Here is a 72,089-nt window from a genome sequence, read left to right on the forward strand (position 1 = left end):
ACACAAACTCCCCTGTATGCTGTGAGATGTCAGTGCACATTCAAGATACCCAGGTGGTCGAAATTACTTCGGAGTCCTCCACAACACATTTTTCTCTCGCTTTCCTCCCTTCCCGCACGGCACGGTTGAGGTGTCCATCGAGAAGCGAGACAGTTACTGCGCCTTTCCTTTCCTCAAAACCAGTTTTCAGTTATTGCGCCTTTTCTTGTTTCCTCGGTACCACCCCGACCTCCACACTTAAAAAATTAAATTGGTTTTGACGTGAAGAAAGGCGCAATAACTGCCACACTTCTCGGCGGACACCACAACCGCAACCTGAGGGAAGGGATGAAGGCAGAGTGAAAGAAGAAAGAGACGCCGTAGTGGAGGGCTCCGGATAAATTTTGACCACCGGGAGTTCTTTAGCGAGCACTGACATCGCACAGCACACGGGCGTATTGGATTTCGCCTCCATGGAAACGCAGCCGCCGTGGCCGGTATTGATCCCAGGTTCTTGCGCTCAGCAGCCGAGAGCTCTAACCACTGAGCCACCGCGGCGGGTCCCCACGTTTGCAGACCCCACTGCAGACGTATTTCCCATCAATCTGCTTCACGGTTTATGGGGGTTTAACGTCCCAAAGCGACTCGGGCTATGAGGGACGCCGTAGTAAAGGGCTCCGGAAATTTCGACCGCCTGGGGTTCTTTAACGTGCACTGACATCGCACAGTACACAGGCCTCTAGAATTTCGCCTCCATCGAAATTCGACCAGCGCGACCGGGATCGAACCTGCGTTTTTCGGGTCAGCAGCCGAGTGCCATAACCACTGAGCCACCGCGGCGGTGCATCAATCTGTTTCGTTTCGCTGCTTTGTGAAGTCAAGCGCAAGACGGAACACCAATTCGCACGTTCCCGTTCTGCCTTTTCTTTTAGAGCGAAAGCTCTATACTCCTCCCGACGGCACTCTCACAACAACCGGAAATCGTGTGACGCGCCGTTCGCTATATAAAAGCGTGTGCTTACCTTCGCACAAAGCCATGGATGAGCAACGTGCCGAAACTAGTGCTCCGACGATCCCTCGTTGCTGTCCAAGCCAAACCATTGATATGCAATAAAGGTTAATCAAAGCGAAACCATGTATAACCAACAGAGCTTTCGTTCGTCTTAGTAGGTTCAGCCGGGTTGAACCACAGCTACTTTTTTTCCCTGTCATTGCAATCGAAAGTTAAGCAGACAAAGCTGGACGTTCTGGATGCTTAGTATGCGTTTGAAATAAATTTCTTCCTCCTCCTCTCCACACGGAACTGACACTGTGTTTCAGTAATTACGGCGTTCGGCTGCTGAGCCAGAGAACGAAGGATCATATCCTGGCTGCGGCAGCGGTGTTTCGATGCACAGGACGCCCGTGTGGCTTGCGATATCAGCGCACGTTAAAGAACCCCAGATAGCCAGAACTATTCCTGAGCCCTCCACTAGGGACCCTACCTCCAATGCGGCGTCTGTTCCTCCTTTCACTTCCTTCCCTCACAGCGCGGTTGAGGTGTCCATAGAGAACTGGACACCTCAACTACCTTGGCATGGAGAAGGAAAGTTAAGCCTTTCCTTAAAACAAACTCCGAAATTCCTTCCCCATGCGAAAAGAACTCCGGAAAAAGCGGGTAGACGTGGCCAGGCCTCGTATACAACAGCGCAACTCGTCCGCGTTATGCTGACGAAACGGCCCCGTTAATTTGCTAACGCGATCACGTCAGCCATGCCTTTCACGTCAGCCGGTGCCTTTTAACCACTAACCACCGCATCGCCGAGCTCATTACAAATACGGGCGCCTCGGCCTGGGAGCTTCTGCAACAGATGGTGCACGCACGCAGTACCGCGGCGACTACGTAACGGAGCTCGCACGAAAGGACGCGCGGCCACGTCAGCCCGGCGAGCGTCCAGTAGGTCAAAGTCGCAGACACCGAGCCTCGGTGCCATCGTCGCGAGCAGGAGGACACGAAGCGGTGGGCGATCGCGCGGGTCGGGAGTGTTGCTGGGGGTCCTGTTGCAAGTCTCGCGTCCACGCATGCGCTTTGTAACGCGCTGCTCGTCATGGGGGGCGGATGGCCGGGTTTCTTGCTCGAAGCCTGGCTTCCGGGCTGAGACCTAATCGTCTCGGTTGCAGTGAGATCGTCGCTATCGCGAACGCCTCCTAGCCGCGTATGCCCGTGCACATGTGCACCCGTGCAGAGGCAGTTTTCTCAGTGTATGGAAAACAAAAACAGAAATAAGAGCGAATTGAACATATTGTAACAATGACGCGCGCAAGCCTGTAACCTTAGCAACGCACGAAACTGCACTGGTCGAATGCATAGCATGCTGATCGAATTGGTTTTGTTTAGCTTCACACTGGTTATCTGTAATGGGAAGCCGATCGTGGTTGAATCCTTTGACATGACACCTCAGAACACGAGCATGCTAAACATGAGAATGCCATAACCACCGAGCCGCCGCGGCGGGTGGTTTTCCGTGATTCAGAGATAGCTCGGCGAAAGCAAAGGCGGAAACAATAGAAAGACTAGCGACGCAAGCGATCGTGTTGCTTTCGCTCTCCTCCGTAGTCTTGAAGCTGCAAAATTCACTCTGAAGTATGCATGTAGGCAACAAAGCACAATTGCGAAACGGCGATTCGGCTGCAAGAACATCGCGAAAAAAAAAAAAAAAAAGACCGAGGTCTGCTTGAAGACTTTCAAGAAAAATAGGCATTGACGTCAGGGCAGTGCGACGTTTGAACAAAAATTCGAACAGCACGATGTGATCCAAACTTTTTTTTTATCCGAATAAATGCTGTTAAATGCTTTACTTCCAGCAGACACGAATAAGACAAGAAATTTTCCTACCTTTGTGACCGATCCCACTTTACCGAGCTTCCGGTGTATGCTGAAAAGCAGACGACCTCCGCAACAGGCCGCTCCTTTCGCGACGGTGTCGTGTGGTGTTGCTCCGCGCAGGCTTACGCCCAACGCGTCATATTTATAAAGAACGGCGCTTCCAAGTATATAAGCATGAGTACGGGCATTCTAGCGCTGCGCGAAAAAATTTCATACATTCATCACAGTTCCAGCTCGTTGCTCTTGCTACATCTGACTTTTAGCTAAGCATAGACCGTCTCCGCAGGCAATTTACGCGTGTGATGAAATTATTCACAAAACGCCAACTGCGCCTGCACTCCCTTCCTCTTTTTGACTTCGTCGGATGCACTAAAGCACGTCACGACTAAGCCTGGGCTGCGCAATTGCATAAAGTGAAGGGTCTTTAGCCAGCCTTCACTAGCCTGCAGAATTGTTCTGGGTGGAAGAGAAAATATTAGTCCGCGGTCACGTGATGTCTAAAGGACCCTTATTATCTGCCCAAGATATCGAAGACTCGCAAGTCTCGCAGCTTAATGGGGCAGCGATTAGATACAAGCGACACAGTGGTCCCTTGAGGCCATTGGTCCGCGCTGTGCGCTAATCGAATGCAGTTCCAAAGCATCAAAACCCTGCGCTTTGGTATACCATTATTCGTAAAATTACACGCATAGTCGCTCGGCTCACTGTTGATTGTATGCAAACTAGTTCCAATGCATCCCTGAGCGTACACTGTTCAGTGGCCAAAAAAACGTGGCACTATTAACTGTCTGTTTAAGATAAGCCCTGCCTGCAGAAAACAGAACTGCAAATGTGTCAAAGAGGGTGGTGCGACGGCACCGTGCGACGCAGGAAGAAGGGTTGAAGAGGCGAGGTTAGGAAGAGCGCTCTCTTTACTCCAGCGTGAAACGAAGTTGGCTTCCACCGACGAGAAGATTCCTGGGCGCCGCAGAATCTTCCGCATACGGTTCACAGACGCTACGCGCGGGCTTTCATTTTCGTTTAGCTATATTTACAAAGGGTACTGCTTCAGCCCGCCCTTCAGAGGAGGTCGTAGTCGTCCCTCTGAAAGAAGAAGAAAAAAAAGGCGAAGTCAAATCAAGCTTCCCGCCGTGAGAACACCGCCTCCCGCAATGCAAACAAGAAAGAGACAAAAATAGCGAAAGGAAGAACAAAGGTTGCATCTATCCCCAATTTGCGGGGTAAGTAAGCGCCAAGGCTATCTTAAATGACGCTGATTTTCAACAGTTTCCAAAAAAGAAAAACAATAAAAAACGTGTATGCATAAGGGTAAGTGAAACTGCGTGTGAACGCCGGTAACTGAGTTAGCACACACTTACGTGCAAGAAATACGGGTGAATGATAACGAGGCTCGTGTAGATGTCCCCCTAATTTTGCCAAGGTATACGCTCAGGAGTACCGAACAGGCACGCAAGCACAGTCGATACGAGGCCTTCAATATAACACACCTGTCAAAATATACCTTGACTCATGAGCGAGAACCAATCGTTTCAAGTGCTGCCATATAAGGGTGATAGCAAAGCGCAAACATAGCTTGTAAAGCGCAGACTCCGACATTCGCGAAAGTGATCCCAAGAGACAGTGGAATTAAGCAGCGATTCTAGAATAACAGGAATCAATTCCTCGCAGACCTGTCAAAGGTATTTTTGCTGCAACCCCCATTAAATAAAAAAAGAAAAGGCGCGCCACGTTGCCACTCGGAGAGCTACCACCTCGACACTTAGGTTCGTGGTCCGCCGGCGCCCGTCGCGTCACTCTGTCTCTCCACTGTGCGAGCTATCGGCGCGTGGAGTCGACTGGGCGCGAAATAATCCATAAGGCTATTTTGCTGCTACTTATTTCCTCCCTTCGTGGCTCTACGTGCCCGAGGCCACGACAATGGCAGCCGGGCAGCCGTGCGGGCAAACACAGAAAACACGCACGCACGCACACACACACAACAAACGAAAAAAGTGCCTTTCTGATACAGGACCAGATCGATGCCCGCAACAGGGGTGCGCATGCGCTCCGAGGCGGCCGCACCACTTCGCGGCAGCGGGCCCACAAGCTGTGCCCCCCCCCCCCCCCCGAAAAAGTCGCCAAAAGCGTCCACTTCATGATGCGGCTGCTCGCACCAGCGACCTACATATCCACGTGAGCTCGAGTTTGAGCCGCACTCAGTGAGCGATGGTCGCCCTACGCACCCTCGTGCTACAGAACGCACTGTATGCCCCGGGCCCTATTGCAGGCAAACAGCGTCCTAGGAAAAGGAAAAAAAAAAGCCACGGAACGGTGGCAGCAGAGGCTCCAAGGCAAGAAAGTGCTCGCCTTGTTGTCTGCAGACATGCTATCGTATCGGCGCAACGTGGTTGCGAATGAGACACCCCCAACACACCAGCTTGAAGAAACGACCTGACACTGAACCGGCGCGACCAAAAACACAAGAGCGTCCGCATCTACAGCCACAGACTACAGGGGCCCTTCGAAACTGTGCCCCGGTCCTTCCACAGTGGCTTCGTGGCTGGCTTTCCAAGCAAACTTCCAATAATTCGTTAGTCAACCTCCTGCTCCCATGCGGACCCCAGAACGCTGGATGAAGACCGCCGAGACAACTTCCTAACAGTGCACGCGTTGGGATGCCAGTCTCACCCAAGTAACACACGATGGGGGAACACCCGTGGGTCCCACATGGTCAAGTGGGGCTAGGGCAATCCTTCTATTACCTACGCCGGTCCGCTGTAGGAAATATGTGGGCCAGCCCGCGAATCGGACTTGTCCCTGTTGATCCTACATGGGGCGTTGCTAGGGCTCAGACTACGTTCCTACATCTAGCCAACATCGGCCTCCTGTCTTTTCGGGTACTCGAGGGCAAATGCACCGTCACTGTGGGCTCTAGGCTGAAAAATGTCTCTGCTAGCCCAAATGGGGCTGCAGTCAGGAAATTGTTGTAGGTCCTAGATCGGCCGTGCCGAGGCTGTAAAACTGGCGGGCCCAAATACTGCCATCGGTCCCTGAGGGTACCTGAGTGCAGGTCTCTATGCCGGAAAAACCTCGTCAAACTCCCCAAATTGGTCCCTTGCAAAGTACTACTTGACGGCAGGAACAACGTAAATGTGGGTTCCATAGGGGAAACACCTCGTCAAGCCTAATGGGGCTGTGCACAACAAACCGAAAGGTCCCACATCTGCCGAGGCGGGGTTTGAAAGCGAGCGCGCCTACATCGGTCCCCTGTTGGGGACTTCAGGGCAGATACAACACAAATTTAGGTTCTCTGCTGGGGAAAAAAGAAAGCGCGGCAAGCCCAAATGGGGCTAGCGGGGCAGAACCCATCAGCGTGTCTCCATCCTCTTATGCATTTTTCACTTCACTAATTTGTATCATACGCGCCCATAACTTACTTTTATAGACGACTTGCAATATCATTCTAAGCATATTTACTCGATCACTAAAATTATATGTTTTGGGCTCTCGCACTCGGGTAAATTGTGCAAAATGATCAGAACATGCGGAGGAATAACTGGCACCTTACCAGGATGCACTGGACTACCTGATAATCTCCAAACGTCACTCATTATAGTTCGGAACACACACATGGCTCAGCCCGCGCAACACCCAACATCGCTGGGATAATGGGGACTGCCAGCATAAGGCACATGGGCTGAGTGTGGGCAGCCCATATTGCCCCAGTGCTTAAAAAGAAAATTCTGTGGGCTGCTTATAGATCAGGCTAATGTTAAAAAAAAATATGCTGCATGATATTATGCCCTGAAGGTACAATAGGGGCATTTGGGGCTGGGGCTTCCCCTGAGGTACCCATATCGATCGGCCCCATACAGGGAACATGTGGGCAAGCCCAATATGGGCTTGCCCACACATGGGGAAGCGGGCTGACCGGGATGAAATGTTAACGTTTGTCCTAAGGGGCTACTCACATCTGATCAAAGAAGGACCGATGAGGGAGCTGGCTTGCAGAACCCACATTGGTCCCACCGCGGCTGCCCACACTGAACCAACAGGGGGTCCCATTTAATAGCCCACTTCGTGCTACATAGGATGCGGAGAGGTGTGATACACCTAACGGATAAATGCGATAGAAGCCGTGCTCACAGCCGCGCAGCAAATATAGTGTACGCATGCCCAGTAAGCTAGCCATTTTATGGACTTTTATATTCCAATCTACAGATCGCAAGCATGACCACAACAGTACCTTACACTTGACAATATCAGAGCAGTGTCACTGTATTGTTGAGAAAAAATCCGCGCCCGTCACAGAGCATGTGCTCGCGAAGCGGTATCTCGCTACAGTCGGATACAACTCACAGCGGTGCTTCCGCCAAGCCACGATTTAGGGCCGCATTCTGTAACGATCCATTTTATTTGCCCGTGACGTCAATATGACGAAAGCAGCAGCAGACAGGAAAGCAAACGGCCAATCACAAGACACTGCCGGCCTGGTCGCGGCGCCGGCGTCAGCCAACCTCGTGCCGCCGCATACAGTCCGGCTGAGTCACACGGACCACGCCAACGAGTCGCACAAATGACGCCCAGTTTTTCTGCCGACATTGAATTAGCGGCGATAAAGCTCGCCAGACGTGTCAAACGCGTCGTCGTGCTACGTCACGCGTGGGCGGCATGGGTGCAGCATGGTTTCGCCACCTTTAATCTCTCGCCCGGAGGGGGGGAAGGCGGGAGGGAAGGGATTCTCCGTCTCTCCCCATAAATCCGCCCCTAAGTGAAACGGCCGAATACACACGACCGCAGCACCGGCATCAGCTGAGTGTAAATTTGCGCCGTGTTTAACGTTCTTAGAGCTCGAATTTCACTCTCGAAGGTACGCACCATGTCGTTGTATTCGGCGACGTGCTTCTTGATGGCCGAGGAATCGGTCCACGTGACGAAGTCCTCCAGTTGTCTGGACACCAAGAACGCAGGATCAGTGATGACGTCCGGTCCGATTCTCACGTCTGAAGGGAGGCGCCGTCAAGGATCGCTGCCCACCAAAGCTGGACTAAAACTACACAGCACGTCCACCCACACACTGTTTTAGAGTGCGCCGGGGTCGGTAAGACTCACTCCGAAAACACGCAACCATCAACCGTCGCGTTTACTCACGCTGCCTGTTATTTGCGTCGTGTCCATCAATCAAGGCAAAACGCGCCGACACTCGGCCCGTTGTCCGAAACGACGTGTGCCAAAGTGGCAGACGCAATGTGTACAGGGCCTCGATCCCCCCCTTCCCATTTAACGTAGGCGACGAAAATACGCGCCTAACACATTTCACGGGACCGACAACTGGCCAGAACTTTATAAGACTATGGAAGAAATAGAAGGATCTTGCCTTATATGCCGATGAACTGTAATCAGGGTCAAAAAGTATCGCGTAAATTTAGATGAGGCGATTCGAAGTTCTGCGGTGAAACTTCCGCTATTACAGGTAGTGCCCATACATCGGCATGCATAGCCCAGCTGCTGGTAAATGCACGGTGTTTCTTTTCTAAAAGGCATTCTGAATTTGATTTGCGCTTTCAGTGAATGTTCTGACGCGGAGTTGCCTTCGCGTCCACGAGTGGAACGGCGAACAGCGGCGTGGCGGCGCACGTCAGTATACGTCCGTACGCTTGCACGAATAAAAGTGCGTACAAGCATAGATTTTATTAGCGTACAAGTAACGCAATACTTCTGAAGGCGCGTGCCATGATCAGAACGGCAGTGTTTAACGCAAGATCAGATTCTTTACGTTGGGTGAGCATTTCTTTCCGGTTGGTTTGTCCCTTCTGCCGGCGTCCGATCGTCATTGCGCTTACCGACCGAAGCGAGTGCGCTCGCTAATCGAAAAAAGTATTTTAAATATCTTATGGCGTTAAACGGTCATGAATTCTGAAGCGCACATCTGGGTAGACGATAGCGGCGCATAAAGATCAGGCGCGCGACGTTAACATTCTTGAGAAAAATAAAGAAAAAAAAAAGAAAAAGTACCTCTCCAGGTCGTTTCCTGCATACCATTTGAAGGCTTAACGTGACCTTTACATGGGGAATATAACCGGATGTTATTTTTTTTGTTTTATTTTTGCCCTACGTCAGCGAGCTCTGCGTGCAAGGGAAATGCCCATCACAACAAAGCGCAGATGGCAAGGGATGCCCGTCCGCGTATTTCTCGTTCTCTTAGGGACGTGGCCTACCATGTACCACTCGAATGGAACGGAAGGATTGGAACTTAAAAGCGAGAATTCCTCCCTCGTCAAACGCGCACCACTACGCTTCCGAGCACTTCTGACAGCCGCTCCTGTTGCGTGCCGTCCCCTCGCCGCATCCACGCACGCACGGGCCTCCCGCGGAGCCGCGCGGGATTACCAACGAAGCGCTCTGCCCCCGCTGCAACGCACGCACATGCGTCGCCTGCGGCAAGCGCGCCGCCCGTCGAGTGGAAAGGATACGCCCTTGCTCGACGAACTGCGTTGCCATCTTGACGCGCTGCGCCATCTGGTTTCGCACCATGATGACGGGAAGCCTCCTCCTGCAACGGTAGGCGCAAGAGCGGAAAACAAAGGACGTGAGCAAGCTGCGCCGCCTTTGCGACGGCTGGCGGCAGAGAGGCCGACGCTGCACCTCTGAAATTGCTACGACTGTGCTTGCACGAGTGTAAAGAAAAAAAACGAAAAAAAAAAACCGGTAAACGCACTTTGCACAGGGCACACTTAACCATCTCTTGAGGGAACTTTCCTTCACCGCAGAACGCACATTTCCCTGTATGTATACACCTTTAGCACCTTGTAGACAACCAGGCGGTTGGCGGTGTCCAATTTTGCGAAAGCGCTTGTCCCAAACAAGGTGCATCATCTTATGCCAAACACCACGACCGTCAAGCGCCACGCGCACAGGAACTTTTACAGCGCAAGTCAAAGCAGAAACACTGCTAAGCTTAGAGGGCGACGTCTCGGGAGAAATTAACCGTTTAATCCCCATAACCGTTTAATCCCAAAATTACGAAGGAATAAAAGAAAAAAACTGCGGTCGAATCTGTGCTATGCCTAGATTACTCTACTGCAGGAATGCATGCGTGCCGTGCAATGTTTTCATCTCATCCATACGCGGTTGTCTTAAAAAAAAAAAAAAAAAAACCTTTACGCGCTCTTTTTGATGCGTCACTTGTAAGCACTTGTAAGCATCGCGTGCCAGCAGCGATGATGTAGCGTGTACGACACGTCTACCTAGAATCCTCGCGTGCTCCCGGCGTCTCTGCTCAAGCATTTGTTTTTAACTTCATTTTCTTTTTTCCAAAGGCGTTACGCGTTCCAGGCGAGGTCGGTCTGGCAGATGCAAGGAACGAGTACGCTAGCATTGGCCCAAGCACATTTATACACATTTTATGCACACGACGAGCTAACTAGACAAACAAAAACTAACACACACGAAGAGAACAAACACGGACACAACGTGCGGGGCTCGCACACGTACGCAACAGAGAACGCGCGCACGCGCGCACGCACAAAATGCTGCGTTTTCAAGGAGTCTCCCGTTGGTCAGTTCGCGAGGATATTATTCACTCATAACAAGATAAAGTTTGACCTTGTAACGGTGTCTTTTATATCTCGATTTGCTTTGCTCAAGCTTGCGCTTCGCCGCGAATGAAATTGGCTCCTGCTTTTAGCAACGCTGTTGTTGTTCATGTCGCACTGATTGCAATCTAACCACTACGCGAGCAAGTGCCCTTTGCGTAATCTTCCAAGACCTGCATACCAGATAAAAGGAGCAGCAGCGCCGTCTTCTCGTGTCGGCGCAAACGGCCACAGCTCGCTGTGTTCCCACAAGGCCTGGCTTCGAATCCCGCTCTAACCCATACCTCTCCGCGTGTGTTTTAGTTTCTCGATTTTTCATATGTGGTGTGGCCGGACGGACGAAAATCCGCGGACAAAGGTGAAAATGTAGCCTTCAAATGCATACCTGCATTTAGTAATTACCTTCACATTAGGGTAGCTAAAGTGCAGTCTTTGCCAAAAGTAGTCAGGCCGCGTGCTTCTCATTCGTGTAGTAGAGCCCTCACGGCTTTCCTAAAGATCGAAACGTTCTCTGAAGGTGAGGACAGGGGTTCTTCTTACCATACGGAGATTTAGAGCTGGAGGGCTGGCATAATAGCTTTGATATACGACTGAGATGCAAACCGTGCAGCCTGGTTACTTTCGGCGAAGACTGTACCTAGATTTAAAAGCCGGCATCAAAAATGCTAGCGGCGCTAAAATTTAAGAAATCGGCAAGTCGCGAATCCGCTAAAAATGGCAATTGGCCCATTCTGTGCAACTATTCCGAGTTGTGCGAAAGATTAACTCGAAGGTCTCGAACCTCGAACCAACTCAAAAGTTCCGGGACAGCATGCTACTTTTTTTTAACACACAAATGTCTCCCTATTTTTCCCGCAAAAACTGTCTGAAAATGACTGGAAGTGGCACATCCGAGCTCCCTCTTTCTTTACGCAGTTGCCTAACAGTGACGCAAAACATTTTGATGGGAAAGCTGCGGCTACTTGGGAACATGGCGAGCTTAAGCTTTGTACGCAAGCTCAGAGTAGTAATGAGTGCACGGCGTGCAAACTATATGCCGCGCTTCGGCGACACCACCCGTTAAAGGGTTAAACGAGCGGCAGCACTATCGTGCGTCAAGGACGGCGCACAACTATGTTAAAAAAAGCAGCCGAACTTGCCTGCAGAACGAAGACGCCGTCACCCTGTCACATATCTCGAGGTTTTCCTTGATGGCAATGACGCCCAGGCTGTGTCTAGAAGAGTAGAGGAGACAAGAGACAAATTCAGGGACCACGCGTGATAGTGCTCGAAGCACCCTCACATAAAACCCGCCGCGGTGGCTCAGTGGCTGCGGCATCCGACAATTGAGCCCAAGGTAGCGGGTTCGATTCTTTCGAGCGCACGCAAAACGCTCGAGCACAGAGACATTTAAAAGCAGCTCGTGTGGTACAAACTCATCCGGAGAACTTCGCCATGGCGCACCGCATATCTCGAAGTGCCTATGTTAAGCCACATAAAAATGCATTCAATTAAATACCCTCACGTCAACCAAAGGAAGACGAGACATTCAATCAAATGCGCAAATCACCCAGTATTGAATAACAGGCTCAAGTCTGAGTGCGTGCTATTGACTGCTGACAGAGTCGATGCTTCACAACTGATTTCCGGTAAAATCGCGCCTTAATTCGCGTCAAGAACGTCCTGCTACTCCTCACACGGCGAGAAAGAAACACATGCTCGACAGGGAAAATATGCGGCGGCAGTCACAAGACAACAGCATGCGATATCATCCAGCGTGCATTACTTATTTCCATTCTTTCCAAGAATGGAGACCATTATGACGGGCATTTTTTCCCTTTTTTCCTGCTTTGCTTTCAGAGCAGAGCGCTGTCGTTACGAAGCGCACAACACGACACGTCAGGAAACGCTAAAATTACGTTGTGCACAATTTCAGTCATAGGCGGAAAATACAATTTACGAGAGCCGCCGCGGTGGCTCAGTGGCTATGGTGCTCGGCTGCTGGCCCGAAAGACGTGGGTTCGACCCCGGCCGCGGCGGTTGAATTTCTTTGGAGGAGAAATTCGAGGCCCGTGTACTGTGCGATGTCAGTGCACGTTAAAGAACCCCAGGTGGTCGAAATTTCCGGAGCCCTCCACTACGGCGTCTCTCATAGCCTTAGTCGCTTTGGGACGTTAAACGCCATAAACCAACCAACCAATTTACGAGAAGCAAAACAGTATTTTTTTTTTTCGGGGGCGGGGGGGCAACGAACTACATCGCACTGATATACGCACACAAGCTTCGCGACCTGAAAATGCCGGTTCTCTGGAGTCAAAAAGGGCCGCGAGCCTCCTGCGTAACGCCGCAATGAATATTACATTTGCCGCTACCCAGCGCAGCAGATCAACGCATGATGTGAAAACGAGCGCGCTCTCGTCGCCGTCTATCCGAAGAGATCCTCGCGGCTGTTGTAAACGCTTCTACGGGCCGCATTCTGTTCAAAACGGGCGCGCTCCTCAACAGCACCGCATTTTACGCCCTGCCTTGCTCGGCGTTTACCTCCTCCGTGTCAATTTCGGATCAACCCAATCCTCTTACAATAACGCCGGACACTTTCTCTGGCCTGAAAGCTCTCACCGACGGTTCGTCGGGGCCTCCGTAATGGCCCGCGGACCCGCGGCACTTCGGTCGGCTTTCCCGCTGCACTAGGAATGATGCGGGAAAGCCCACCACCCCAGATACTGCACCGCCGGAACAAAAACATTGTTTGTGAACAAACCAGCGCAAAAAAACACAACGGACAAGAAAAAGGCGGTTTTTCTGCCTTTTTCTTGTCCGTTGTGTTTTTTTTTTTTTGCGCTGGTTTGTTCACAAGCATGTCCTACCAACCAGCCTAACAAGTGTTGCTCAAAAACATTGTAAACCAAAAACAAATTCGAACCCGGCAGCGGTTGCCGCGTTACGATGGAGGCGAAACGCAAAAGGCGCCCAGGTGCTGTGCGATGTCAGTACACGTTAAAGGACCATAGACACTAATTTTAATTGCATATTCGTTCAGATGATGCGTTAACAATTAAAGTACATGGTTCACCACGTGGTATTCGACTACAACGGCTAAATAATTATAACCTGATTTTTTCTTGATGCTATTTTTCGGTTTCGGTTGCATCAACTAAACGATGGCTGTGACGTGTAGTTGGTGTTCAGGTCACGTGAGCCACGAAGAAACCTAAAATATAGTCGCTGATACGTAGTTTTCATTCATTACAACATTTATGCCACCCTGCTTCAACAGCTTCAATGACAATAAACGACTTACCATTTCTTGCATGCCTAACGGGACCTAGACAGCAACTACACGTCACACTATCCTTCGGCCGATGAAAACGAAACCGGAACAGCATCCACAAAAAAATTAATCACAAATTGTTTAGCGGTCGTAGGCAAATACCACATAGTTATCATATATACCAATGTCTATTAGAAAAAAGAAAACACGCAAGTAAAAAATTTGGTGCCTATACTCCCAGGTGGTCGAAATTATTCCGGAGTCCTCCACTACGGCATCTTTTCCTTCTTTCTTTCCCGCCTCTCCTCACGGCGCGGTTGAGGTGTCCACCGAGAAGTAAGACAGTTACTGCGCCTCTGCTTTCCGCTTGTGCGACAGTGCGGCGTTCGCGCGCTCTAGACAAGTGTGCCGACGAGTGTACATGCTGTCGAATAAAAAAAGAAAACTAAACGCTGTCATAAAACGATTACGTGAAACGAACTTATTGGATGCCCAATTTTCCTCCAAAGGAATCGCAGAACGGATCCAGAAATGGCGACTGCGCAGGCGCATGTTCCCCATCACTGGAAAACATGCGCTTACATCCTCATGAAACCGCCAAAAAACGTGCCAACTTATTCTATATCACGACTTAGAGGTGCCGTGGATACATTGTAAAGCAAAATTTTCCAGAGGCTTGTTTTGGTAGTGAATTTTATGGGCAGTCTGTCGTAGCAAGTGCTACGCGCGACCTTAACCTTTTCACCCAGCGTGCGATTTTGCGCGTTACCTTTTAAAACAAAGCAAGCGCATCACCTCGCGATCACGGAAAAACGAAAACAAAGCCATCTAAATAAAGTAGAGCAGCCGCAACCGTCAAACGACCGATCCAGTGTTGCAAACCACACGCCAGCGGGTAATTAATTCTCAGCATTACGTGCGCCCTAGAGAAACGAGGGTCGGTTTGTCCTTCGGTAAGCACCGGACACGTGCCTTTCTCCCGCGTCGTTCGCACAGAAACACATCCACTGCGACCTGGACTAAACGCGCGACCTCGTCGGCGGGGCGCCTAAACCGCAACTCTACCGCGGCGGTAACCAAACACGGCCATCTGCGGCGCGCCGCGCCATATGCCGAAAACGGACGCCAGCCGCAAGCACTGCCGTTCGCACCGAGGCTAACGTCGCTCAGTGCAGCAGAAATGAAACAATTCCAGCGACAGATTTCGCCGACTCTCGAAAGCCACTCACTCCGCCCCCGAATCCCGTCCACGCGCCACAGCGCCCCCGCCCCGAACGACAGAAAGCCGCCGCACTTGGGCGAGCGATTTCAGCACACGGTTAGTTAGCGCTGGCTTTATGCAACATTTTCCACGCACCCCTCCCCAGCTCCCGCAAAACCTTCTTTCCAGCTTAAGCCCCCCGCACTCGCGCCGCGAGCCAGCCCTTCGCGGCATCACAGGCGCGAGGGCAGCCGCCGCGGACAAAAATAAACCGGGAGCGTGAGAACGGCCAAGCCCGTTGATCAATGAACGCGGGCACGCCGCAGTGGCAACTGAACCAAATGGGGCGCGTGCCGCAGACATATGGCAGGGCGCCGTGCACCTGTGCGCGGTGCTTCGACCCCGATATCCCCAGCCGAAGTAATGAAGTGTTGTTCGACTGCCGGCGCCCGTCCAGATGCGCTCCTTCCGCAGCGTATACTCTCGGTGGGAACGAGCGCTGGGCGGACCGGAGGTCGCGAAACAAAACGCTCTTGTGAAATACTGAACCGGAACCGCAACGCGAGAACATATCAAATCACGCCCGTGAGCAATGCAAGCTGCCTTTCCATGTGCCAAGAGCACTTCGTGTTCCTTGTGCTGTTTTCTCGCACCGTTTCTTGTATCGAACACATATTCAAGGATAAAAGTGGCAGGGCGCCCGCAGCTTTGCGATTTTTACAACTGCTCGCCAGCCATGCTGCATAATAATGCAGACTTGCTCGTTGATCTGCTAGCTTTTTCTAACTTCCTCTAAAACCTGAAGTCATGTCTACACGTCCGGCATAAGCCAATAGTTACAAAGGTTGTAACGCATCAATAGGCTACATCAGAACAAGACTGTTATAGTAATTAAAAATGCAAATAACTGCACCCTTAAAATTAACTTTCCTATTCCTTCATTTACAGGAAAATAAATTCTGATCCAGTACAGGACAAGGAAATCTAAGGAACTCACAGTCATCCCCACACAACAGCATGCAAGTGCTGCATACCACACTGCATATGACAATAGCCTCCTTTGACAGCAACTGTGGCATGGTCCAAAAATATTTTTTACGTATTTAGTTCATTGTCTGCTCCATAACAAAAGGCTTAAAATGAAGTTCACTAATAGAAACCGCATAGATATGAAATAGAGCACACCTCTATAACACCGACACAATATAAATTTCCAAATTCTCACTGCTTAATTACCCAGTAATTCTTTGCTACGTTCTGAACAAAATGAAGTGAATCTGCTAATAAAGCGGGTTGGACTTTTGAACTTGTAAAACGCTTAATTATAGCCATTTCCCAAATGATTTTAATAAACCTGCAGGCTCAGAACTGCTGGCCTGCTTGGAGCACTTTTTGCACGTGAAAACGCACCACGTGTAAAATGCACGCGGCCATGCTGCCAAACTTGCACTATCATGGCGCTTCTTGCATCTGCTTCTTAAGCCCGTGATGGTGCAAGTTCGGAGGTGCAGCCGCATGCGAAAACAAGCCTACACTCGGATACAAGTCAAGAATGCAGCACCGAATATCTCCAAAAAAATGCCAACAGTTTGCCATGACGTCCAGGTTAATCCCTCAGTGTGACATCGCAAACAGTTGGCAGGATCATCTGTGAAATGGGATTCACTGCAAAGTCATGGCAAACAGTGGACGCCACAGGCTGGAGGGCTTTTATTTGAGGGGTATTTATTCGCTGCTGCATTCTTGATTTGTATCCCACTAAAAACATTCCACTTCTGCAGAGGGCAAGCAGGTGTGTACAATGCAACTCCCTGACGCAGTGCTAGCTATGATAGACCTGCGCATTAAAGAACTGGAGGTGGCCAAAATTAACCCAAAGTCCTCCACCATGGCATTTTTCAAAGCCCACATGCAGCATCAGGACAATAAACCTCACGTACCGCACCATGAGCTACAACAGATCAAACATGACATCAATGTGTCCCCAATTCAGTACAGCTCCTGTCTTTCTTGATGTGTTACTTTGGAATCCATCTCATTTGAAAAAAATATGCTGATATGCATGCATGCCCTTCTAGAAGGTGCAGTAACAAGTTCCTACTGTACGCACAAGTGCTGTGCAACTAGACAGGTGATTTTGTGTGGAGGCGTGCACTGGACTGGTTTCATAAGGCTAGTAACTAAACCCCCCAAAATATATATAGTCATCCAAGGGTGGCTTGCGGTACGCCAAAGCCTCAACTAAACAGCATGGCATAAAAACATTGTTTGTTCATGGCCTAGACCACGGGCAAAGAATTATGTATAGCCTGAGGGCTACAGTCTCTGACCTCAAATGACACATATCCTCCCAAGAAAGAGAGTGTAAATTGTGTCACTGATTTTTTTTTTCAAATGTTAAGGATACTTTCTGAGTCCTAAAACATGACCGAAATACTTTTTATTGCATTTTTTAACGTGCACTGACACTGCACAGTACACTGACCTCTAGGTGTGCTTAAAAGTGCTTTACCACAGGTTGAAATGTACATAAATCCGCTTATACATTTTTTCACTGCCACTGTAAAACTTACAATGACTCCCGCCTTTTTGGGAGCTCCTCAGTAGGAGAAAAACAATGCGCCTTCGATCATACTTGCTTAATAATGCTACAGGTTCTGAAAGTAGCTGAGAAACAGGTTTCTATGGGCCCAACCCTCCTATATTATGGTTTCATGCCTGTGATACCACTGTCTAATATACAAGGGACAAATTTTCCATTGCAGAGTCTCAAGAGGATATATAGGGAACTATAGCATGATAACTGTGTTAAAGTGTAACTGCAAAAAAGATTCCTTTAGGGTGTTAACCAGATCAATGCGTTATAAAAAAAAAAAAGCTGTACTTCAAAATGAGGCATCTGAATTATTTACAACGTTTACAATACAGTGTTTGTTGCCATGTTGTTACTCATGTGCAAGAAGTGTACAGTGGTGAGCAGCCTTGTCTAGAGCGCTCGGGCGGTGCACTTCCTTGCAAACAAATCCAGATTTTGTGGCAGCCTCTAGGGTCCAGCTGCAACACTTGCACGGATTTTGGTTTTTGTTACCAAGTGCACACTGCTCAAGCGCTCTAGACAAGGCTGCTCACCACTGTACCACTACATCTCTCTTATTAAAAGCTATTTTATGACAGAAATACTAGTCATCTGATAAGAAGCAAACACATCAACTTTTTCAATGTGTCCTTGGCAAAGCTGAATATCCCTGTGCTGATAGCATGCCTGGTTTTCAAAGCCTTGCTGCAGCCTCATATTAACAGCTTTATATCTATACTTCTGTTAACAATAACACCAATGTGGCGCTGCAGCAGGATTTTTTTCATGGCTCAGAACAGACAATTACTGGATTGGGCAAGTACACAGGTCTGCAGGCACCTAAAAGCACATGGTAATGATGCTAGTCTTTGACTGGCTCATATAATGGAGGAACTTTCATGCTAGGAGAGAAGGCCATTATGCTAGCTGGCTCTAAATGATACAAACTTTTTGATGGCCACCACAAATAACTCTGCTCTCAGTGACTTGACTCTCCTGTGATAGTTGCCTGCTATGAGAGGCAAGAAAAGACGAAGAAGAGTCTACTCTGTAATCATTGTTGAGCTTAGGACAGCTCTACCTACGAAGTTGTGAGACGCAATCAAAAGATAGTGTCACAATAACCAAGACACGAAAAAACCACCACACGAGTTGAAAGCTTTCCATACACTGGTTTCCACTGTTTGTCATATGCGCTGACAAAAGCTCTCAGTGAATGCCTAACTCTGACGCAACCCAATGATGGCAAATTAGAAATGAGTGGGTTTACATACCTACTGACCTGAGTGGGTTGCAGAACTACCAGACCCCCATATTACAAGCTACATCAATACTGCTGGTTCAATCGGTTGCAAGAGCATTAACTGCACAGATGCATACCAGCTGTATGGGATGATAAATTTTTCTGCCATTGCCTTATATGTCATCAGCCCTCTAACCACCAACCCCGAGCTGTACTCGTCATGGGAGATTGTGCCAATATTACCAAAGAGAAGTCACACTCGTACAGCTCAATACTATGCTCCTTCTGCCACTAAAGACGAGTTACGGTCAGCAATTGTGTTGGTTGCAATTTTCAACTTTAGAGGGCAGTAGTTGTCTATGACAAACGCATTTCACGCCTTTACCAAGTGTCCTCCTGACAAGTCATTTTTGCCTAAAACTGGCAAAAAAATCTAGCAATTTTGGTACGTTTTTCGGTAATTATTTAGGCAGTTAAAGGGTTAATGCCAAGCAGGGCACAAAGGTAAGTTTACCCACTGGCTGTTGCTTTTAACATAATGGGCAGGCTTCCACCCAACATAACCCAGTGCAACAACAGGATGACCCATCTCTTTCACATATGTAATTTATTCATCTGATTCCACTCTTGATGACATAAAAAAAAATCATGAAACAACCAGCACCCAATACTGCTCAGCACAGCAAGTTTTAAAGGGCACAGCAAGTTTTAAAGGACTCCTGACCATGTTTGGACATTTCAAATAAACAAGCCCAGTGCATAGATTGGGTTATGATAGCCTCTGCAAAATATAAGTGCCATACATGCCCTAAACGGCAGTGCAAAATCAAACCAAAGCCCTTTCAGACTCTCTTTCAACAAAGCCTACCTCCTTATCCACTTCATTGGCATCCAGACAATGCAGACACTAAACATTACACTGATCTTCCGTTTCGATTCACAGATAAATGGCTATTATCTACTGATTGCTTTCAATCATTTTTGTTCCGCTGTTCATTTTGGCACAATAAAAAGAATAGTGTTTCACGCAGAACACAATTCACCACAAGACGCTGCCTTAAGACGATGGGTGCATACCAGCAAGCGCACTGAAACGGCACCATAAATACGCCCAAAGCAAAAAAAAAAAAAAAAAAAAAAACTTATGGTCTGTTTCTGTAGTTTGGCTAAATGCAAATTAGGTGCACTAGCACTTCGGTTTTCACTTCGGTTCCAGTGTTAGGATCCAATGTTCACAGATGGAAGTTGTCTGGATAGTGATAATGGGTTAATGTCCACATATGCGGAATTGCTCACTCTCTACTTCACATTCACAGATCCCTGGCAGTCCTCATACCACTCCTGGGGCAGTGGTGCAGCAGTTATGCGACGCGCCACTGCCCTGCAATGGCAGATGCTGCCATTGGCACGCACGCACACACATGCATGCACACACACACACACATGTGGAAGGCTGCTATAATCCGGTAATCTGGTGAGCACCTTGTCACAAAACAGGCTTCAGACAAACAAACAAACACAGACAAACATACAATGGCTAAATGCGGGGAATGTCCACTAAAGTGCGAATGCACTAAAAGGAAAAAAAAACTCACAAGAATGTTACCCCTGTGTGATGCAAGATCCAGCAAAAGTTGCTGAGGTATGTTCACAATTTCATGAGCGTTCATTCATCGCATTCTCCATACCTTCCTCCTTCCACAATAACCACCCTCCGGTTGTGTATTCTTATGCTCTCTCCATACCCTCCTCCTACCATAGTAACCATCCTCCAGATGCGGATTTCTCTGAACTTGTCATATTCTCCTCCTTCCACGGTAACCACCTTCCGGGTGGTTCCCATGGCAACCACCCATCAGTTATGCACTACAACTACACAAAACTCAAGGAACAGGCGCTTAACAGCAGCCACTGAAAAAATATCAGGCAGGATAGGACTATGACAGAGGCATCTGCCGAACTCTGCATAACCCCCTGAGAGCGAAAAGAAAATTTCACCAGTGAAGGCTTTTTGTAGGCACAGGTGAGAGAAGCGTGGTGAAGTTGGTTGAGTGCGATGACAGTAGCTCTGTTGCTAACGAGACTTAATAAAAAATTACTGCGGCCATGCACTCTGTGCATAATGTTCAACAACCACAAGAGTATAGTGAATTTCAACCAGAGGCTGGTCAGGAGCCCTTTAATGTGAATGATATTTTTCTGCTGGAGAATTTCTTAAAAAAGGATAGACACCTAATTTTGGTGGCATGCTTCTTTCTTTGCAATTATGTGTAAGACATTGCGATATATTTGTTACCACGTGGTTTGCGCCAACGACCGCTTAATAATTTATTATTGGTTTCGGTTTCAACAGCACTGTGACATCAAAGCTGTGTTCAAATCATGTGCGGTATGCAAAAACTGCAATATAATTACTGCTTCTTCATTCGTTGTTATTCCACCTATTGAGGCAGGTTGGCTTTAGCGTTGTAGTGAATTAAAACGACGAAGTAGCGATTATATCGCGTTTTTTTTTATGTCTCTCGTGGCCTACACGCAACCTTGACATCACAGCCACCGTTCGGCTGTTGAAACTGAAATCGAAACAGCACGAGAGAGAAATTCAACTATAAATTATTTAGTGGCTGTAGGCGAATACCACATGATGATCCACGTATACTAATGCCTTATGCATCACTCCAAAGAAGAATGCTCGCACCCAAAAATTCGGTGTCTATACTCTTTTAACTGTTCTGCACTTTTATGTAATCATTGTTTCATGCATAGTGGAACAGGGAGGGACTGCCTGTGCACATCAGTCAAGAACATGAAGGAATCGATAACAAGACAAAACCTTGAACATATAGTTGCTGCTTTGTACACTAATGTTTTGGAATTAACAAGATTGTGCTGCTAGATAACCCTTCCAAATATATTACTTATCACCAACCTGCAGAAAAACTTTTTTTTTTTTTTTTCAGATTGTGTTGCTAGATAACCCTTCCAAATGCATCACTACTTATCACCTGCAGAAAAACAATTTTTTTTCTTCTACAACATTTAACAAATATGCTTGCTCACTGGACACATGTTTAATGAATTTGTATGTGCAAAAGCAACACGTAACACAAGTCTCTGGATTAACTTCTCCATGGTATTCTTCAACACGCACTGAAATCTTGGTGCGTGCCCATTTTTGCATTCTGTGTTCATTAAAATGTGCTTCAATGACAGCAAAATGCAAAAGAACCTGTGTACTGAGATTTAGGTGGATCTTGAGGAACCCCAGGTGATCCAACTTTACGTGAAGCCCACAACTACAGCGTGTCTCATAGCTAGCAGTGTTGCTTAATATGCAAAAACAAATCAACAGTTCAAACCAATTGCTTCTTTGTGTTGTGTGGCAACAGGGCATCAGCAGTACCATGCAAGTGAATCCAACCCAATTCCAAAGGCCACAGATAAATGAAGCAAAAAAAAAAAAACAGCTTTGGCACACTTGCTTACACCTTGTAAGCAAGTGGCCCTCATCATATGCATGAAAATATGGCCTGCATTCTGACTATTGGCTACTAGTGCTTTCCTGTGCAATGCTTTCATACAAGTCAAGAATGCAGCGGTGAATGCCCCTCAAAGAAGGCCCTCCAGCCAATGCTGTCAACTGGCTCCCACGAAGTCGCAGTTGCATGTAGCAGAGGCTAGACAGGAAAGAAAAGGAGACTGTCCTTTGACCATGCCATGGAGAGTGGGTTGTTCATTGTTCGGGCTAGGAATGCGGAGGGGGTGAAGTTGAAGAGAGGGTGCAGGGCCACCAGTGCTGAGGGGCCCATGCCCCACGACACAGAGACAAAGGACCGTCTCTTTTTCTTTCCTGCCTTGCCTCTGCTGCATTGCAACCGCGACGTCATGGAAACCAGCTGATGGCATTAACTGGAGGGCCGCCTTTGAAGGGCATTCACTGCTGCATTCTTGGTTTGGTTTATGGGGGCTTAACGTCCCAAAGCGATTCAGGCTATCAGGGACGCCGTAGTGGAGGGCTCCGGATATAATTTCTACCCCATGAGATTCTTTAACCTGCACTGACATCGCACAGTACACAGGTCTCTAGCATTTGGCCTTTATCGAAATTCGACCGTCGCGGCCGGGATCGAACCCACATCTTTCGGAACAGCAGCCGAGCACCATAACCACTGAGCCACCACGGCGGCTTGCTGCTGCATTCTTGGCTTGTATTGTGCTATAAGCCAATGCAAGTGCATACCGAACAGCTCTGGGATCCCTTCCCAAAGTGGATCTTGATAATGCTGCAACATGCCCCACATACACAGGCCACGTTCATTACTTCAACCGAATTTTTACCTTTGACAACCAGATACTTTTTGATGAAGCCGTAACATACTATCTCAAGTTTCTATGATTCTGTCAGGTCAGTTAATGGGAGGTAATAAAAAAAAAATAGACACAGATAATCTCATTTTTATGGTTAGTGGGTGGCACAGTTTAAACTAGAATAAGGTGAGCCAGATCGATACAAACAGGCACTTGATACCGCTTATTTTGTTCTATCATAGTGTATACTGCTGATGGTACACTGACATTCCGGAGACCCAGGTACAATACATTATGCACAGTTAATAGCTGCTAGTAAAGAGCACTGGAGACGGCAAGAATTAGACACATCTGTCAACAACACACATAAACACACATAAGGGCTAATTGTGAACTTGATTAAAGTTTTGATTAATGATTCATTATGGTCATTTTCCATGAAATCCACACCTCATCTTTTATAGAATAACGCTTGCTTATCGAGAAGACCAAGTGCACAAGGTGGGCCATCTGGCTCTAAGTGGGTTACGAAAGTGGCTCCAAGTGGGTTATGAAAGTGGCTCTAAGTGGGTTATGAAAGGAGAGGCCAAGGCTGCACAAGACTGCATGTTTTACATTTAGGCAATGAGACTATTTATACATAAACCTGGTTAGATGATGGTTTGTAAATTGAGTCGGCTGCTGATCTGAAAACTGTAACACCTTTATGGTAGTACAAAAAGAGAGCTGTATGTACACTAAACTCTTACTCTGTGGGGCTTTTGTGATGGTTCCAACAGAAATAAAACTTGCCTCATACATTTCTTTGACCCAGTTGGTGATGACGATGATGAATTTTATCACGCAAGGGCAGCTTTGTCCAAAGAGTGCCATGGCACAAGCTGTTTTTCATCTTCACAAGAAGGGGTAAAATACCGATTTTCCAAGCACTTTACCCCAGAGAAATCGAGCACCAGGCCAGCGAAAAGCTTTTACTCTCAGGAAACTGGTGGGTTGAGTCAGTTGGTGTGACATGAGACAATGCAGTACACACACAGACAATGACAACAATGGAGAAAAATGACAAGACAAAGGAAAATTTTGCATCTCTTTGCCACATTGTGTCATTTTAGGGCATAAGCCTTACTTGCCCCATTGAGCTCTGTCTCTCTCTGTGTGCATGTGTGTGCATGCATTGTGTGCGTGCGTGCATGCATGATAACACTCAATGGTACCCATAAAAGATAGTGTCCTCATGCAACCTGGCAGGTGGCAGTTAAATTAATGATTGGTCACATGAGGTTGGATGTTTGGGACAACCTGGATCGCACAAGTCCCACCAGTGGCACCCGAGGGCAGTGGCACACTGCTTAACCCCTGCGCCACTACACCAGGAGTGGTATGAAGACTCCCAGGGATCTATGAATGTTAAGTACAAAAAGACCAATTCTGCATAATGGGCATTAACCCATTAGCTATCGTGTCATACCCTTAAGGCAGAATGCAAGCCATGGTATAGCGACGACTGCCTTCACGAAGTTAGCGCACAGATCAGAAGGGGTGCGGCGACTATGTAGAGCCACGCAGAGGTACAATTGCCAGCTGCATGGGTTACATAATGCCGCAGCGCGCGGCGACTGCATTCACAAAGTGAGCGGGCGGGCTTACGGCTTCTCACACGTAAGCAGTCTTAAGTGCCTCTGCTGACTTTTTTTTTTTTCTTCAATGTCACTGCATGTGAGCACTGTAAGTCTCAAAGCTTGTTTCAATGTCTTAGTAGAAGCTGTTTTGACCATGCATTACCCCAATAAGGCTGTTTTGTAATTACATGCCACACAGCGCTGTTGCAGCAAAGAGTAAGATGCATTGCCCCAAATCCTTCCTTTGCCACAACAATCTCTTTCTGTGCCAGTCCTCCCGGCATTAGCAGACAGCGCAATCTTGGCTGGGTTGCACGGCCTGACAACAAACTCGCTGATTATGGACTGCTTTTGAAGTTTGGAGGCCCATAGGGTTCCCCTTTATACTCATGAGCCTCTAGTACCCCATGATGTAGCATTAAAAGTGGCCGAAGGCAGTACCTCAACGCCACCTGAAAACAAATGATATCGCAGAACTTTCGCATGTTGGAAGTCGACTGACACAACTGGGTGCTTTTTATAGCCTTCGTGTGGGATTAAAGACCACGAATAGGCCTGAAGAGAAAACAGCCTTACACAATGGGAACTAGAATGCCTGTACATTTCAGCTATGTTACAGAGAATATATGCTCTACTATGGTAACTTGATAGCTGTCACAGCAGCAGACCAGGGCCTGCAGGTTCAATCCCAGCTGCATTTTAGTTTAGTTTAGTTTATGGGGTTTAACGTCCCAAAGCGACTAAGGCTATGAGAGACGCCGTAGTGGAGGGCTCCGGAAATTTCGACCACCTGGGGTTCTTTAACGTGCACCGACATCGCACAGTACACGGGCCTCTAGAATTTCTCCTCCAAAGAAATTCCAGCCGCCGCGGCCGGGATCGAACCCGCGTCTTTCGGGTCAGCAGCCGAGCACCATAACCGCTGAGCCACCGCGGCGGCTGCTGCATTTTGATGAAGGAGAAATAAGAAAACACACATGTACTGAGACAACGAGCACTTTTCTTCATGAAAGCTGATCTCAGTGACAGTGACAAGTGCCTTTTGTAAGCGAAGACTGGTGGCATTGCCCCTCGCTTCAGTTGAGCAGAATTCATTGACAACTCCAGAGCACGCATTATAAACAAGCTCTGATGTTACTCATTGTTATGAAAGTGAATCACGCAGAGCACTGTAGTTCTTGAGGGCTTGACAGTGTTCCCTCACAGCAGCAACCTACAGCGGTGCTAGTCTATCTTCCAGGAATTAGTGAAAAATGTCAAGTCGTCTTTATTTACATCACGTACAATGTGGATAGGCCTGGGCAAAAAAGTGAAAACATATTTCACTTGAAGCAGCCCAGGCCTCCTTGTACAAGGTAAGATACTATGAAAACGACAGAGCATGTTGGATAACTGATGTACACTACTGATTAGTTGGGCAAGAAGGAATATGAAGTCAACAACATTTAACAAGTAAAACTTTCGTTTGGGCGAGTTGGTTCATCTTTGAACAGGTACGTGTTTGCGCGAAGAAGACGGGACAACAAAGAAACACACACGCGCTCTGCATGCGCTCTGTATATGTCGTGTGTGTTTCTTTGTTGTCCTGTCTTCTTCGCGCAAGCACGTACCCGTTCAAACATTTAACAGTGCGGATACATCTGCTAAGGAAAAAAAAAAACCAATAAGCAGATAAAGAAGATTGCTAAGACTATTTACACGTCATATAATTACAGGAAAATGTATTCATAAAACTTTAGCTAAGCAAAAAATTTTTTAAAAATCCTGTACCTCAGCACAGATATCAAAGAAAGCACGGAAGTCACCGTATCAGGGCGCCACGAATATCATGCGGGCTGCTCTTTTCCATAGATATGCCTTTACTCAGCAGTTTACTTAATAAAAGTGGAACAGCAAAGCGCGACATCAAACGTCCGCATTCAGTGCTGGAGAAGGGAATGCACCAAAATGATTGATTGCAAAACATATATGTTGAAATGGTTGCTTTGAGGCAGGGTAGTGCTAGAAACTTATTTTTGTGGTAATGGATACATTTTTATACCTCATTACTAAATCATATTCGTATAGGTGAACTGGTGTATGTGAAAGTGAGCAAACAATTCCTCTGCGTGCGCACGGTAATCCACATTTGCTATGTGTCGGGCAGCCCTCTTTTGGAGCATAAATATTTTATTTATGTTTGCCTGCGTTGTATTTCCCCATACCAAGAAGCACTAATTTAAGTTAGGTAGAAACAGTGTTTTGTAAATCCTAATTTTTATAAACGTCGGAAAAAAAGTACTGAAATTTTTCTAGCACTCCTACATACTTTGCAAGACGACAAAGAATTGTACCAACGTGAGCGTTCCAGACGACATTCTTGTTGAAACGTACTGGAAGTGTTTTGACGGTATCTACAATTTCTATTAATGAATTTCCAATGGTAAACTGAAATTCTGACATCGTTACAGCTGCTAGTGTTTGTACAGCAGAAGGCTGTGCAGAACGCATGACACAGCCTGACAAGCTCGCCACCTCACTCCTTCTCATACCACTTGCACTACCGGATCACCTTCCCACAATAAATAAGTCTGTGTGGAAACAGAAAAACAGAGCCAGTCCCAGCTCATTCCAAACTACATTGCACTTCAGACACAACGAAGCGAGCATGTCTAGAAGCAGTGGACAAGCATAAAACTCTGACTGAAATTACCGAGATAATTTTTGCTTATGCTTGCCACTTCCACTGTGCTTTGCATGTGACAGGTGTATCATGCAGATAAGCCGAATGCAATGCATGCCTGTGTGCAGCATCTTCGGTGCATGCTCGCCACTTGTGTGCCCTTTCCAGTAATAGGTATAAAACGAGTGTGAATAAATGCTGGAGGCGTCTCTGTTTGCTTGGAACTGGCCCCAGCTGTTACTCTGTCGACACGATACACGGTGTCAGAAGTGGTCGGAAGCCACAGCCATAGTCCTCGTGTACGCTAAAGAAGCATGGAACTTGTGAAGCCACCAGACCTGCAATACTTCACCGGCGAAATCAGTAAAAAGTGGAAACTTTTCAAAAAAAGTGCATTTTTCTTGGTTGCTTCCAAGCCTGACAAGAAGCCTCAACAGGATGCCGCAAATATTGCTTAAAGGGACACTGAGGAGAAATTGAAGTTAGCTTGTATCAACAGAATACCAGCTCCTGATTACAAAAACGCCACTCATACTGACAACCAAGCTCTTGTCACGTAGAAAAGAGCAAGAACCAAAATACAGGTATCGCCGCCACAGGCCAAACTCGCAAGTACAAGCGTGATGACGTCATAGGACAAAACAGTGTTGCTAGAACCAATGGTTCTAGCAACCCTAGGACACAAGAGGCCACGAATCACTGAGGCGCAGCCAATGCATCCGCAAATCTCCTTGATGTCGCCAGATGGCGCCACGTACCCGGCAGCTACGCGCGCGCCTGCAGCATCGGGATCAATCAGTGCCTGCTCACCGGCGGTAGGCGGGCTCCCGGTATTCCGCCAACGGTAACAAGGTACACGGTATGCTAAAGGTGTCTATTTGCGAGAACTTCGATGACGACTTCGAGAGCGGGATCCATCGTAACGCCGGCAAAACGCCGGTGCAAACGCAAACGAAGTGACGGTAGCGACGGCTGCAATAGACGATAGATGCCTTTAACGTGCGGCCGGCGGTAGCTTTCTTTTCGGCTGCTGCTAGGCCGCACTGCTGGCCACCAGAAATCACGGAGTCTGCGTTACGTCATGTGCATGTCATGTTTCACGTCACTTAGTCCTGTGTCGTCATAAGAGAATCCCAAGTTTGAATCAGAACGGCGGGTAAAACTTTTTCAACTTCGAATCCAAATTTCTTGGAAATAAATGCATCTTTCGCTGCTGGCCAAGTGGCAACAAAGCCATGAAATGCCGAACTATCGGATTTCGCTTTTAAAAAAATATTAATAGAGCTCTCCTCACTGTCCCTTTAACTGCTAACTGTGGCAGGCAACGATGCACTGGAAATTTACAACAACTTCCCCTGCGGCGATGATGAGAGCTGGGAAAGTTATGCAACTGTCATCGCCAGGTTCGACACCTACTGCAAAGAACACCTAAAAGAAGTGCATGAGCACTACCCGTTTTGGCAATGCGTCCAAGCTCAAGGTGAGACCATAGAACAGCTTGTCAGAGAGCTCAGGAAGATATCTTGTTCCTACGAATTTGGTACTACGACAGAGTCATTCATATGTGACCAAATAGTTTTTGGAATAACTGATGATAGAGGAAGACAAAAGCTGCTGCAGGATAGCAAGTTGACCTTGGCTAAAGCAGAAGAAGTCTGCAAGGCAGCGGAAATTACTGCTGCACAAAACTAAATCTGGTCTCGAGAAAGCAGAAAGATTGACGCTGTCAAATGATGGGAGCAGCAACAGCAGTAGCGCAACGAACAGCCTGCTATGTTCAAGTGCCGCAGTTGTGGACATACGCACGGTCCGTGAGGCTGTCCTGCATTTGGCAAAATTTGCAGGAAATGACAAGGGCAGAATCATTTTGCTGCACACTGCAAGGTGAATAGACAAGTTCTAGAAGTGAGGGGCACTAACGACAGTGAAGAGGAATTCGACATCCTTAACGTATCTGTCAACAGTGTTGGAAGGGCGCTTGGCTGTGAATGAGTGGTTCGAGCGCAAGTTGTGGACATGACATAGCCTTCAAAGTTGAAACAGGATCGCAAGCCAATCTTGTGCCATTCTCCGCCAGCAAGAAGCTGCAGCCGCGGATACCCTTGACTAAAAGCAACTGTATCCTATGACCTTACAACGGAGGAGTCATCAAACATCTTCGCATCATGACTACCCAGTGACTGTTGGAAGCAAGAAGGAAGATTGATTTCTTCGTCAAAAAGGACCAACAGGCCATGCTTGGACTGCGAGTTAGCGAACTGCTTGAACTGTTCTCGTGCACCGTAAACGACGTCAGAATAAGCAGCAGTGAGGAAGTGGTTCAACAGTTTCAACAACTTTTTTCTGGGACCCAGCAACTATACCGCATGGTTCTTCGAGAAGATGCTGTCCCAGTTGTCTAGACAACCCGCCGTGTGACCCCTTTCCTTGCAGGGGCCTCTGTGCAAAGAACTTTCGTGTATGGTCAACGCTGGTATTATAGCCAAGCAAGATCAGCCAACGGACTGGATGAGTCCTCTGGTTATTGTCAGCAAAAAGGATGGCAAACTAAGATTCTGTATGGACACAAGGAAAATTAACGACAGTTTAAAATGCGAGCATTATGAAATGCTGCGTTGAGAAGATACTGAATCTGAACTAGCTGGAGCACGTGTTTTTACAGGCCTTGTCAACTTGGGGTTTCACCAGATACCACTGTATGATGAAACATCAACGATATGTACATTCGCGACTCTGATTGGTTGTTACCGCTTCTTGAGGCTGCCCTTCGGTGTAGCCTCTGCCCCAGAAATGTTTCAAAAGGCTCTTAGCGAAATCTTTACCGCCAGGAGTGTGAGTGTACACTGATGACATCATCGTGTGAGGTGCCACAAGAAAACAGCACAATGAGAAGCTGCCAGCCATTCTGGAAGCAGCACAGAAAGCTGGCCAAACATTCAATGAAGACAAATGCAGCATTGGCGTGCTCAAGATTTTTTTTCTTGGCGATGCTGTTGCGGAAAATGGCATAAGCTCAAATCCTACCTTGGTCAGCTCTCTACTAAATACGCCACCGCCAGCTGACAAGCAAGCAGTGCAATGCATGCTCGGTGTCGTAAACTACTTGGCGAAGTTCCTACCACCATATACAGATCGAACAAAACTGCTTCGCGACTTGATAAAGAAAGATTGTATCTTTGAGTGGACGGAAAACCATGCTAAAGAGTAGAAACTGATTTGTGACAGTCTGAGCAAAGATCCTGTGCTGGTGATCTTCAATCCTAAAAGAATTACAAAGATAACATCTTCCCAAAATGGAACAGGCCCGTCTCTCTGGCAGCATAACAAGGGTTTTTAGAAGCCTAATGCTTATGCCTCACACGTCCTAATCGAAGTGCAACGAAGGTACTCCCAGACAGAAAAAGAGGCTATGGCTGTTGTCTTCAGGTGCGGTTTCATCATTTTGTGTAAGGACATAATGTTGTCCTTGAGACAGACCATCGACCCTTTATAGTAATCTTGGAAAAGCCGGTTGGAGAAAGGCCACCCTGACTGCAGCGATTTTTTTTTCTTTCCTTAGACACCACTACAAGCTCCAATTGTTCCAGGGAAATAATTGGTGGTCGCCAACATGCTGTCTCGAGCGTCCGTTGAAAGCCCAGAGGAAAAGAGCACCGACGATGACAAGGAAGTTCACACTTCATCACTGCATCACTTGTCAGCGAAGCAACTTTGAAGCATTTGGCAGAAGAAACTAGCAAGGACGACTACTTGAGACAAGTCAATCATTACTTGAAAAGCAATCGTTAAGTCTTTAAAACACTAAAGCCCTTCGAAAGTGAACTAGTTGACGTGAGTGGTATGCTGCTTAAGGGATGCAAAGCTGCGATACCGTCAAGCATGTGTCCTGAGCTACTTCAACGAATGCACTAGGGCCACTCAAGAGATAATAAATGCAAATGAGTGCATAAGTTGCTGTTTTGGCCTTTTCTTAAAGGGTCCCTGAAAAGAGAACATGTTTGAGGATGGCTATAATACACTTCCATTATGTAGAGCACAGACCACAGAGCGTTCATGTCGCGTATAAGACCTCAAAAGCGAGGTAATCATTTACAATATATTTTTAAAAATTCACGTTTCTATGCCTCTGGGCAACCAGCGGTGATGGGATTTTGTCCGAATCCGCATGCAACGCGTCATGCAGCGCTTGTTAAGTCAGCAGCAGAGGGCTATCATTGGTTCACCGTGCCAACTCTTTCTGACGTCGTGCAGCTACTATGGTCATGGCCGTAAGCTCCGCCCCCCCCCCCCCCCCGGAGAACTCCCACGTGCGTCGGCAGCCAGCAAAGGGACCGAGTGGGCGGGGCCGGCGGGGAAGCGCCGACGTTTCAGTGTGCAAGAGCGACGAGGGGAGAGAGAAAGGTGCGAAAACGCGGAAATTCAAATCTTAACTACAGATAACTCAGCTTCCACACAACGCATTTAAAGAATTCTTTCTGGAGGTTATTCTTGAAGCAGCGTCCTTTAACATCCTAGGCATGCCGTAACATTATTGTGAGCCCCTTTCAGAGCCCTTTAATGCTGACTCTGCAGCCCTCTTTCAGAGATGCACAGTTCGTCAGAAGTATGTATACTGACAACAAAGTCAGCCGCTCTTGGACCACCCAGTGCCTGAACATGTGTGGTACCGAGTAGGTGTCAATATTTTTCAGTAGGCTAGAAAACATTGGCCTAGTGTTTTTGATGCACTATAGAACTTTCCAGAGATAGAACTTCTATGTGACACAACGACGGCCACAGTTATGAGAGGAATTACCCACTGCAGACTGCACAGACAATGGTCCACAGTTTGGGAGTCATCAGTTCGCACAATTTGTAAAGTACGATGTTAAACACATAACGTCCAGCCTGCGGTTTCCTCGCTCGAATGGCCTCGCGGAAAAAGGCGTCCAAGTAGTAAAGAGAATTTTAAAGAAGACGTCTGAGATGAACGATGACTTCTGGCTTAGATTGCTAAGTTAAGTTACAGGAGCAGTCCGCTAGAAGACGGTCAGTCGCCTGGAGAGCTACTTCAGGGCAGACGACTTCGGACACCTCTCCCACACCAACAACATCTCATGCGACAGCTGAGCCTTTCAGCATTGCACCTAGTGATGACGACATACCGGATGGCAGCCATGAGGAAGGGTCCCCCTCCCAGGTCCAACCAAACGATGATAGTGTACCCATCACTATACCCTTACCAGGAAGATCACAGCATGAGAGAAGGCAGCCATAGCGGTTGAAATATGGCGACAACTTTGTGCAGGTTCTGTGATGGAACTCTGAACCTTTAGAACTGTGTAAACAAACTTTTGATCAGTGATCAGTGCTGTGAAGTATATCGAGTGGGTTTGTTCTCAGTCAGAACTTTGACATTCCAAGAAAGGACGATGTATTATATAGATAAGTCGAATGCGATGCGTGCCTGCGTGCACCATCTTTGGCGCATTGTTGCCACTTGTCTGCCCTTTCCCATAACGGTATAAAACGAGCACGAATAAATGCTGGGGGCGTCTTCATTTCCTCAGAACTGGTCCTGGCTGTTACTCCGTCGTTACCGCTAACAATACAACAGGGAACGGAGTATGGTGGAACTTTAATAGTTGATTGCGGCACACCTAGTAAAGAAATGGCAAAAAAGCTTTATTTTGGTGGATTATTAGGTTCGTGAGTCCAAACATTCACGGCTTTTCAAATTGAAAAAACACTTCAGCTTCCTCATGAGAATACAGCAGAACCCCGCTATAGGAAATTCGCATTCAGTAAAAACTCGGATACAGTAAAGTGAAACTGCGGTCCCATTTCACCTTCCTAGACGACTGAACATTTTTTTTTCAGCCATAGTAAAAATTTTTTTTCCAAAGAAACGGCTATAGTAAAGCGCGTCTGGCTGCGGCGGTGCATGTACCACAGAATTATGACAACACGGAACGCGCGAGGCCGACATTTGGAGGCAAACGGACACCAAGGACAACAAAACGGTGCTCTTTGAGATAGCTTTATCATCAGGCTCGGAAGTTGTGAGGAGAAGCCAACTTGTGGAAGCGCTTGGGGCCGTGAAGCAAAGCACGCGGTGCACACGAAAAAAAAAGTAAAGCTGGCTGTGAACTCAGAAAGAGGGTGGCGCGGGTCACTGAGAAGGTAAAGACAGCAAAAGTGCAGTAAAATAGTAGGGTCGGGAAGCAAAGGGCGAACATTCACAACACGGTAGCGCGAAGCACAGGGAAGCGGCGGCAAGAAATGGGAGGCGCAGAGACACTGCGTAAACGGTCTCGCTGCGCCTGGACTGTGTAGCAGGCACTTCTCAAGTATGCCCTTTTAAACGATGCTGAGACTGCGGAAATGGCGCCGTGTTCACTCAAAACTTGGGTTTTCACATGAAATTAAACTCTTGTTATATTCGTAGCTGCACTGTATTTGTGCAAATGTGGTGCTTCTACAAGACGTAAACAAAATCGAAAACATGATAACATGAGATGTGATAACTGAAAAAAGAGCAGGAAGGAATGTATTTGCGAGCTTATTTTATAAACCAACACTGTATTTAGTAAGTAACCAATTAATTACCAGAGAGCATCATCATAGCCATGTGATCATCAACAGCTGATATAATAAAGACCATGATATAGTAAAGATGTTTGCTGGTCTGTGTCACTGTACTATTGAGGGGTTGTACTCCATGCAACAGAACAAATGAAGAAGAAACATGTCTGTACCTTAGGATATTATCTCTCAAGGCATGGGTCAATATTTTCTTCACTTACAGCAGAAATAACACTTTCAGGTTGTAAAGTAAGAATTCAACATTTCTTAGTCTTTTACACATATACACTGCCACACATGAAAGACTATCATCAGTATAAATGCCAAAATACCAAACACGTGTTACATTTTACAAGGCAACATGTACTACAGTGCCCTGGATGTTATATCACATTCAGAATGCCGAACTTGCTGCTCCTTTTAAGTGCCAGTAGGACCAGTGACTATGTCAGTGCCAGTGACTATGTCATTTGGCCGATGATCCAAAGTTCGAAGGATCGAATCTCAGCTTAAGTGGCTACATTTCAACGGGGGCAAAATGCAGGAACGCCCGTAAACAGTGTGATGTCAGTGTACATTAAACGGCAACTCCAGGGTTTTTTTTAACATTTTGAGTTGATAATTACATGACTTCCTTAGAGCCCCTCTCTCCGATACAGAAAAGTGTTTTTCAGAATACCGAGAAGAAATATTTTAAAAGGCCAAAAATTGGGACACCAAATCCTCACGACAGACCGACCTATGATGTCACGGATACTGTCATAAAAACTATCATGCTGTAGCGAGACCGAGGGGCAGCAGTTCGAGCAGCACAGCGAAGAGGTAGACGAAGTGCAGTCGTGATCCTGAGTGACATCTGTGAGCATGTGACACTCTTCGACCAGCACCCACCGACCTGCGCTTCGAACAAACACCTTTACACTTGGTGGAGGTGTCTCAGTTCCCGTCCTGGTTCTCACCCTGGAACTTCGAAGCCGAACATTACTCGCCCCGGCCACCATGCCAGACAGTACGAGCCAACCATCGCCGCCCATCCCTACCCCTGTCCTCTGTTCCAGGCTGTAGCACCAGCGTGACCCTTCTCTACTCAGAGGCACCAACGAACAGGACATCGACGATTGGCTGGCCTCCTACAAGCACGTCAGCATTACAATCGGTGGGACGATTCCATTAAACTGAGCAATGTCCTCTTCTACCTCACAGATGTTGCCAACCTATGGTTCCGCAACCATAAGCCGACCTTCCCTCCTGGTCCTCCTTTAAGACGAGCTGTGCAGAACTCTGCACCGAGCAACGTCTCCGTGCTCGAGCTCAGCTAATGGCAGAGACCTTCACTAGTTGATATATCGGTAGATCTTCATTAGTTAATATATACATATGAGGATATCATTGACTTATGCAAGCGTGTCAACCCATCCATGACTGAGACTGACAACCATCTCCTTAAAAGGATCGCCAATGACACTTTCCAGATGCTCCTGGCAAAGAACCCCAGCTCCGTCGCTGCTGTCATCTAGCTGTGTGAAAGCTACGAGTTACGAAAGCAACGCGCTTCTACGCAGCAGTCCGGCACGCCTGCAGAGGGTCTTACTGGTTTGGCCCTTGGTGCATCGTCTTCTGAACAATCCTTGTTCATGCAACATGTCAAGGACTACATCCGCGAAGAAGTCACTCGTCAGTTTTCTCTGCTGCATCACATACAAAACCCAGTCTGCCCTACCCCCCAATCTAGTGCTGTCCCTCGTGCTGTCTATCCGCTGTGCTATTCAGGAGCAGGTCGCTGCAGTTCTGCCATCCAGCCCCCTGCTACCTCCTGTGGCAGCACCACTCACCTACGCTCAAGCAGTCACCAGTACACGGCGCTCGCCCACCCCTGCCGTAGCAGTCCTGCGTTTTATGCCCCACCGCTGTCCGTGTCACCACCGCCAGCCTCATTTCGCCAACCCCGACGACACCCTATGAACCCTAGGTGTACCGACGACAATCAGCCAATATGCTACACTTGCAGGCTTCTAGGCCATGTCGCCCGCCTTTGCCGACAGCGATCGCCTCGTTCTATGATGATGTGCACACATACAGATACAATTCAGAGCTGCCCTTGCCTAGTGTCTCTTCTGGCTCGTCTACACTTCGCCCACAGTACCCTACTAGCCACGCGCGCGTTGATTGGCTAATATGGCGAGAGTAAGGGACATCTTGGGTCATTATTTACCTGAAATGACAAAAAGCAAGATCAAAATTTTCTCCTCAAACAAACGCAAAGCGAATAGCAATGGCCAGTGACATCACACTCGTGAGGTTGCCCGTAGAAATCTCCCTGATTGGGGCCATGAAGTGATAACTTAAAAATTCATTTACGTTGCAACAAAACACCACCCACCTGCGAAATCTGGCACAAAGGACCAGAAATCGGCAGATAACATACCGTGAAAGTTTCAGTAAAGTCCGTGAAGGTAGAAAAAACGCCGATGTAGCCCTTTAAAGAGCCCTAGCTGGTCGAAATTATTCCAGCGCCTCCGCTACGCATCTCTTATAGCCCACATGCAGCTTTTGAATATTAAACCCAGCGTATCATACCACAGCATAGCATACCGCATCATACCTAAAGTTGCCAACCATTCGAGATTTTGAAGGGTTGTCATAGTTTTGCAAAAGTAGTTCAGAGTCTCAACTTGTCTAGTTCAGTAAAGCATTTCTTTTGGATTCAGGTATGGTGAGATACACACAAACTCAGACCACACCGCACGTGTGCACAACACAGGCATGGAGCATTTCAGCCACCTAAACTTTGCCAAACTCTCCGGGGTTTGTGGTTTCTGTGCCGGTCAGTGCAACGGCATAGTAGAAAGAGCATCTTCTATTACAAAAACCTTGAGGAAAACCAGGAGGAATCAGATGTGCACGAAACTTGTTATGGCAGAGCTGTAATTCAAACTAAACATACATCTTAAATACGATTCCTCCAAATAAAGCCTCAAGCAAGATAATGTTTTATGGTCTATGGGTGTTTAACATCCCAAAGCGACTGAGGCTATGAGGGACACCGTAGTGAAGGGCTCCGGAAATTTCGACCACCTGGGGTTCTATAACATGCACTGACATCGCACAGTACATGGGCCTCTAGAATTTCGCCCCCACAGAAATTCGACCGCCGTGGCCGGGATCGAACCCGCGTCTTTCGGGTCAGCAGTCGAGCGCCATAACCACTGAGCCAATGCGGCGGCTACAAAATAATGTTTTGTAGGCAGAAGATCGACAAGCAAAGTACAAGTAAAAAAGCCACTAGGTGGACATGCCATGAAGAGTTTTTTTCCAGAAAGTATCACTTTGAAAACAGCAATCAAGAAATGATATACTACTTTAAGGTGGGTGCAGAATTATAATCAGATTTCATGATGTTTTTATTTTAGTTGCTTTTACTTTTACTTAAATTATTCTTTTCACACTGAACACAAAAAAAAACATGAAAATTCACTGTCCACGTGTCTATTGTTTGCAACTGCTGGACAAGACGGCACAGCTTGTTAAATACTCAAGATGAAGACGAATAGCTCCTGGACAAATGTTTCTGTGAGGTGTAGACAACCCCAGATATTCTTACTTTGTAATGAAGTACAGTGCAACAGTACAGAAATGGTGGCTATGCCTTATAAGGTGCTTGAAGTACAAAGACATGGCCCTACAATCACAAAGTGGAAGCAATTAGGAAAACTAAGATCACATTCAATTTTGCACACCTAAAGTACGTAGCAGCTCGTTACAATTACTTGAACATTGCCTTAAGACGTCTACAGAGTGGTCGCTCGATTCCGAGACTCATCCGACTGAATTTATGGTCTGGTTTATGGGGGTTTAACGTCTCAAAGCGACTCAGGCTATGAGGGACGCCGTAGTGAAGCGCTCCGGAAATTTCGGCCCCCAGCGGTTCTTTGACATCACATCACACAGTACACTGACATCACACAGTACACGGGCCTCTAGAATTTCGCCTCAATCGAAATTCGACCGCCGGGGCCGGGATCGAACCCATGTCTTTCGGGTCAGCAGCCCAGCGCCGTAGCCACTGAGCCACCGCGACGGCCAAGTGAATTTATGACACAGCCATGTTCATCTAATATTTTGCAATTCTAAGTACTTTGTTATCATCAGTGTTAAGTCCTATGAAGTCTTAAAAGGACGCATGCCCCCCAAGAGAAACAGAACGGATGCCAAAACAAGAAACGAAACAAACATCTGAGAAAAAAAGGAAACAGCACTTTTACGTACGTTTACACAACCTCGCTATTTGTTGCAGCGTACTTCTGTAATGACACCCAAAACCCAGCTAACTTACAATTTGTTCAGCAGGTCGGAGGTTGCCTTGGCACGAAATGGGTCCTTTGGATCTAGCTCTTTGATCTTGCGCGCCAGATCTCGTATAGCCCGTGAGAGCTTGTTGTACCTGCACAAAAATTACGCGCGAGGAAAGTATAACAAAACTGCTCTCAGCTCCATATTTCAACCGATCTGAATACGCGTCAACAGCCCGATCACCGTCACGATGAACTCACTTGGTGTAATCCTCGCGCTTCTGAACATAATACTTTCTCATTATCTTTACTTCATGGAGGTTGTTGTCGACTTCCCATGATATAAAATCTACTTTCTTCAAGAGCTTTTGCTCGTGAAACTTTAATTTGCGTACCATGTCGAACTCAACCAGACAGACGCGCGCACATGTGACGAAAAGTTTTCACTGTTGCCAAGAGATGCCCGCGAGCCGCAAGTCAAGACAAGCAAGTATTGCGGCTATCGACTTATTTTTCATTGTTTCCAGTTGAGCAATACATTGTGACTGAATCTAGACAATAACAAAAAAAAACTGTCTAAACTGACGGTATGTAAACTAAACACTATCTAAGCTGCAGACACAATTAAATACTTACTAAAAAAACTTCTTTTACTTTTTCCACGCTTTCAGCTAAGGTTCAAGACCTCTCCCGAGTTCTTTCCTTTCTCCATGTTCAAGACATACTGAGACAAAGCTTACCTTTTTCCAATATAATTTCTTTCTTTCTCCCACTGATCTCTACTAGTGGAGATCAGTGCTTTCTCCAGAGTTCCTGGCAAGGTTCCTGGCTTTCCTCCATGGTTCCTGGCATTACTGGCATGGAGGTTCCTGGAGATTCGGAATGGATGGATGGATGGCTGGAGGGATGGATGGATGGATGGATGGATGGATGGATAGCTGCTCAACGTCAGTACTGCCCTCGGTTCTGCGTGGTTCTGCGCGTTCTGCGTTTCCCAGCGTCATGACGCGAGCATGGCGCTACAGTCAGTGACTTGTTGCATCATTGCATGCCTGCCTGTTTGCATGTTTGCTATCTAGCAGAACGAGCTTGCGCGTGTCGGCGGTGGCAGCTGCACCGCTGCTCTAGCCGCTCCATTATAGTGCCTATAGCTCCATCGCCAGGCGTCTCGTTGCAGTCGAGTGAGTGAGACGCATGGCTCCCAAGCGGCCCAGTGATTCCGCGCCAAGCGATTCGGGGAAGCGGCAGTGGGTTGACCACAAGGCTTTCGCCAAGCACACTTTAGAATTTCCGAAGTGACTTCGGCAATTTTTTTTACCTCTTTGTCGAGGATTCTGTCTTCGTGTGGCATCAAGAGGTAGGCCGCTTCTCTAGTGATACTGCGTCTACAATTATTTATAGCGAGCTTGGCGTCGCTGAGTACTGTACTGTCGTAAAGCCCCTCAATGAAACAAAAGTAGCGAAAAGCTTTGAACTTTCCGACACTCCTCCTCTCCTAGCGCTCCGCCGGGTAATCGAGCCTCTCATTGGCTGAGCGCCATGCTCACGTGTTAGCGCGCGCTTTTTGGCTCCGCAGCAGACGCCGGCGCCATTCAGTTCAGTTCAGTTCAGTTTTATTCCTTAAAGGCCCCCTTTTCAGGGGGTGTTACATAAGGGGTGGGAATACACTTGAAATGTGAAAAAACAGCAATGATTAACATTGAAGATGATCTGTTACACGCGCTTGAAAAACAGATGGCGAAGCGATGACGACGACGTCATAGGGAAGGCCGTTCCAGTCTGAAGCTGTTCGAGAAAAGAGCGATGCAGAAAAAGTAGTAGTGTGCGATGGTGGGCGTGCAACTTGCAGTGGATGACTGGTGCGGTGAGATATGCGTGCTGCGGCTGTGATGTACGGTGCTTGATTCAAGGAAGAATAAAAAAACTTGTGAAAAAGAGCGAGGCTAGCGATGCGGCGACGAAATGAAAGTAGTGGCAATCCGGATTTCACTTTCAAAGCTGAAACACTGGTGTCGTACGAGTATGAGGAATGAATGAACCGGACGGCACGATTTTCAGGGTGTCGAACCGGAACCGAACCCGAAACCGGAACCGAACCCGAATTTTCGCCCGGAACCGGAACCGAACCGAACCCATAAATTTTTCGCCATCTTGGAACTGAACCCGAACCGGAACGATTCAAAGGAACCGTTCCGAACCGGTTCGGGACCCGGTTCAGCCTCACTTTTTTGCATCTCGGCATACAAAATGAGACGATCTAACGTATAGATTTACCCACCCGTAGCGGTCTGCGCTGGGAAGTGCGAAAATGGTACCCAGTATATGCGACAGCAAACTTACAGGAAGTCTGGTGCCTGGGAAGAAGTCTAATTGACGCTTCTGTAATGTACTACCGCCAATTCTTAGTACTTCAGGTTTATGTGAAATCTTGAGCTATTATTCCTCCCCTTTTACATATTTGCCTAAAAATTTAATCAAATTGTTGCACTGCTCCAACTCAATAAAGTACTATAGACACCAAATTTTTGCTTGCGTGCTTTATTCTTTCAAACGATGCATTAGAGATTGGTGTACCGACTTTGTCAAAAGTAACCAGGCTGCATGGTTTGCTTCAAGCTTGTTTAGTGGAGCCCTTGTGACTTTCCTAAAGAACAAAATTTATTGGAAGATAAGAAGGCCTTCAGTCCTTACCTTTAACGACCATTTCAACTTCAGGAAAGCTGTAAGGGCTCCACTGTACAAGCTAGAAGAAAACCATGCAGCCCGGTTACTTGTGACAAAGACTGTACATGGAGCATCGCGAGGTATTTCACCAACACATAATAAATAATTTATATTTTAATTTCTTCATGACCCTGTTTCGGTTTCATCAACATAACGGTGGCTGTGATGTGTAGAGGAAATTAGGTCGCGTGAGGTGCAATAAAACGGCAATATAACTGCTGATACGTCATTCGTTGTAATTATAGGCCTTGGAGCCGGCTGATTTAAGTGCTATAGTGAGTCAAAACAACGTATCAGCGTTTGTATGAGTTTTCCTGTGCCTCACGTGGCCTAATATTGAACTCACGTCACAGCCATCATGCGGTTTATGAAATCGGGACAGCATAGGAGAAGAAATTATTTTCTAAATTATTTAGTGGCAGTAGGCGAATACCACACGGTTGTCCATGTATTCTAATATTTATGGCGTCATTTGAAAGGAGAAAACACGCAATAAAACTGGGTGTCTATAGTCATTTAAGCACCGATTGAGCATGCCTTCCTTTTATTTTCGTCATTTCCCACAAGTAGATGAAATATTAGCGCGAGGATCCAACAACGTTGTGATGGTGGTTTTTGAGGAAATGAACTGTCGCAGTCTGTCTCACTTCTTGATGGACACCTGAACTGCGCCGTAAGAGAGGGAGGAAGGTGGGAGTGAAAGAAGAAATAGAAAAGGGCGCAGTAGGGGAGGCCTCCGGAATAATTTCTGCCAGCTGGGGATCCTTAAAGAGCGACTGCATAGGTTATAGAAATCGACGAGCTTAAAAGGGTCGAATGTGTGAAACATCTAGGTAAAGTATGCGAAGTCATTTTGGCCTAGCATTTGAAACGATGACGTAATCACCAATTAAAATTGCGGCCGCCTTCAAGCTTCTCCGCAGCGCCCAACGCTAAGTGGGGGACGCATGATGACGTCATCGAAGGTATCGGTACATTTCCAACGCGTAAACGCCTGCTTTTAAGGGAAAAAAACCAACGACACTAAAGGCAAAGTCCGCCGAACGTTGTTTGGCAGCGTCCAGCCACGCCCTGCCAGCCACGGCAGAGCGTGGCTGGCGGCAGCGGTAATTTGAAATCATACCTTCCGTGACGTCACTCTGAACTTCCCCGCACTCCTCTATTGCTTTGAGGAGAAGTGCAAAATTTAATCGTCGATTACCTCACTATTTTAAATGGTACGGCAAAAAACTTAGCATGTTCTACCTACAGCCTACATAGATTTGAATCCTTGTGTATCACGAAATTCTCAAAAAGTGGCGCAGTTGCCCTTTAACGTGCACTAACATCGCGCAGCACACGGTGCCTTTTGCGCTTCGCCTCCGTCGAAACGTGGCCCCCGGGGCCGGGTTCGAACCCGAGTACACCGAATAAGCAACCGAGCGCCCTAACCACTGAGCCACCGCAGTGGGTAATGCAACATTTACTTTTGCAGGCGCTTGTTGTCTCAGAAATCAGGTTCTAAATAAAACCCCTCCCGATGTAGGGCAACAAAGAAAAAAAAAATGGCTCACTAGCTGTGGAGCTCGGCTGCTGATTCCAAAAAAAAATCTCTGCCTCTCCCGTAAACGAGAGTAGAGTAAGCATGAAATGTTTACGGGCCTAATGTCATCTCGGTGGACACCCGCACCGCACCGTACAGGAAGGGAGGAACGCCACCACCCGTTCAGCGCGATGCCTTGCCATTTGAACGCAAGGTTTTTTGAGGAAAGGAAATGGCGCAGTAATTCTCTGCCATCTCGGTGGACAACCGAACCGCACCGTAAAGGAAGGGAGGAACGCCACCACCCGTTCGGCGCGATGCCTTGCCCTTTGAACGCAGCGCTTCTCCCCCGGATCACATATGACAACGAAGTGTAACGTGGCATTTATGTGCTTTTTCTGCACGCGTTATTCGAAATCGGAAATTATAATTCCGTGCATTATCAAACCCACAGCTCCACTGATATCTTGATAAACATTGAGAAGGCACTGGCAGCAGTTATTTTTTGTCTCGTTTGGAGACCAACCGGCGCTTGCATGCCGGTCGCGTAGGAGGGCTTAGAGAGTCTCGTTAAATCTCGTTAAGTCTCGTACGGTGCCCGGATGTTCTCGTTTAAGAGCCCGGATGACTGGAATTCAGTGCCCGGATGAGTGGATTTCAGTGCCCGGATGAGTGGATTGCAGTGCCCGGATGAGTGGATTTCAGTGCCCGGATGACGGCTCTCGGTCTCGGCGTGACGTCACCACACTGCCGACAACGGGAGCTAAAAGCATTTCATGCTTAATAAAAAAACCAGTGTGCTCTGTCGCACGCCGCAAATCCCCAACTGATCTCCGTTAATCTGGAGCCCTCCACTACACCGTCTATCCTATAGCCTCAATGTATACTCGACACGTTAAACCCGGGATATCACTACTAGTATTACCAAAAGAAGAGCCGCCGCGGTGGCTCAGTGGCTATGGTGCTCGGCTGCTGTCCCGAAATACGCGGGTTCGATCCCGGCCGCGGCGGCTAGAATTTCTTTGGAGGAGAAATTCTAGAGGCCCGTGTACTGTGCGATGTCAGTGTACGTTAAAGAACCCCAGGTGGTCCAAATTTCCAGAGCCCTCCACTACGGCGTCTCTCATAGCCTTAGTCGCTTTGGGACGTTAAACCCCTGAAACGAAACCAAACCAAACCAAAAGAAGAATGTATAAATTGGTGCAGATTCTTTTTTTTTAGAATCCGCATATTCTTGTTTACAGGCGACGGAAATAAGCAACGAAAGGCGGGTTCTTGGCAACGGTGGAGGTGTACTAATAAGAAAAAAATCAAATACCGGATAATCAAAAGGGCAATGCGGAAATATATGCGCTCGCTGGCATGCGATAGTGATTACGCCCAGAAAGATGCTACTGCGATTAAGTGCAACGGCGATGAGGTGATTTCATTATGCCGATTCGCTGAAATCGTTCTGCTTCTGAGAAAAAATTGCTGCCAGTCGCCAGCCCGCGGCGCCATCCGCTGTTCTCGCACTGCTCGATCTTGAATTCTCTACCTGGCGACTTATATCTACTTCTCGCTGTCATACTTCCGGTTCTTAGTGTCTGACATGACAGGCTTATGATTGTTGGCGTTTTTTTCGTAAAACGCTTGGGCGACTCAATACGTTGAGCCTTCACAACAATCTGCCTCGGCTATAGCGCGTACAGGTGGGTGATGGGGGGTGGGGAGATGGGTGAAAGTTTTTGAAGGTGCATTTTTACCAGTGAATAGCGCCCCAGGAAAAGTCGCAAACATTCAGTGTAGTGCAAGTATATCTGCTTTCTCGCACAATGCTGCACTTGCAAGAATGTTGCAGCTCAATGTCGCAACAAACATGTTGCCAGTTTGTTTGGTTTAGTTCGGTTTATTGGATTTTAACGTCCCAAAGCGACTCAGGCTATGAGAGACGCCGTAGGGAAGGGCTGCGGAAATTTCAACCACCTGGGGTTCTTTAACGTGCACTGACATCGCACAGTGCACAAGCCTCTAGAATTTCGCCTTCATCGAAATTCGTCCGCCGCGGCCGGGATCGAACCCACGGCTTTCGGGTCAGTAGCCGAGCGGCGTAACCACTGAGCCACCGCGGCGGGGCTGTTGACAGTTTGTGCCCGTGCAAAAACGAACCGTTCTCAACCCATCCAAGCGTGTGTTTTTTATGATACTAATTTTATCAAAATAGAGGAGGTTGACGTCATCATAATAAGTCGATGTCGTAATTTCTTACTGTACTTTAGTGAGAAGCCACGATTAGCTGTGTGTTTGAAGATACTGAGCTATACGGGTTCGGGATATATAACGTGAGTCACAAAGGCGATGTCGAATATGTGATTTAAATAAAATATGTTTCGCAAGTTCTAGATGTTAGGGAGAGGCTGTGCTCCCACGAGGCTCTCGTCGGGTGGCAGATGGGCGGTGGAGGGATTCTCGCACATTTTCTTACCATTTAGTAAAGGAGGGGGGACTGGCAAGTCGGTTTCGGGGCGACGGAAAGGTGTCCGTCTGTATGTAGGTACCGATACATGGCAGTTTCGTTTCTCAGTAGTGCGCGGGAACGTAGAGGGCGCGTGCGGCGGCAATCTTGGGGCCCCGTAAGTACACTGTGTACGAGGAAGTCCCAACCGGCTCAAGCTTCAAGGGAGACCTATTACTCGCGCGACGGGGTCTCCCAAACTGCTCAAGCAGGAGGATCTTGTAGATGCAAAATCCACCGGCTTTTCGCCTTACACCTCATAAGGTGTATTATAGCGTATACATAGCCGATTTTCATTAATTTCGAGTTCATTTCATTTTGCGGCTCTTGCCGTAAATTCGTCTTTGCAGCGCACACTAAGTAAAATGGGTAAAGTGAGAAAATCTCGCATTAAACAATTTTTTCATGCTTAAGTAACGCAGTAAACAGAACGAAAGGAAGACGGGAGACGACACGAGCGCTGGCTAACAGCTGGTTATTTTATTCTAGGAAAAGTATATAAAGGAGCAGGACTCAGGGAAGAACCCCAAAAACAGAAGAACAAAAGTTAAAATTTAGAAACCATACCGCGCATGCAAATCACAGTCGAGTCATGACGTCTTTTTCAACGAAATTCGAAGACTATCTTCCATAGTAGTCAGCACTATATTCCATAGTAGACCGCACTCCGCTATCTGCTGGACCTCACGCAATTGCCAAGAAAGCCTTACTCCTCATCTGCCAAATTGATAGGTGGTGAAGCAACACACTCATCTGCTTCCTTCCTAATGATATAGGCCTCGACCAACTCCCTACATATGCAAACAGGGTTATTAAACACGACACTTGTCCTATCTACTGGGGGAAGCAATCGTTGCACTCGCTGCAATGCAAAGCCAAGTTATACGACACCGCTACTTTTTTCACCCATCTGTGATGTTCGAACAAATGCTCATTGCTTCCCCACTTAGAAAGACAAGCCTCCTGTTTATTCACCCAGATCGAATTTGTAGGGAGATGGTGGAGGCCTTCATGATCAGGAAGGAAGCAGATGGGCGTGTTGCTTCACAATCCACCAGCTTGGTAGAAAAGGAGTCAGGCTTTCTTGGCAACTGTGTGAGGTCCAGGAGGTAGCGGAGTGCGGTCTACTATGGAATATAGTCTTCGTACTTCGTTGAAAAAGATGTCATGACTCGACTATGATGTGCATGCGCAGTATGGTTTTTTAATTTTAATCTCTGCTTTCCTGCTTTTTGGATTGTTCACTGTGTCCTGCGCCTTCATACACTTTCCGAGAATGTAATAACCAGTTGTTAGTCAGCGTCTATGTCGTCTCCAGTCTTCCTTTTGTCCTGTTTACTGCGCTGCTTAAGCATGATTTCTTGCCAACTAGCACACTTATGTTCTCGTAAACAAATCTTTGCATTTTTTATTTTGTATACCGATGTGCCAGAAAAATGAAAACGCATAGCAGGGTTGACGGAAACTCATCTGCATTCTAATTTTTTTTGTCCTGAACCCGTTTGAACCGGTTCGGGATGGTCTGAACCGGTTCGAACCGGAACGGAATGGCGCTTTGGAGCCGAACCCGGAACTGAACCCGAAAGGCGTGAACCCGAACCCGAACCGAACCCGAAAAAATGCCGGTTCGACACCCTGACGATTTTGAACAGATTCCAATGCAGTGATTAGATATACTTGATGTGGGTTCCAGATGGCAGATGCATATTCTAATTTTGGTCTTACCAATGATTTGTACGCGAGCAGCTTTACCTCAGGTGGGGCAAGACGGAGGTGACGCTTCAGGAAACCTAGTGTTTTATTTGATGCTGAAATGATGTTACTAATATGAGCGCGCCATGAGAGATCAGGAGAGACGGTGATTCCCAGATATTTATACGATTCTGTTAGCTCAATCGGTGTATTAGAAACGGAGTAATAAAAGCGATAAGGGTTACGACGACGAGAAAAAGACATGAGTTTGCATTTAGTAGGATTAAGGGACATCAACCAATTATTGCACCAGTTTAATACACTATTAATATCTGCCTGAAGGGTGTGTTGATCATCACGATTGTTAATGGTACGGTAAATGACACAATCATCGGCGAACATTCTAATGTTGCAGGAAACATGCATGGGCAAGTCGTTAATATATATTAGGAATAGAAGGGGACCAAGGACAGATCCTTGAGGGACACCGGATGTTACTGGGACGGACTTAGACAGGTGGCCGTTAACATAGACAGACTGTGAACGATTAGTTAGAAATTCTTCAATCCATTTTAAAATATTAGCGTGTAGGTTGAGCTCCGAAAGTTTTAGTAATAGTCGGCGGTGAGGGACCTTGTCAAAGGCTTTTGCAAAATCTAGAAAAATGGCATCGGTCTGCATGTTACGGTCGAGATTAGCATGTAAGTCATGAAGGAAGAGTGCTAGTTGGGTTTCGCATGAGAGGCCCTTGCGAAATCCGTGTTGTGGAGGATGGAAAAATTCGTTTGCGTCAAGGAAGTTGGTGATTTGTGAGTATATGACGTGCTCCATTATTTTACACGGTACACTAGTTAAGGAAATGGGGCGGTAATTCAAAGGTGAGTCTCTGTTACCCGATTTGTAGACTGGAACGACCTTGCCCTGTTTCCAGTCAGCTGGAATGATTCCTGAAGACAGTGACTGTGAAAAAAAGGAGACATAAATAGGCTGCACAAATAGTGTTCACATTCTTCAAAAGTTTTGAATTGATTAGGTCTGTACCAGCTGCAGACGACAGTTTCATATTATGAATTATGGATGAGATGCCTTCTTCGCTAAAGGTGATAGCCGGCATGAAAGATTCCAAGTTAAAGGATGATAAGTGTGCAGGCGCGTCAAACTCGGTGGTGAAGACAGATGCGAATGCATTGTTAAAAACATCTGCACAGTCGTTATCAGCAACAGGTTCATGTAAGTCATTCGTTAACGTAATATGGGAACGGTGCGTAGGATTTAGGACCTGCCAAAATTGCTTTGGGTTGCTTATTAGTAGGTTTGGTAAGTCGGGGTGATAAAATGAGTGCTTGGCATCACGAACAGAATGTAAGTATAATTTTTCGATTTCGTAGTATTTTTCCCATGCGGCATGCGTGTCGATGCGTTTGGCGGAGCGAAAAAATCGTTTCTTTTTGTTTTCTAGGCGTTTTGGCGGGAGCGTTTTCCCAGCTTTGATGGTGTCTACGCGCTGCGGCGACGCCGAGCTTTTGTTGCGCTTGCGGGTGCAACAGCCGAGGAGGCAGTGGGAAAGGTTTTTCGTCATTCCGTCTGCAAAAAGCAATGCGGCTCGCCGAAAGGTTTGGCTGCATAGGATCGGCCGGGAAAGCATTGATAATGAGCTGGATCCCCGTCTTTACGATGCGAGTGCCGCTCTTCAGTTGTCAGTCGCGTTTTTTTTTTTTTTTTTCGGAGGATTCGGTGAGAAGCGCGAGCGACTGCAGTCTTTCTTCGCACTTAATGCCGTCTGGCATGGTTGTAGGTGGATTCGTTCGCTCGCGGGCTACGAAAGCCTTGCTTTTCGTTGTCTTAGCCCCGCCGTTCACGCTGCTGGTTCTGCTAGGCTCTGCAGGCGTAGCTTTGATGTAGCGCGCGTTACGTGGCGTATGGCGTATTCGTGGTTGATGTCGGACTCGTTCGCGAACTCGACTCAGAACTGGCGCTTCATTTTGTTTGAAGTCTGCTGTTTACGCTGCTCGCGGTGCTGGTCTAGCTAGCTTTGATGTTGCGCGCATCGCTGGACGTATTTATTGACTCCTTCGCGCACGAACCCGATTCCAGAGAGGCGGTTCTTGCTGTTGAAGCCTCCGTTGTTCATGCTGCTCGCGGTGTAGGACTAGCATTCATGCTGCGCGCACTGCTGACCGTATTTGTTCTGGCAGGGTTCATACCAAAATCGGTGTTTACTGTGCCCAGGAATAGCGACCGAACTATCGCTTGAATACTCGATATCTGCTTGGATAATACTTGAGAATGCAGGCGAGGACCTCCGTCAAACATAGCTGCATACATTTTTTTTGTGTGTTTTCAACTTTCGCGTGAAGCAACTTCCTAAACGGACAACATTTTGCTTCGAACTGGACTGAGTGAATTCGAGTTTTGTTTTTCAGCTCAAATTTTTTTTCGCGCTGCTTCGACCGAAAGCGATTAATGAACTGCGGCAGTCTAGACTGCTGCGCATTGTGCATGGCAATTGCACGATTGAAGACAGTGTCCTCTTATAAGCCATTACTGCGTATGCTGACCCAAGATGACAATCACTTAAACATTAGAGTGGGTCGTAAAGCGCTGTAGCTGCGCGCGGTGTAGCGGTCAAAAGCCTTGATTGCTGTTACTCAACCCAAACAATTAACCCTACATCAAAATTCTTCTCGTCATAACCGTGTAACAGTGCGCAACTAGGGCATCGTATTCACCTAGGTATTTACAAACAAACGGTACAGGACTAACGTCTGTCGGTTCCAGCAGCACGGTGATAACGCGCAAAATTTCCCCTTTCTGCTCTGGCTCGGCCAAGAAAGGAACGGTGTGCAAGTTTGCTTGTGCTTTGTCACTTTTCATGAAGTAATTTCAAAAGACGTGAACTGATGACTGTTGCGCCCCCGTCGTATCTCCAATATCTTTCTCTATGGTATCTCGGTGGCTAGCGCTTGCCTTCAACCACGACGCATGCCATGAATCTCTCCATCATGGACTGTAGCACTCGTTTCACAACCTGCGGGGGTATATTGCACATGCCTTGATGATTCTTTGTTTGAGATCTGCCACGTCTTCGGGTTCAGTTACTTCGTTCTTGACGTAACCCCAAAGAAAGAAGTCTCATGGAGTTAGGTCGGTTGACCTATAGGTGGCCAGAATATGATTCCACCGCGCCCTATCCACTGATCGGGGAAGTTGCTGTCGAGCCAATCCCTAGCTTATACGCGACGAGAAGTGCGCAGGCGCCCCGTCGTGCTGAAACCACGAGCCGTGGACTTAACGGTATCTCGGACATGAAATCGCTGACAGCACCACTTGTAATGCTCGCTGTGTATGACTTCGCTGTTAGATTTTCTTCCAGAAAGTACGGCCCCACTACTCGATTTGAGTAAATGCCACACCAGACATTCACTGACCACCGGACTTGGTGGTGGTGTTCCCGGAGCCAGTGTGGGTTCTGGTCAGACCAGTAGTGGGCGTTGTGTACATTGACTTCCCCATTACGGCAAAAGTGGACTCGTCCGTCCACAGAACTTTCCTAAAAAAGTCTGAGTCTTACATCGAATAAGACAAAACTGGGAACTATCTTCTTCGTGCATGCCGGTCCTGGAGTCCGTGAAATGTGCAGGTAACGTGATGTAACCGAACACCGCAAGTACTCACATTTGATCAACGCCCAGTTGCAGAATTCCTACCGCTTTTTATAATCGTCTTCACTGAAATGCTGATGCAGCACTATGTCGTAAGGATAAAAACTATGCTTCTTGAGCACTCTCCGGACTGAATAGTGGGAGGATCCACCGGCCTCGACGATTTAACGGATGCTGGCTTCGGGGTATGCACGAACGTAGGCGAGAACATTTATCTCGAATTCTTCACTCAGGGTAACTCCCTTTGCCTTCCTTGAATGAAGCACAGATTCTGTGGTCCGGAACAGTTTGCGCATTTTAGCGAACATCGTATGTGACGGAACCGGGTGGACAGGATTCTCGGAGGCGTAAGCCTTGAGGCGAGGCGAGCGTTGCCATTCGTTTTTACACACGCGACAACCATCAGCACCTTCTCGGCCAACGAGTATCGCGGTTGCAGCCGCCCTGCCATTGCAACGCTCATTCAGAGTTCATATTGTCACGTTGTGACGGCAGTCCAGCGGTCAGGAAGACACCAGAAATACTTGCAAACGAAGCTCTTTATTTGGGCTGACTTGCGCCCTCAAAAGAACTGAATCATTCGGCGGCGGCGTAAGCAACAGGCGCTCTCGGCGGTCGTCGAACTACGAATGTCCGCCGCTCGCGGCATCGCTCAATTTAAAGCCGGCAAGGAAACTTCCAGATAACAGGTCAAGATCATCTACGGTAATCTGGAAAAACCTAGATGCAGCCTTTCATGGCTGCGAACAATCGAGATTAGTCTGGTCGCTTCTCGCGCCACGAACAAAAGTGATAACGACCCTTTCCTGCTGCCTTGAGCGTGAACGAACAAACACTGCAATGATACGTGGCATTACCCCCCTTCCAAAGAAGCATCGTCTCGATGCTTTAAAATGAAAATAAACACGGAGAATGAAACTTCGAGTCCTTCAGCGTTCATAATATGGCTTCAGGCGTACGACATGTACGACTTCCGGGCGTGGGCGGCGTCGCTGAGATGCTGTCGTGCCGTCGGGGATGACTTCATAGTCGAGGTCACCGATGCGACGGAGAACCCTGTACGGGCCAAAGTAGCGTCGCAGCAACTTTTCGCTCAATCCGCGGCGGCGAACTGGCGTCCATATCCAAACCCGATCACCTGGCTTGTAATGCGTGTCTCGTCGGCGCAGATTGTAGCGTCGGGCGTCGGTGTGCTGCTGGTCTTGAATGCGAAGCCGTGCAAGTCTTCGGGCTTCCTCGGCGCGATGAAGGTAGGCGGCGACGTCGAGGTTGTCTTCGTCGGAAACGTGCGGGAGCATTGCGTCGAGTGTTGTTGTGGGCTTCCTGCCGTATACCAGCTGGAATGGAGTAAACCTGGTTGTCTCCTGGGTGGCAGTATTATAGGCGAAGATCACGTAGGGCAGAATAGAGTCCCACGTCTTGTGTTCGGCGTCGATGAACATGGAGAGCATGTCTGCGATGGTCTTGTTCAGACGCTCTGTGAGTCCGTTGGTTTGCGGATGATAGGCAGTTGTCCTCCGATGACTTGTCTGGCTGTACTTTAAATGGCTTGCGTCAGTTCCGCTGTAAATGCTGTTCCTCTGTCTGTGATGAGTACTTCGGGTGCGCCGTGTCGGAGGAGAATTTGTTCGACAAAAAATTTTGCAACTTCTGTTGCGGTACCACTAGGCAACGCTTTTGCTTCGGCGTAGCGGGTCATGTAGTCGGTGGCCACGATGATCCACTTGTTACCTGATGATGAAGTAGGAAAGGGGCCGAGTAGGTCCATCCCGATTTGCTGAAAGGGCTTAGTTGGCGGTGGTATAGGGTTCAGGAGTCCGGCTGGTCTAGTCGGAGGCGTTTTGCGTCGTTGACACTCACGGCACGTTTTCACGTAAAGCGAAACGTCGGTAGCTAGCCGCGGCCAATAGTACTTCTCCTGGATGCGGTGCAACGTGCGAGCAATCCCGAGATGTCCTGCAGTCGGCTCATCATGACATGCCTGCATAATTTCTTGCCTGAGATTTTTGGGCACGACAAGAAGATGCACTGTCCTGTTGGGCGCGAAGTTCTTCTTCAGAAGGACGTTATTGTGAAGGACGAAGGACGACAGTTGGCGCTTGAACCCTCGGGGAGGCGATGCGGTCTTGCCTTGCAGATAATCAACCAGGCTTTGCAACTCAGGATCCGAGCGCTGCTGCTGCGCGAAACTGCTCGCGCTTACTGGTCCTAAGAAAGCGTCGTCGTCTTCCTCTTCCGGTGCTGCGTCGACGGGGGCTCGCGACAAGCAGTCTGCATCGGAATGCTTGCGGCCAGATTTGTAGACTACAGTTATGTCGAATTCTTGAAGGCGCAGGCTCCAACGAGCAAGGCGGCCGGAGGGATCTTTCAAATTGGCTAGCCAGCACAGAGCATGGTGATCGCTCACAACCTTGAATGGTCGTCCGTACAGGTAGGGGCGAAATTTCGACGTGGCCCAAATAATGGCGAGACATTCTTTCTCGGTGGTCGAGTAGTTGGCCTCGGCTTTCGACAGTGAACGGCTAGCGTACGCGATAACCTTCTCCTGTCTGCCATTTTTCTGAACGAGGACCGCTCCTAAGCCCACACTGCTTGCATCGGTATGAACTTCGGTTTCGGCGTTTTCATCAAAGTGCCCGAGCACAGGAGGGGACTGTAAGCAGCGCTTCAGTTCGTTGAAAGCTTCCTCTTGCGGCCTTTCCCATTTAAAAGGCACGTCAGCCTTGGTAAGTTGGGTCAAAGGTTCAGCGATGCGCGAAAAGTTCTTGACGAATCGCCGGTAATAAGCGCATAATCCAAGGAATCTGCGTATAGCCTTCTTGTCATTAGGCTGTGGAAACTCTGCGATCGCAGCCGTCTTCTTGGGGTCTGGGCGAACTCCATCCTTGCTTACGACGTGACCAAGGAACAGCAGCTCCTCGTAAGCGAAGTGGCACTTCTCTCGTTTCAGTGTCAGGCCTGAAGACTTGATCGTTTCCAGCACTATCCGAAGCCTTCTGAGGTGGTCTTCAAAGCTTGAGGAGAAGACAACAACGTCATCTAAGTAGACTAGGCAAATCTGCCATTTCAAGCCTGCGAGCACCGTATCCATTACTCGCTGGAACGTCGCTGGGGCAGAGCAGAGGCCGAATGGCATCACCTTGAACTCGAAGAGTCCGTCTGGCGTGATGAACGCAGTCTTCTCGCGATCTCTTTCGTCGACTTCAATTTGCCAGTAGCCGCTCTTCAGGTCCATCGATGAGAAGTACTTAGCGTTGCACAGCCGGTCCAGTGTATCGTCGATGCGGGGGAGGGGGTAGACATCCTTCTTCGTAATGTTGTTCAGGCGGCGGTAATCGACGCAAAAGCGAAGGGTGCCGTCTTTCTTTTTCACTAGGACGACCGGTGCTGCCCAGGAGCTCCTCGATGGCTGGATGACGTCGTCACGAAGCATTTCCTCAACTTGCTTGCGGATAGCTTGGCGTTCTAACGGCGATACGCGGTAGGGGCTCTGTCGCAGTGGTCGTGCGTGTTCGTCTGTGACAATGCGGTGCTTGGCAAGCCGGGTTCGTCGCACATTCGATGCTGATGGGAAGCAATCGGTGTACCTTTGAAGAAGACTGCGTATTTGGTCTTGTCTGCTCCGGGGTAATGCTGGGTTGATGTCGAACGTGGGTTGATGGCCTTGTTCAGATAGTTCTGCAGGTTGGTCGGGTAGGGCAAATACGTCTCTGATGTCTGCCAGCTCGTCGAGGAAAGCGATCGTCGTACCTTTGTTTAGATGGCGGTATTCTTCGGTGAAGTTGGTTAGCAACACCTGGGCTCGGCCATTTCGGATTTCGGCGACTCCCCTCGCGACGCCCAATCCTCGATCCAGGAGTAACTGGGTGTTCCCCTCGATAACACCTTCGGCATTTTCGATGTCTCCAGTACCTATGCCGACGAGAACACTTGATCGGGGCGGCACGCTCAATGCTTCATCGAGGACGTTTAAGGCAACGTGATGAGTCGCGCTCGTCGCAACAGGTATGGCTTTTTCCGTGGAAAGCTTGATCGACTTAGATCGAAGGTCGATGATCGCCCGATGTTCGTTCAGGAAGTCCATTCCCAAAATCACGTCTCTCGAGCATTGCTGTAGGATCAGGAAGGTTGTCGCATAGGTTCTCCCATTTACAGTAACTCTCGCGGTGCAGCGTCCTGACGGCGTAATCAGGTTGCCACCTGCGGTGCGGATCAGCGGGCCATCCCAGGTTGTTGTCACCTTCCTGAGTCGGACAGCGAGTGGGCCACTCATGACAGAGTAGTCAGCTCCCGTGTCCACCAAGGCAGTAACCGCGTGACCGTCGACCGTAACTTCAAGGTCACTTGTTCGCGTTCTGGTATTGTACGTTGTCTTCGGTGTCCGATCTCGGCTTCGTCGAGTAGTGAGGCTGCGGTGGGCGTACTGCGACGTTACTTCACTGGGCAGCGGTAAAAGCTTCAAGTCTGGCCGCGTCGTCGTCGGTGTCGTCGTCGTCGTCGTCGTCGGCGTTGTCGTCGTCGGCGTTGTCGTCGTCGGTGTTGTCGTCGTCGGTGTTGTCGTCGTCGGTGTTGTCGTCGTCGGTGTTGTCGTCGTAGTTGAGGCATGGTCTTGAGTACTCGTCGATGGAGGATCTTTGTCATTGCGCTTAGAAGCAACCTCACCTCCAGAGGCTGCTTTATTTAGTTTAACCTTCGTGGGCTGGGGGAGCGTCCACGCACGGCGTAACCTCGGCTAGGAGAAACAAAGCGCGGGGACGATGGCGACGGGGAACGTGATAGGCGGCTCGGCGATGAGTATTCTTCCCGACGTAAAAACTCCTCGATTTCGGCTGGTCGCTGGCCGGGTCGGGGTCGTGGAGCGTCGTAAGAGAACCCTCGGATGCCCAGTCTTCTGTATGGGCAGTGCCGGAGGACGTGACCGGCTTCGCCACAGTGGAAGCATAGTGGGCGGCGCTGGTCGGGAGTTCTCCACTCGTCGCATTTCCTCGGCTGCGCGCGTCGCTCGTAGGACGGGCGGGTTGGGGCGAGTGGGCGGCGGTCCAACGCAGCTGGCTGAGGGCGATAGGGGCTTGGGTCCCGTCGTCGAGGTGCAGGACGGCGCACAGCTGCGGCGTAAGTCATGGCTGGGGGCTGCAGAGGCTGCGTGGGTGTCGGCGTCACACCCAAGGCCTGTTGAACCTCGTCCCGGATGACGTCAGTGAGCGATGAAAGTTGCGGCTGCGTTCCCGTTGGCAGCAACCGTCGGAGCTCCTCTCGCACAACTTCACGTATAACCTCCCGCAGGTTATCATTGTTAGCGGTGTCCATGCAGCTTGCTGACAAAAAGCGCTGCTGGCGGTCATACTGGCGGGCTCGGGCGTCGAGAGTTTTCTCCATTGTGGATGCCTCTTCTACGAATTCAGCGACGGTTTTCGGTGGGTTGCGAACGAGGCCGGCAAATAGTTGCTCTTTAACTCCTCGAATAAGCAACTTCACCTTCTCTTCTTCCTTCATGTTCATGTCGGCACGCCGGAAGAGACGCTTCATCTCCTCAGTATACACTGCAACGGTCTCGTTTGGGTGTTGTATGCGAGACTGTAGCAGCTGCTGGGCTCTCTCCTTTCGCACGACGTTTGTGAAGGTCTTCAGAAGCTGTTCCTTGAAGGTTTCCCAGTTGGCAAGGCTGGCTTCCTCATTCTCGAACCAGACTCTTGCTGGTCCCTCCAGGGCGAAGAAGACGTACCTAAATTTCATGGCGTCGTCCCAGTTGTTGAAGACAGCCACACGGTCGAACTGCTCCAGCCATTCCTCGGGGTCGGCGCCAGGCGAAGCGTCGAAGGTTGGTGGCACCCGGGGCTGCTGCAGAATGATTGGAGTGGTCGTCTGGGGCAAGGTCATGATGGACGTTGGTACTTGCTTTCGCTTCCGGGTAGGGTCCGGCAGGGTCCCGAACTCAGGTGCGTCCCCTTGCAGGCGTCGGCTTGCGCGGTGGACTGGACTCAGGTCCTGCGGTGGATGACTCGAAGGGCTGGCGTCTCGACTTGTAGGGGGTGTCCGGAACATGGGAGGCTACCCAGCACCTCCACCAGATGTCACGTTGTGACGGCAGTCCAGCGGTCAGGAAGACACCAGAAATACTTGCAAACGAAGCTCTTTATTTGGGCTGACTTGCGCCCTCAAAAGAACTGAATCACTCGGCGGCGGCGTAAGCAACAGGCGCTCTCGGCGGTCGTCGAACTACGAATGTCCGCCGCTCGCGGCATCGCTCAATTTAAAGCCGGCAAGGAAACTTCCAGATAACAGGTCAAGATCATCTACGGTAATCTGGAAAAACCTAGATGCAGCCTTTCATGGCTGCGAACAATCGAGATTAGTCTGGTCGCTTCTCGCGCCACGAACAAAAGTGATAACGACCCTTTCCTGCTGCCTTGAGCGTGAACGAACAAACACTGCAATGATACGTGGCAATATGCATAGTATTGCAGCAGCCTTGCTCGTTCTTTAAACAGAATCGAGAGCCGGCAGCGGACCAGTGGAGACTCCGGTGAAAAATAATAAATCGGAAGCCGATAAGCATGGATAAGCCACCGGTCTTTTCTTGTCCCAGCCGGAGCGGAAAGGGAAATCTTGCGCGTTATCACCGTGCTGCCGTTTCGAAGCCGCTGACGGCAGGAAACGTGCCTCCAAATTCAATGCGAATGATGAAAAAAAGAGCGTGTGCTGCTCACGGATGCAGTGACTATGCGCTCTTCTCGAGCGCCTGCCTCCCGCAGTCGGAGCTATTAGCCTCGGTGCAGTCGTTGTCGTCATCATTTCGTCAATCTCTTACATAGTATCATGGGCGGGATTTCCGGCGCACTGAGCGTTCAGTTCCTGAATCGGATTTGAAAAGGCTGAAAATTCAACCGCGAATATCTCAATATCTGTTGCACTTACATGCTGCAAATTGTATTAGCATTGAATCTTTACAGTCTTCAATATTGCGATTTCAGCATCCAGCGTAAATTGAAGAGTTAAAGAGATATAATTAACAAAATTTGGCTAATTAAATAAATTTGACCGCTATGTTCTTATCTTGTGTCCGCCGAGCCGAATATACATTCCGTGAAGGCGGCATTCACGATACTATCAGCGCCTTTTTTTAAATTTGTAAATGGTTAAAAAAGCACCCTGTACATAAGCTTCTGGCCCTGTCCATTCTTCTTGCCGTATTAAGGTCCGGGTGGATGTTTCTCGATAAGGGCTTTATATGAATCCGGTTTCTTATTGTTCTTGCGATCGTCGTTGGCCTGTCCTGGACTACTGGCTCGCCCTCTATCTCTTGATCTTTCGGTCGGTAGGTGTACTGGACAGCCAGGCGATTTGAGCCTGTCTCTGGGCTTGTCTGAGCTCATTAGCGATGTTGTGAACTCCCAGTTTCAGGATTTTAGGAACACGTCTTCGGTTCCGGTTGATAGGGTTCAACGTCCCGCAGCGACTCAGGCTATGAGGGACGTAGTAGTGGAGGGCTGCGGATAATTTCAACCACTTGGGGCTGTTTAACGTGCACTGACGTTGAACAGTGCACGGGCCTCTATAGCATTTCGCCTCCATCGAAATGCAACCGCCGTGGCCGGGATTGAACCCGCGTCTTTCGGGTCAGCTGTCGAGGAGGAACACGTTTTTCAGCACACGCCATTCTGATTGGCTCAGGTCGCTACAACGTACAGAGAGCTGCAAACGGCTTGTGAAATGGAGTTTAACAACATTGACTTTATTGCAGAAGAACGCTTCGCTGAAATCTTGATACATTTTAGCTGGGACAAGCTGTATACACTGCTATAAGTCACGTGAGCTCTTAATCTTGCGCGAGGCTGTGCAGGAGTTTGGTGAGTCGAGCTGGAGGAAATAATGATGTCCTTTCTTTCCTTCGGTCGAGTGATCACTGTGCAGTACAGTGAGTCTTCAGAAGCTTGAAATTCTCTTGTCTCCGCTGCTGCATGTCCGTGCGCAGGCTGTAGAATGTGTTCCGTAGTGTCGTGTCGGTAATTTTGGCGCCTTCTTCCAGCGTGGCGTGCGGGAACCCGTCCGCTCTTCACCTGTTCATCGTAGTATTTTGAGAGAGGCGTGCATGCCCGGGCCGCTGTGATGTTTCATGACGTAGCCGAAAATCCCCGTCATTAGACACAAAATTCCCTATTTCAGGCCCCATTTTCTCTGCAGGAGCTTGAAAAATCTATGAGACAATTTTGGTTCGTGAAATTCCCTGAAACGCGTCCGTTTTTGTCCAATTTTGCGGCACGAATTTTGCGAAAAAGGAAAAATTCCCCGAATGAAATATCACTGCAGGATGGGCGCTTAACGCGAGGCCTAGATACGGCGTAGCTTTCCCGGCATGCAGTGATCACACGTTCGTTTCGGTTGACTGGCGTAATGCTGCTGGTGGCCGCTGGCCGCCTTTGGATATGCTTGCAGTTCCTAGCAGTTTTCTTGGGTTTGGGCTCTAGGTTGGACCAGGAGTCAGTCACTTTGGGGAGGAACAGGGGAGAAGCTAGTGCCTCTAACAATGAACAGTGTTTTAGGTCCCTTAGCCTGCCCTAGGCAACAGAGACATGCAATGAACTTTTTGTTTGCATATCTAAATGACATTGGACATCTCGAAAAGCTCTAATTTCACCTTGCATATTACCTTCACTCATTCTTCACGCAGTCAACTTTGTTAGCCCATTTTTCGGACTACGCACTTCATCATTACATACGTTACATCATTACTCGCCGATGCACCATACCATAGTACGCATTTAATGGCCGCTTTCATATTCTCCCCTTTTCTATTTCTTTTATTTTACCTTTTCTGCACCGCTCTCCTTCCGTCTTTGTCTCCCAAATTACCTTTCTCATGCAGAGTAGCATGCCAGCGATTTTTAAACGGCGGATAAATTATCTCTGGTGGTGATGGAAATAATTATTGCGGGCGGAGCCCCCTACATGAAACTTGGGACCCCTCTCCGTGTACGGAGGGCCCCCTTACAAAGCAAAGGATAGACCTTGGAGGGCTATCCTAGAGAGAGCGCTAGTAATGACCTTGCGCTGGCCCTAAGTTCCCCATGGCCGGGTTTCCGAGTGTGTCGTTGGTATCGGCGCAAGCGACCGGTATTGCAGAGCACGCGGTCGCTCCGCGAAGAGCGTGGCAGGAGACGGGCGGCCCGGCCAATTTACAAGGGTATCGCGCCTTCCACAGTGGGAAAGGGGACAAATCGAGAGTTACCACACTGGTGCAGAGAAACGTAGCAACGATCGAACACGAATTAGAAGACAACGTCATAGAAAACGTCTTTGTATAAATTCTAACAGGAAAAAAGGACGAATCAAACACTTTCCTACTCAATTTTCACAGCCCACCGAGACAGCGGAAGGTCCTCTTCAGGGCGATAATGAACAAGGCGCTTAAAATAGCGGGGAACCAACCGCTAATTATAGTGGGGGACTTTAACGCCCATCACCCGGCGGGGGGTACACTAGCGAAGACGCAAAGGGGAGACTGTTGTGGGAGGACACACATAACCTGGGGATAACATTGCTGGCTGACCCGTTACACGCTACGCGGGCGGGGAACAGCGTTACCGCCGATACCTCACCGGACCTGACCCTGATTAAAAATGTAGAAACGACGCAATGGATAAATACGGAACTCAACCTGGGGAGCGACCACTCAATACTGGAAACCATGGTTGAAATCAGGAACAAAGTCAAAGGAAAAAAAGTGCTTCCAGACGAAAATCACAGACTGGGACCGATTTAGAGAGATTAGGGGGAACAGAGACATAACAAAGATAGGAAATATAGAGGTCTGGTGCGAAGCGGTAAAGAAAGACACCAGGAAAACAACTAAGACGCTAGAAGGAGAAAAAGCTCCGGAAATAGTGGATGCCCGACTCTTACATATGTGGGAGGCCAAACAGCTAGGGCATGGAACGTTGACTTAAAAGGCAAGGTAGAAACAATAAAAGTCTCAGAAGAAGGCTGGCGCGTCATAGCAAAGAAATAGAAGATTACGCCTTTAAACTATGTGAACAAAATTGGACTAACAAATGTAGCGACATGGAAAGGAATATGAACCTCCCCCAGACGTGGAATACCCTAAGACATTTAATAGACCCTGAAACGTCCAAAACACAAGCACGAGTCAAAATTGCTAAGGTTAGACACGCATGCGAAGAACCGGACGACGACATATTCATGAAAAAACTCGTCGAGACATACATAGGCGACACGGAAATTAGACAGCTACCCGACTACCAGGGAATTCCAAATGAGAAGTTAGACGCGCCCATCACGAGAGCAGAAGTAAGGGCGGCGATAGCGAAACTCAAAACCAAGCCGGCTCCAGGGCCAGATGGTGTCACGAATAAGATGCTCAGGAAATTAGATGACAACTCGATAGAGGCCCTTACCAGCTACATGCAGGACTGCTGGGAAAAACGAGAGATCCCACCGCTGTGGAAAGAGGCTACCGTGATCCTGATCCCAAAACCCGGAAAGCAACCGCAGCTGGAAAACCTCCGGCCTATATCACTAACGTCATGTGTAGGAAAGTTAACGGAACACATCATTCAGACCAGAATTTCAAATTATATGGAGGAGAACTAGAAATGGCCAGACGAGATGTATGGCTTCAGGCCCCATCTGAGCACACAGGCTGTCATGCTGCGGCTGCAGCAAGACATAATTAATTCCAGAACCAAAGATGCGCAAGTCATTATGGGACTGGACTTAAAAAAGGCCTTCGACAACGTCAAGCACGAAGCCATCCTGAAGGGGCTCCAGCAGGCAGGAATAGGGCTAAAAACCTATCGTTATATCAGAAATTTCTTAACGGACCGCACGGCGGTTATAACTTTCCAGGAAATACAATCCGCAATGATCAGGCTAGGTAACAGGGGGACACCTCAGGGATCGGTACTGTTACCCACCCTTTTCAACATGGCCATGAGAGGGCTCCCGAAGGAATTACGAAAAATTGGATACTACAACTTAAATTACAGCCTGTACGCGGACGACATCAACCTCTGGATCAACAGAGGGAGCGACGCAGAGATCAATCAAACGCTGCAGGCGGCAGCAGACGTCCTCTCTAAGTACGCGGAGGACAGAGGACTTAAATGTTCACCTGAAAAATCAGAAATCTTCGTGTATAATGGCAAGGCAATCAGGAACAAACCTCCCCCTGGCCCACAGTTGTACGTGGATGGAAGGGAGATACCAAAAATAGACACAATACGAATATTGGGCCTCCACTTACAAACACATGGGAGAAACACGATCACAATTCACAAGTTAGAAAACCACGCGACCCAGACATTAAAGCTCATCAGGAGGGTCTTACGTAGGGGAGGCGGCCTCAAGGAAAAAAACATCCTGAGATTGGTACAGGCCTTCATCATTAGTAGAGTGAGCTACGCCACGCCATATTTGAACCTAAAGGCAGATGATAGGAGCAAGATAGACGCGCTCCTCAGGAAATGCGTAAAAAAGGTTGTAGGGCTCCCAACATGTACATGGACGGAGAAGCTACTGGCCCTAGGACTTCACAATACGATTGCAGAAATCACGGAAGCGGTTAAAACCTCGCAACTTGAAAGACTCAGCACGATGCGAGTGGGAAGAGCTACGCTCAGTAATATTGGAATGACCACAGACAGGGGGCAAAAGGATAGGGTCGACATTGACAGGGAAATCAGGGCGCACCTTCGAATCCCTCCCCTATCCAAAAACATGCACCCTGAGATTAATAAGGAAAGGCGACAGAAAAGGGCGGAAGCGATAGAAACAATATATCGGGTCAAACCCCGAAATGAGGTCGCCTACGTGGATGCGGCAGGGGACAGACACAGTCGATATATGACCGTAGCCGTGGTAGATGGGGGGGGGGGGGGGGCACCCTCATCACGGCGGCCACCATACTAAAGAAAGAAACCGAGATAGCGGAGGAAGCCGCGATAGCGATCGCTTGCGCTGGCACCAAAGCTAGATCATTATTAGTGACAGTAAAACTGCAATCCAAAATTTCAGTAGAGGGAGGGTAAACCACCTCACCACCAAAATTTTAACACAAGGAGCGATTGATAGGACGATCAACATCATCTGGACCCCGGCGCACGAATCTGTCAGCGGTAACGAGGCGGCCCACAGTGCAGCTCGAGATCTCTACCTCCGAGCTGTACAGGAAGGGTTGGCTCAGGCCGAACATGATAGAGAATGGCGATTAATCTCGTATCAAGAGATTACAGAACACTACAGGCAATGCCGGAGGTGTTTTCCCCCACCAAACACGGCGTTAAATAGGAGTCAGGCGACGGCGTGGAGACGCCTGCAGACTGGAATATACCCAAACCCAGTACTAAATAAACATATCCGATCGGACTGCGAGGACGATAAATGTAAAAAGTGTGGGGCGAGAGGAACCCTCGACAATATAATTTGGGAGTGCCCTTTACTCCCCAGGCAGGGCGCAAAACATTAGCAGTAGGGAAGCGTGGGCAACCTTGTTGCGGAGCTCGGACCTTGAGCTCCAACTCACCGCCGTCCAACTGGCAGAAGAGGCCGCCGGCGAAACCAACCCGGCCAGCATCGACTGCGACCATCCCGTGCGGCTGGGCCGCTCATATGTCCCCTCCCACGTAAAGGGGGGTGAGACAGAGGGGCCCAGGTGGTGTGGTCCTTATCTGTTGGACAATAAAAGTTTTCAACAACAACAACAACAACACCGAGTGAGATCGTAAGGCAAGCGACTAGTGGCAGAATAGTTTTCTTCGCTGCCACCAGGTGCCGCAACTATTTCGTCTCCACTAGGGTGCCTCGATGCCAGCGCTGCGCCGTACAGGGTGGAGACACGACCTTCGTGGGCGCCATTTTGGGGCAAGCGCTGAATTGCGGGGTTACGGAGCGTCGGCCGGTATCCTTCTTTAGAACGCGCTTTCGCTAGCAGGCTGAGCTGTATAAGGTTTCTGCATATATGCTCACAGTTCTGAGCACTTTTTGCTTAGTGATATAAATGAGAAAAGAGCTAGCGTTTACTTACAAGCGCAACATTTAGAGCAAATGACCACTGTGCAGCTAGGACAGCACTTACTTTTTGGCCGTCTCAGATGCTCAAAGCGGTTATTTTAACTGCAGTGACTGCTTTATAGAGCAATGCCTTTTGTACTGCCAGAACATGACGGAGTTTATAAGGTGCATGACATGCAAAAGGCTTTAACTGCGTCTGTTGGTGCAGATGAACAACTAGTTGACGTTTTAGTCAGCCGCGCATATCAAAAATATTTTGCATCGCAGTCGTCTATTGTAGACAGTAAAATAGACACAGCAGAAAAAGATTATCCGTGATGAGTAGACCAAACTTTGACTCCTGCCACATGATGATGTACACAGCATTTTATTTCAAAACAATCATCAACCGCTTGAAGCTGCCTCTGGCTGCATGCCTAGGAGGAGACATCTCTTAAACAGTTTATTCAGCCGTTAACTTGAGGAGCCGCCGTCCATCCATTCTGTTGCCCTCAAACTGATCTTCCTCGAAGTGGCGCTAAAATGAGAGAGACGATGAAACTCATTTCGCGCCTCTGGTCGTGTGCACGCAAACAAATGAGATAATAAAAAGCGTTAAGGAAGCGGTGCGATATTACAAGCACAGGATCAGGAAGCATTTCTGTGGACGCCAACCAAGCGACAGCACTAATTTGGTTGTCGGACGGGCAAATTTAACTTCACTTAAATTTGGCTTAACCTCGGACCAGTATTTGCGCATTTGACAACGGTGCACTTCGCCACGCGATGTGTCATTACATGGAGAAGAAATCTGTATTCGGGATGAACTTCTGTACTGCGCAGGCACCTTGCTTCCTCGCGACCGCTTTCTTAAAGCGACGGCCAGTTCACAATAGAAGTTTCTTCGCGACTAGTCGAATTGCCAGCCATATACTGTAAACGACTTAATTTTCGCGAGGGCCTAACTTTTGCGTTCGTTGCGAATCGCAAGTACCTCGAAAAATTATTTCCGTGTGTCAGCATTCACATTTCTTACGAGCCACGCGGTCCCAACACGCCAGCACAGGACATTTAACGCTCCTGCTCAGCGACCACGAGGCGCCCCGCATCCTAACTTTCTCCTACGAGCGTCCCCCTTGACAATCCACGATGCTGCGCCTTACGGCAGCGGAGTCCTAAGGAGAAGTATCTTCAACCAACACGCCTGGACTTGTCGCAAGAGGCCAGACAGCGAGGCGCCGTTTCCTCCTCCCCCGGACGCCAGCGCGCGCGGCAAGATTTGAAGCGGTTGGCCGCGCGGTCGCTGGTTGGTCCTTTCGGACCGCCAGTCGAGTGCCGCCTTTGGATTGGCCAGTTCGGAGGGGCCACCGTTCCTCAGGCTATAAAAGCCCCACCGTTGCAGCTTGGGAGGAGAGATGACCGAGAGGCGCCGACGATACGAGACGCGTCGGCAAGGCCCTCCCAACTCTGCAGATCCGCCGAACCTCCTACGTATCAATAATCCAGTTATCTCATTCTTGTATCCTTAAGTCTTAAAATAAACCTGTTTTCTTAATTCGAAAAGAATCCGGCCACTTCTTGCTAACACGTGAATAATTTGAGAAAAGGAAGGTGAAGGGGCCTATTATTTGTGCTGCGCAGAAATTAGCACTTGCGAAAGGACCACTTGCAAAATTCCAGGACGGCTGACTCGTAGGCAGGTTTTTGCAACCAAAACTCCCTGTTCATAGACTGCATTTTCACTTCCTACTCTGGCCACAAAAGTGGGTAGGTAGCACGTGGGAGGTTCACCCGTCAGCCTCTATTATATTCTTTTTTGAAAAGGAGAGAGGGGAACGCTCCTTAATCTGCGTGAACCGGAAGCCTCGACGGCTGCTACCAGCTTTCAAGATCGAGTGTAAAGGGCAGCTGTTGGAAGAGTACAATGGCGCATTCCTTCGACAAATACCGGGCTCCACTTGCCTCACGCGTTTTCACCGCGGCTCTGAACAAAAAAAATGTGCGATCGCGAGAGAGTAAAGATCATCGTGAGACACTCCGTGAATGATACGGAAGTTGACTGTAGCTCACTGAAAGTGAAAAGACGCAATGATTCATATATTTAGCTCGTAAGCCTTCACATAACTGGTAATTCAAAATGTTCCGCCTCAAAAGCAAAGCGCGTTACTTCCAATGCCAGGCAGTGCGATGAAACACGTGCTGTACTCACGTTTCTAACTAGGCTTCGAGCTGCAGCTTTGAAGGCACACAAAAATTCCTGTTGCGCACAGTGCGAGATTGGTGAACAAGGCAAAAACATATATTCAAACCGCACAAAGTCAGTGCTTACAAGCGGATGGGCGAAGCGGTGTGGTATAATGTTATTCCTACTGAAAGCGCATAACTGTGAGTGACATTTAGAAATAGATCTAAAAGCTTTAGCGCAGACAACGACCACGAGAAAGACTGCACGCAAACACAAGCGCTTGTGTGTGTGTGTGTGTCTCATCTTCCTCGTGGTCTGTGTCTGTTCGCGCTAAACTTTTTTACATTATCTATATGAACAAACTAGCCAAAAAAAGAAGTTTTAATGATGCATAAAAACAGCACAGACATTGTGGCTTACCTCGCAGATCTTCGCGTTGTCATTCGTCTTCCAGTTCTCACGTTTCACTTTCGCCTCCCATATTTTTCTCCGTCCCTCATCCCGTGGAAAACGAAAACATCGCGCTCCTTTCTTCGCCGAGCCAGCACACAATGGAACACAACACCCTGACATGCTATTTTTCGTGAATTAAAGCAGTTCATCAGCTCAGAATCCAGCGCAAAACACAGCTTCGAACCCTCCACAGCAGCGGCACCAAAAGCGACGTGCCCGAAGATGGCGAGCGCGGAGAACACGGCGGCGCGGCGCATGCCAAAGCGTGTCACCACCCTGGACGGCGGCGCTGCCATCGAGGCACCCTAGTCTCCACATAGATGGCGTCTTCGCGGAAATCACGGTGTCTCCGGCCGACAATGTTGTTCCGATTTATAAGCGATCCTCGTGCTCCAGGCCATCGTTAGTGGTTGAAATAACAGATACCTTCAAGATATGTCGCTTTTTCCGACAAGATCTATGATGCTGCATTAGTGAGAGTTGGTGATTCTCCTTTTTCTTCTAGACTGTGCGCATAGCTGGCGCTACCTTGAGCGTCAGCTGGGAGGAGGTCTGGGTCGGAGGGCTGGTGCGGGTACAGACCAAATTCCTCGACCAAATGGCCGGGCTAATTTTTGGAAGGGTTCTCCCGATATTGCACTACATCGGGTACGGCCCATGCCCCTTACGGGGGGCAATATTGTAATCAAAAGTCAGAAGTACACTTACGCGAAATAGGCGTTGGTCTTATGTGACTGAGCGGAAGGAGTATGAAGGCATTCATTTCGATTGCGCTCCTCAACTACTCTTACCAAGGCGTATGTCATTTACATCTAATTGACAACCAAATCGGGCGTCGTTGTTCAGAATAAATGGCTGGTGGTTTAAGGATTGTGCGAAAGCATGGTTTTTGTGGAGGTGGACACCCAGTGCTACCAACCTTAGAGAATTTGGGCGTCGTTCAGGGGAAACGGGAGGGTATTTTTGTGTAATCTAGGGAAATTTCATCTGCTCGGAGGGTATTTTTTTTATCTCTGAAATTGGGAAGACAGTAAAAGCTTTTCGTTGTTTTTTTTCTCTGCATCTGACGGAGGCCCGTACAACACGGACGCGCACTCGAAGCCTGTTTCACTTGCAAGTGAAAACGCTTTGTTGCTGCGGCGCAAAAGCTGTTTAGAGCCATCGGGGCGGCTCCAGCAGTCAGAGCGGCGATGTTCCAACAAGTTACATATTTCTCGCAGCACTGCGCAGCTCAATTTTCAGTCACTTGCATGCCAACCAGCCTTTACACGGACGTATAATCGGACGTGTATGGTCCCTGACGTGGCCAGTGGCACCCGCTGCTGTGGTCTGGCGTACCACCTCCTTCCCTCAACGCGCGCAGCCCTTTCCTCACGCTGTATTTGGAGCTCACTGCACGATGTGAAATCCCTGTTTAGGAAGCATATCTGCATGTTTGTTTTGATAACTAGGAAAGAAGAAGGGCGTCATTATTATTTTTCTTTTTTTAGAAAGGAGCGCATTTCTGGAAAGCTTAGCTATAGTCTAACTAAGGGAACAATTCGCAGTTCTGCTGCCACGGTGGTTCCCTGCACCCGCCAGGCACCGCCACCGTAGAGGCTGCGTTCAGCTCCCCCGCGCGGCCAGTTCTTCGTCCCTGTCAGGAAGGGTTGCCCCGCGACTGCGAAGGGATGGCGTCTGCTAGCGGCTGCCGCTGTTCGTAGCGGCGGGATTTCGGCCTATTCATTCATGAGTCGGAAAAATTCTTTCGAGGAGCGAACGTCAGGAAAGGAACGAAGCTTCTTGCAGCAGGTCATGTACACAATGTGAAAGAGGTGGTGTCGTGCGACGGGAGCGAAGTAGCAGCCCGGTGCATTGCGCAGACAAGCATCACTGCGCCACCGGAAACGATCAAATCAACGCTAAGAAGCATTTCTATCTAATGCCTGTCAGCGCTGCACTCTCACTCAATTTTTTTTTTATACAGCTATCTTCCAATAGACAGCTTGTAGCCGCGAGCTGCAGCTGCAAGGCAGGCTAATGTAAACACGCTGCTGCCGTTACCGTGTTTTTGGAGCGGTGTGAAACGCTCTCCAAAACGAGCCATCCGCAAACCTGGGGTGTTCTTGCATTTAGAAAGGCTTACGCTGAACTTTCAAAGACGACCAGGCGGCATAGCATTGAAAGTAATTAGAAAACTCCAGTTTCTGAGCAAACGGCGCAAACCTGACTTCATAACATTCTCGTTTGCCGCACCTTCGGTGTTCGATGTGGAATACCCTGTCCAAACTACGCCTTGCAATGATGTGCCCATTGCGTAATCTGCCACTCATATTTTCTCTTTATTTCAGCAACTGCCAGGCCATTATCGCTACAACACGCGCGTCAGTATTTTGGTGATATGTGATGTCCAATGAACGAGCTTTTGCAAGCAGAAGAGAATGCAAGGTGTGGCGAAGCCCCTTTGCGCACTGAAACTCCTGCGGAAAACGTAAAACTTTTTTACTGCGATTCTGCAAAAAAGGAGTATCCCGGCTATTTCATGCAGGATTCTTGCAGAAAGCTTGTGCTCAAAAAAGCGGAATTTCATTGCAAGGTTTGTTTAATTACTACGTATTTAGTACAAGTGCCCTGACTCTTCGACATTAGGATATGTGATTATTGCACTAAATTATCACCCAGTCGTTCAGACGTGGAGGCAAATAATTATCAGGAGCGTGTTGCCAATGCCGCTGAAAACGTGCCTTTACTGTCGAAAAGTACGCTGGACGACAAGGCGCAGTGGAAGCGAGCAAGGATTCCGCGCATAACTGGAAATACGGTAAACGATTCTTTGCAGCGCAAAATTTGGGCTCCTTCCTAAGGTGTGACTGCGGGTGAGTTTCGGCGTGGCTTTTTAAGCCCACATATTGTTTACAGCCAAGTCAATGACCGGAAATCGTGGGTGTAAGAAAAGGGAAGGGTTCCCAGACAACCATTAGCATTCCCCCGAGTCAGCTGAATTTGCCATGAGTCAAAAACCTGTCTAAGAGGTAATGCTTGAGTCAAGTAAGCGTCTTCCTCACGGGTTTGGCCATTGTTCGACCAGAAACCGCACGCGCGTGTTGCACGTCGCGAAGGGTGGACCGTACGTCTCCGAATGTCGCGTTGGAAATCCATAAAACCTTGTCCGAGGCGAATTTATATATGTATTATTGCATCCTACAACCCAGCAATGTGTCCTGCTGTTGTTATGTGCCATTTTGTGCTCGGGAAGGAGGCGCACAACTGCTTCGCGACGATGCGCGCAACACAGCGGGAGCTGTCAGGCTACCGCCGCCTTCCTGACAGGGACGCGCGCGCCGCCGCCAGTGGCGCGCGCGTCGCGCGGGAGTTAGATGCGCAGGGTGCCTATGGCTGACCCGGAAGACGATCGAGGCGTCGATCCCGGCCTCGGAGGTCGAATTTCGATGGAGGGGAAATTCTAGAGGCCCGTGTACTGTGCGATGTCAGTGCACGTTGAAGAACCCCAGGTGGTCGAAATTTCCGGAGCCCTTCACTATTTCATCCCTCATAGCCTGGGTCACTTTGGGACGTTAGACGCCCAAACCATAAACCATAATTTCCAGTTCCACCACGATGAACAAAGTGAGTTGAGGTCCCTTGAGGCGTACAAAAGCTGTAACAATCACTGCTTCATTGATTTAATTGACTCAAACTGTTATGTCAGCCACCCTCTAGAGCAATCGCAGCAAATGGACAGGCAGCTTTTATATCGCAGTTTCCGTGCACTCCTCAAGCGACCTCCAGTCACTTTGCATGTGGTATCCTTCGGCTGAAGTCGAAACCGACACAACATGAGGAAAGAAAATTCAGTTAATTCCACATGCCGATGCATGTTTACTGATATCTTGCGTACAGTGAGAAAAAAAATACATACACGATATAGAGCATTTAATTTGTAATTTCCAAAGAACTCTTTACGGTTTATATTGTAGCTTCATTTTAGATCCTTCAATTCAAATTTACAGGTAATTTGCTTATTAACGTCTGGTTGCTACTGAACTGCGCATAAATATACATTTTTTTTCAAAATTGAACGCTATTTTTCGTATCTAGGGAAATCTAGGGAATTTTGTGGCAAATTTGGGGAGAAGCGGCGCTAGAGGTTGGCAGCATTGCTGTCTATTCAGGCCCGTCGTAACCGCGTGGTTACATGCAAAGGAGAGGTGCGCGGCAGCCGCATTTGACTGGGGGTGAAAGTAGGCTTAGGGCCAATAGGAATACATGGAAGTAAAATTTTTAAAAGCTTTTTTTTTATTTCAATGCACGTATGATGTCCCTTCGTGAAGAACAACCAAGTTCATCCTAGAACAGGTTGTGAAAGTAGGAAACATCACTTTGAAGGCAATGTATATTTAAACACCGTGTTAAGTGTACGTGGAGAGGATTCCCTACATGTAGTAAAACTTTCAAAAATATTTTTCTCGTTTAAAAGACTACCCATGGAGGCGGCTGATTACTAGCAGTTGCCGAGTGCTTTGAAGAAGAAGAGTGTGAGAAAGTATGCTACATTATTTAGAAGAAAGTTTTTGTTGCGGAAGCAACACTACGCTAGGTGTGAGCAATTTCGCGGAGCCTCGGAGAGCCCCAACTGCGCATGCGTGAGGAGCGAGTGTGACATTGGATTGGATTGGATTTGAAAACATTTATTCCGTCAAAAATGCAGATGCAGACGGTCCGCGCTAGATAGCCACCAAACCATGGCTGGCGGCGACCTGAGTGGCCCACTCGGTGGCCAAGGCTTGAATGTCCGGGTCCGAGCTGACCAGCACGGCCTCCCATCGCTCAACAGAAGGAATTCGTACTAGATCCTCCGGTGGAGGTTCTTTACATTGCCATAGTATGTGGTCATACGTGGCTGTTTCGCCACAGAACCTGCACTCGGGGATATAGTCATCCGGGTACATTTTCTATAATAGATAAGGGGTAAGAAAGGACCATTAAGCATTAAGCATTAAGAGGGAAGGTGGAGGAATTCAGAATGTCGCTGCAAAACAGATTTTCCGCTTTAACTGAAGAAGACGACCGTAGTGTTGAAACAATGAATGATAATCTTACAGCTATCGTTACAGAGTGCGCCGCAGAAGTAGGTGGTAGGATGGTTCGACAGGATACCAACAAGCTATCTCAGGAGACTAAAGATCTGATTAAGAAACGTCAAAGCATGAGGACGTCTAACTCCACAGACAGGATAGAACTAGCAGAGCTATCTAAGTTAATAAATAAGCGCAAGGTAGCCGACATAAGAAAGTTTAACATGGAGAAAATCGAGCGTGCTCTAAGGAATGGAGGTAGCCTAAAATCAGTGAGGAGAAAACTGGGCATAGGTAAAAACCAGATGTATGCGCTAAAAGACAAACAGGGCAATGTCATCAGCAATATGGATAAGATAGTTGAATTAGCCGAAGAGTTCTACACAAATCTATACAGTAGCGAATGTAATCATCAAGTTACTGAGGGAGGCAGTCGAGCACAGCAATGGGACATCCCGCCAGTAACGAAGGAGGAAGTAAAGAAAGCCTTAGGAGCAATGCAAAGAGGGAAAGCAGCTGGTGGGGATCAGGTGACAGCAGATTTGCTGAAGGACGGAGGAGAGATTGTGCTACAGCAACTAGCCACCCTGTATACGCAATGCCTTGTGACCTCGAGGGTACCAGAAGCTTGGAAGAACGCTAACATTATCTTAATTCATAAGAAAGGAGACGTCAAGGACTTGAAGAATTACAGACCGATCAGCTTATTGTCCGTTGCCTACAAGGTATTTACTAAGGTAATCGCTAATAGAATCAGGACAACCTTGGACTTTAGTCAACCAAATGATCAGGCAGGCTTTCGTAAAGGATACTCGACAATAGACCACATTCACACTATCAATCAGGTGATAGAGAAATGCGCAGAATATAACCAACCCCTATATATAGCCTTCATTGATTACGAGAAAGCATTCGACTCAGTGGAAACCTCAGCTGTCATGCAGGCATTGCGGAATCAGGGTGTAGAAGAGTGCTATGTGAAAATATTGGAAGATATTGATAACGATTGCACAGCTACTATAGTTCTCCATAAAGTCAGCAATAAAATTCCAATACGGAAAGGTGTCAGGCAGGGAGACACGATCTCGCCAATGCTCTTCACTGCCTGCTTACAGGAGGTATTCCGGGGACTGGAATGGGAAGAGTTGGGGATAAGAGTTAATGGAGA

The 72,089-nt window shown here is 48.3% G+C and overlaps 1 protein-coding gene across 1 annotated transcript; it reads right to left on the reverse strand.

Moving 5' to 3' along the window:
- Nucleotides 1–3,738: 3,738 nt before the first annotated feature.
- Nucleotides 3,739–38,588, reverse strand: LOC149353199 (U3 small nucleolar ribonucleoprotein IMP3). The gene is made up of 6 exons (XM_089582410.1): nt 38,392–38,588; nt 38,175–38,282; nt 11,559–11,633; nt 9,298–9,377; nt 7,703–7,827; nt 3,739–3,928 (listed from the first exon to the last, which is right to left on the reverse strand). Exons 1-6 carry the CDS (start codon nt 38,526–38,528, stop codon nt 3,905–3,907), a joined length of 549 nt encoding a protein of 182 aa, XP_089438536.1. The 5' UTR covers nt 38,529–38,588; the 3' UTR covers nt 3,739–3,904.
- Between the last annotated feature and the right edge of the window lie 33,501 nt (nt 38,589–72,089).

The sequence above is a fragment of the Amblyomma mixtum genome, chromosome 3 (genome assembly GCF_055824585.1).
Source record: "Amblyomma mixtum isolate Tamu chromosome 3, ASM5582458v1, whole genome shotgun sequence".
NCBI classification, from domain to species: Eukaryota; Metazoa; Arthropoda; class Arachnida; order Ixodida; family Ixodidae; genus Amblyomma; species Amblyomma mixtum.

Excerpts from the sequence above, each read along its gene's own strand:
- LOC149353199 (XM_089582410.1), bottom strand. The coding sequence starts at position 38,528 with ATGGTACGCAAATTAAAGTTTCACGAGCAAAAGCTCTTGAAGAAAGTA. Across the intron at positions 9,378-11,558 it reads ACGGCGTCTTCGTTCTGCAG|GAGGAGGCTTCCCGTCATCA; the intron begins GCAAGTTCGGCT and ends CTACCGTTGCAG. Across the intron at positions 3,929-7,702 it reads TCGCCGAATACAACGACATG|AGGGACGACTACGACCTCCT; the intron begins GTGCGTACCTTC and ends TTCTTCTTTCAG.